The sequence below is a fragment of the Lactuca saligna genome, chromosome 4 (genome assembly GCF_052625555.1).
Source record: "Lactuca saligna cultivar CGN05327 chromosome 4, ASM5262555v1, whole genome shotgun sequence".
NCBI classification, from domain to species: Eukaryota; Viridiplantae; Streptophyta; class Magnoliopsida; order Asterales; family Asteraceae; genus Lactuca; species Lactuca saligna.
Genome location: NC_136420.1, coordinates 9,532,459 through 9,604,547, shown reverse-complemented (window position 1 = coordinate 9,604,547; position 72,089 = coordinate 9,532,459). Strand labels below are relative to the sequence as shown.

Sequence of the window (72,089 nt, the reverse complement as noted above, 5' to 3'; positions counted from 1 at the left end):
CAAAAATATTGAGGATTAAATGTGTACAAAATGATAAATATATTACCCTATTAAGTCATTTTACCGGCTAACCTGGAGTAGCCGGTCATAAGAACTGAATGTGTATAGTTTAACAAGTTGAAATGGTAAATGTAAATGAAAAAAAAAACTCAATAACCAAATATGTATAAATCAAAAAATATATTACCTTTTTAAGTTATTATTACTCAACCAAAAGTAAAAAAATGTTGGAGTTAAATTGATACCTTTTAGGCACCAGATATTTTGATGGGGGTGTTAGTATCTAAGTTGGAAAAAAAAAAGTGATAGTGTGTTAGTTTAATAGATTTACTTTAATTTAAAAGAAAAAAAATAGTCAACCAAAACCTATCATTCAATTTTCTCTCTCTTTTCTCAAGGCATGGAGTGGTGCAACACATGCTTAGCATGCTTATGCCTGGTGGCGAGTGGCTTAGCGACCCAATCCTCAAAGACTTAAAGTTTCTTTTGTATCTAAGTTGTTTTGTGCATACTTCCTTGATATTATATAATTCAAAGACAAAATTGCAAAAATGGTCCGTGTGTTTGTCAAATTTATGTGTTTTTGGTCCAAAACGAAACGTTGGTGCACCATTGGTCCAAAATTGGATCTTTCTATCGTTTTTGGTCCTTATCTACTTAAAAAGACCATTATGCCCTTATAATTTGTTTTTCCATTTTTTTATTTATATTAATATTTTTAACTAATTGAAAATACAAAATCACACACACACTCTCTCTCATGTGAACCGATCAATGTTCTCATTGGTAGAAAGGAGATTAATGGGAGGAAATTCAAACAAATAAGCTCAAAAAAGGATGCATCTGTCAACGTCCCTAAGATCAACGCCTCACTTCCGACCAATGGTACACCCATCACCCGCCTCACCTGCGACCACTGCTACACTTCTCTCTCTCTCTCTCTATCTCTCTCTCTCTCTCTCTCGCTCGTTCGCTCTCTGGAAACTCGAGATACACAATCAAGCACTTATATACACACAATCAAGAACATAAACTCTCGTTCTTTGTTCTTTCTCCGTGCAACCCAATCCCACCACCCTTGTACACATAATGGCAGTGGAGTGTTTTTTAGATTCATCCCTATAAACATAGTGGTGAAATCATAGGCGAAGATGGTTGAGGGTGACGATCCTTCTTCTCTTGCGTTGATGTATAATTTGAGAAAACAGTGCTGGCGACGTAGATCTGAGAAATGGCGGCGGCATATGAGAGAGGGTCGGAGATGGCCATAACACAAACCCCTAATCGTAGGTAAGGAAGCAACAACACAAACCACAAATCTTCAGTAGGAAGAGATGTAAGAGACGATAGTGAACAGTGTAGGTAAAGATTTGTTGTGGGTGGTGGTAACCGTGAGAGCTAGAGATTTGGATGTTGGCGATTGGGGATTTACAGGTGGCAGAGAAGGCTGAGCTTTGGCTGAGAAGTTGTTCGTCTTTGTCGGAAAATGATGCTTTTTAGATCCAGTAGAAGACGAATGAGCGGTGGGAGTTGGGTCACATCGTTGGATTTTGCATATGGGTCGCAAGCCATCATCACCGGAGTTTACTAAGGGGATGTTATGCACAAGCAGGGGCAACCACGGTGGTGTAGGTGGTAGTTTCCGAGCACTGGTAGAAGAAAGGGAGAGGATAGATCGATTATGTTGAGAGAGAGAGAGAGAGAGAAAGAAAGAGTAGGGTGGGGTGGTAATTTCTTTTTCCATTTCTTTTAATTGAAATAATAATAAATAAAATAAAAGAAATGAAAAAAGAAATATGTAAGGGTATATTGGTCATTTTAGGTGAGGTATAGACCAAAACTACACAAAAATGCCAACCATGGGGACCAAAACTATACAAAGTATCTGAAATTGGACCAGTGATGCACCAACGTTTCATTTTGGACCAAAAGCACATAAATTTGCCAAGCATAGGGACCATTTTTGCAATTTTATCTAATTCAAAACCCCTTACGATTTGATTTATTTTTTTTTTCCTTTTTATCTTTTGGTTGTTTTTATCTAATAAAATCTTATTTATATATTTATTTTTTCCTTTTATTGTTTTTTGTTTATTTTGTTGTTTTTTGTTTTAGATAAAACATCAAAAATAATCGTTATGGTATATATATATATATATATATATATTGGTTTTGGTCTAAACCTTACTTTTTTTTGGATCGGTGATCCTTTTGACCATCATTGTTTGTGGTTTTGGTCTCTTCGAAAATTAAATTTACTATAATACCCTTTTGTATTTATTTTCTATTTGTTTCATTTTTTAAATTTAATATTTATTTATTTATTTTAATAATTAAAAAACAATAGAAGGTCAAACCTCTCTCTCTCTCTAAGGTACCCTTATTTGTGATCATTGGCATCTCAGTCATAAATTGAAGAGTATAATCTGAGATTAAAATGTTATTGATAAGACTCATTGAATTTCAGTTGATCTATGAATTTCATATTAGATTGAAATTGGTAATTTTGTATTACCAGTAACACGCGGATCTTGGCACGTTTCGCTTTTTCCCTTCATTAATTAAAAGTTGCAAATTAGCCCTTGGAGTAGTACGCGGGACGTACTACTCGATACATTTAGCGTACTAGCTGAAAAGTCAGTACATTGGGGTGTACCATTTGGTATGCTTAGCGTACCAACGCGAGATGGATCAGGACTTCGGGTGCGTATGCGGGGCGTACGCTTATGTATGTCGGGCGTACATGCATTTTCTAAAAACCCTAATTTGGGGTGTTACACCCTATATAAACATCTTTAACCCTTAGGGTTGGTCTCTCTATCTGTCCCTAAAACTTGATGTGAATATTTAATGCACTAGTTTTTTGATTATGCACGACAATATGATTATACTTTGGGTAAACACGACAACATGATAATACATTAGTACTTTGGATAGTCACGACAGGCACAACAGTACAATAGTACTTTGGTTTAGCACGACAGTATAATAGTACTTTGGATAGACACAGCAGACATGACAGTACAATAGTACTTGGGATAGATACTGCTTATTATTTTGCACAATTCTCACTAACCTATCACAACTACTGTAACAGCCCGGAATTTCAGGTATTGCTTTAAAACTATTTTTGGGGCATTTTTGGAAGGGACTCGGCGAGTTGGAGCCAGACTCGCCGAGTAGGACCACAGACTTGGTCGCGGGTTCGCGACTGGACTCGACGAGTCCAGATATGGACTCGACGAGTCGACGCTGTTCAGCAGAAACCCTAGCCGTTTGGTTTTGGATCGTATATAACGCCTTTTAGGCCGTCATTGTCCGTCTTTTTGGCCGATTGGGAAGAACCTAAGCGTCTGTGGACATCTAGAGCAGGAGTGAAGGCTATTGGAACCTTGAAGAATTTGTTAGGCAAGAAGAGGAAGGGTTTTGGCCAAAGGAAGATCAAGGGGATCGAGTTCTGAGGTTTGGGGACACAGAGAGTATGTTTTTCAGGTAATACTTCGGATCATTCCTGTTATTTTGATGTGTACACGGATTTAGGGTTTATGAAACCCATTTGGTGATTAGATGGATTATTATGTTGTTACCCAAACGTTTATACCCCAGTAATAGGATGTTTAGAGGTCCAGAAAGTCCCATGATTGTGTATTTCGGGACCATACGTATTTCAGGAAGCAGTTGATCGACTGCATGGCATGGACTCGCCGAGTCCAATGAACAGACTCGGCGAGTAGCTTGAAGATTCACTGGGACTCGCCGAGTTGTTCTTCAGACTCGGCGAGTGGAGTCGGGGTGGCCCCGCGATTCTTCCACGTGGATCTCGTCGAGTCAAGGGGGATACTCGACGAGTAGAAAGGGAACATCAGGGAAAGTTTGAGAGGACGTCTCGACTCGTCGAGTCACCTTTGCACTCGACGAGTCCGGTCCAGTTGACCGTTGACCAGAGTTGACCTGCATATAATTTCTTAGGGTCAGTTGTCTTGAATGATAAGAGTATTAATAAGGGTATATGGTATTATAGGGAGTCTGCAGATCGGCGGATCGAGTGCGAGTGATTTCAAGAGTTGATAGTTTTCATTACCACGAGGTGAGTCTTCTCACTATACTACACCCGGAAGGGTTTGATTGTGAGACCGGAAGGTCGGATATGATATGTGTTATTTATGCTATAAATAGAAAGGTAGTTGCTGTGCATGCTATGTGTATTTACGGGCCGGAAGGCAATATGTTATGTGACAGAAAAGTCAGGTATGATATATGATACATGTGTTATATGTGTTAGAGTAAATGTATTATGTGCTGTATATGTTTATGGGCCGGAAGGCAATACGTTATGGGCCGGAAGGCGATATGTTACGGGCCGGAAGGCAATATGTTATGGGCCGGAAGGCGATTATTTTACGGGTCGGAAGGCGAAGTGTTGTGGACCGGAAGGTCAGGGCCTGGAAGGGCGTATGTGTGTAACTCGTATATTGGGGAACTCACTAAGCATTTATGCTTACAAGTTGTTATGTATGTGTTTCAGGTACTAGCGAGGACCGTGGGAAGGCGCCGACATGATGCATACACACTGCTGCTATTTGAGATCTTGGGGATTTTATATATGTATTTGATATGAAACATGGAATAAATACTATTGGTTGAATGAAATCACTTTATTTTAAATGAAAATTTTATTTGAAAATTTGCGTTGTTACAATTGGTATCAGAGCCTTGGTTTGAGGGATTCGGGTGTACCTTCGGGTATAACTGAACTCAAACCGAGGATTTGAGGAAAAATCTTTTAAAAATAATAAAGACATAAATTTTTATAAATGGTAAAGTGGTAAACAAGAACGGAGCAGTGTGTACGATCAGCCAGCGCCCGAACGGTAAAGATCCCCAGAATACCTTACAATGTTATGTTATGCACTGAATTATGAATTGTTATGCATGCTAGAAGACTAGGTATTCATGATAGGACTAGAATGGCCTGTTTTGTGATGCCTTAGTCTAGGGAGTTTGCTTATATGAGATATTCGATAGCGTGCAGGTAGATAGTGCATACTAGAGGTAGAGTACTTACTATTCGGGGTTTGGGGAGGAAGATTTGGGACGAATACTGACACGGTGTGGTCGGTAGTACTGGGCCCGTACTACCGAAGACACCGGGTCGGTGGAAGACCCAAGTAAGAATCCCTGGATATCGGAGATTGAGTAGGGTTGCGTTATCGAGTACAATTGTACTTGATGGAGTCTCTGATAATTTTATGTTGTATTTCAGAGACATCATGGTTACCACACGTCATGGGGCGAGTTCGAGCAGTGTGAGCGACGAGGATATTCGTCAGATGATTCAGGAGGAGGTAGCTGCAGCGATCCGGGCTGAGATCCCGGAGATGTTTGGGTCTATTAAGACCACACTGATGGAGACGTTTGAGGAGCGGTACGCCGCACTGACTGAGGCCGCAGCCGCTGCCGCTACCGCAGCTGTGGCCGCTGCCAGGCCGCAAGGGGGCGATTCGTTGCTGTTCCGGGAATTCAGCAACACGAAACCCCTTGAGTTCGATGGGACGCAGGATCCGATTGCTGCGATGAGGTGGATCGCCGACATTGAGGGGTGCTTCTACACTTGCTCATGCCCAGAGCACCTGAGGGTACGGTTCGCCTTGAACCAGCTCCGTCTGGGAGCGAAGGATTGGTGGAAGTTCGTGACGGCGAACTTCACTCTGGCGGAGATTACAGTGGTGACATGGGAGAGGTTTACTGAGATATTCAGGGACGAGTACGTTCCCCCAGTGGAGAGGGAACGATTGATTCAGGAGTTCTTGACCCTTAAGCAGGGTACTGATTCCGTTGCGGTGGTCACACGGAAGTTTCACGAATGGCGATGTTCTGCCCAGAGCTGGTGTCTACAGAGCAGTCACGGATGAGCCGGTATTTAGGCGTTTTGAGGAGGGATATCCGGGAGTTTGTGTCAAACTCCACCTATCGTACTTTCACTGAGCTTCAGGCGAATGCCAGGAAGCGCGAGATTGAGTTGGAGACTCAGGCCAGGGAGGAGGCCGAGTCTCGGCAGGTGGACCGACGACCGACTCAGTCTCAGTCGGCAGCCAAGCGGATCAAGTCCGCTGATTCGAGGATGGGAGGTCCGAAGGGCCGCACTTGTGGAAAGTGCGGCAAGGGTCATGAGGGGGCGTGTCGAGCTGGTGGTTGCTACAAGTGTGGCAAGGAAGGACACATTGCCAGGGATTGTCCTAAGGGGTTCATGGTTTGCTTTCACTGCAACCAGACAGGCCATCAGAAGGCCGAGTGCCCGCAGCTTCGTCAGGGATCTACACCTACTACCAGGACTACTGAAACCCGACCGGCGAAGGTCGAGGCCCCGAGGGCTCGCGGGAGAGCCTTTCAGCTGACTGCGGAGGAGGTCCGCGCTGCGCCCGATGTTGTGGCAGGTATGCTGTAATTCACGTATTTACTTTAAAGTCGAAATGTTATGCTTATGTTAATGTATGTGTAGGTACTTTTCTTGTGAACTCAATGCCTGCTCTAGTGTTATTTGATTCGGGTGCGAGTAGATCCTTTGTATCTTTAGCTTTTAGTCAGCATATCAACATTAGTCGTGAGCCGTTAAGTCGGCCTCTGAGCGTTTCTATAGCGGCCGAGAGGGTGGTTTGTGCCACGGAGGTTCTTCGGGGATGCGTACTAGAGATTTTCGGAGTTGCGTTTCCGATTGACCTAATTCCTATTGCGATGGGGGATGTCTGTGTCATTGTGGGCATGGACTGGTTGAGCCGATTCAGCGCTGTCATCGACTGTGAGCGCCAGCTGGTGACTATACGAGACCCTAGTGGGGGAGTTCTTACGGTATACGGCGAGGGTACCCGTTCGGGATCAGCTTTTTGTTCGGCCGCTAGGGCGAGGCAATGCCTACAGCAGGGATGTAGAGGTTTTGTGGCGTATGTGATGGATACGCGGGAGGCTTCCGAGAGACCGAGGACAGTGGAGGAGGTTCCAGTGGTGCGCGAGTTTCCAGATATTTTTCCTGAGGAGTTGTCGGGAGTACCTCCTGCGAGGCAAGTAGAGTTTGGTATCGATCTGATTCCGGGGGCTGCGCCTATTGCGAAGGTGCCTTACCGTCTTGCACCTCCAGAGATGCAAGAGTTGTCCTCGCAACTCCAGGAGTTGCTGGGGAAGGGATTTATTCGGCCGAGTAGCTCGCCGTGGGGAGCACCGATTCTGTTCGTCAAGAAGAAGGATGGTTCACACCAGATGTGCATTGATTACCGGGAGTTGAACAAGGTGACGGTCAAGAACCGCTATCCGTTACCTAGGATCGATGATCTATTCGATCAGTTGCAAGGGGCATCTTGGTTTTCCAAGATCGATTTGAGATCAGGGTACCATCAGGTAAGAGTGCAGGATGAGGACGTCCAGAAGACAGCATTCAGGACGCGGTATGGGCATTACGAGTTCGTGGTGATGCCTTTCGGGCTCACCAATGCCCCGGCAGTGTTCATGGACCTCATGAACAGGGTATGCAGGCCGATGCTGGATCGGTCTGTGATTGTATTTATCGACGACGTCCTAGTGTATTCGCGAACTAGAGAGCAGCATGAGGGACATTTGAGGGAGGTCCTTGAGGTATTGAGGTCGGAGAAGCTATATGCAAAATTCTCCAAATGTGACTTCTGGTTGCGGGAGGTCCAATTTCTTGGACATGTTGTTAATCAGGCAGGGATATTGGTCGATCCGGCCAAGGTGGAAGCAGTGATGAGTTGGGAGGCACCGAAGTCACCTTCCGAGATCAGGAGTTTCCTTGGGTTGGCGGGGTACTATCGGAGGTTTATTAGGGACTTCTCCAAGATCGCGGTACCACTCACCAGATTGACCCGGAATGGTGTTACATTCTCATGGGGACCCGAGCAACAGACTTCCTTCGAGACACTACGTCAGAGACTGTGCGAAGCCCCGGTATTAACCCTCCCGGAGGGGATGGAGGATTTTGTCGTATATTGCGACGCATCGATTTCGGGACTGGGTGCAGTGTTGATGCAGAGAGGCCATGTGATAGCTTATGCATCGAGGCAATTAAAGCCTCACGAGGCGAGATATCCCACGCATGACTTAGAGTTGGGGGCAGTAGTGTTCGCTCTCAAGATTTGGCGTCACTACCTGTACGGGGTTTGTTGTACTATATACACGGACCATAAGAGTTTGAAGTATTTGATGGATCAACCCAACCTAAATATGCGTCAGAGGAGATGGTTGGACGTGGTTAAGGATTATGACTGTGAGATCCTATACCACCCAGGCAAGGCTAACGTGGTAGCCGATGCATTGAGTCGTAGGGCGGAGAGCACCCCATTGCGAGACGTATGTCTGAGACTGACGGTGATGTCTCCAGTATTAGATGTTATTCGTGGGGCACAGGCCGAGGTTGTGAGATCCGAGATGCAGAAGGAAGAGCGGGTCGTTGGGTTAATTTCAGAGTTCGTTAAGGATGGACGAGGACTTCTGACGTTTCAGGGTCGGATTTGGGTACCATTCGTGGGCGGTACGCGTGCTACTTTGATGGAGGAGGCTCATAGATCGAAATTCTCGATCCATACCGGTGCTACGAAGATGTATTTGGACTTGAGGAAGGAATATTGGTGGCCTTGTATGAAGAGAGACGTCGCATGGTTCGTTGAGAGGTGTTTGACCTGCCGTAGGGTTAAGGCCGAGCACCAGAGACCGCATGGTAAGTTGCAGCCCTTGGAGATTCCTGAGTGGAAGTGGGAACAGATTACTATGGATTTCATCACCAAATTGCCGAGAACTGCCAGGGGAGTCAATGCAATTTGGGTGATTGTGGATAGATTGACGAAGAGTGCACACTTCCTTGCCATTAGCGAGAGTTCATCAGCGGAGAAGTTGGCGGAGTTATACGTGAGAGAGGTAGTATCTCGGCATGGAGTGCCGATCTCGATTGTTTCAGACCGTGATGTACGCTTCACTTCCAGGTTCTGGAAGAAATTCCATGAGGATCTGGGTACTAAACTGCATTTTAGTACCGCATACCATCCCCAGACAGACGGTCAGAGCGAGCGGACGATCCAGACATTGGAAGACATGCTTAGAGCGTGTGTGTTAGACTTCGGGGGTAGCTGGGATGCGCATTTGCCTTTGGTTGAGTTTTCTTACAACAACAGCCATCATTCGAGCATTGGTATGCCACCTTTTGAGTTGTTGTATGGTAGGAGGTGTCGGACTCCCATTTGCTGGGGAGAGGTGGGACAGAGAGTGATGGGCAGTACAGAGATCGTACTCCAGACGACAGAGCAGATTCAGCAGGTTAGGCAGAGGTTATTGACCGCCCAGAGCCGACAGAAGAGTTATGCGGACAGACGCCGGTCCGAGCTGGAATTCCAGGTTGGCGACTTCGTTCTCCTGAAGGTTTCTCCTTGGAAGGGAGTGATCCGGTTCAGAAAGAGGGGCAAGTTGGGGCCCCGGTTCATAGGTCCATTTCGTGTAATTGCAAGGGTAGGTCGGGTAGCTTATCGGTTGGAGTTGCCAGCAGAGTTGGGACAGATTCACAATACCTTTCACGTATCACAGTTGAGGAAGTGTATAGCCGATGAATCGGCAGTGGTTCCGTTAGAGGATATTCAGGTGGATGCGATCCTGAATTACGCCGAGAGACCGGTAGCTATCAGGGATCGGAAGATCAAGGTTCTGCGGAACAAGGAAGTACCTCTGGTGTTGGTTCAGTGGCAACATCGGAAAGGATCGGAGATGACTTGGGAGCCGGAGCGTGAGATGCGGGAGCAACATCCGGAGTTATTCGCAGAGTGAGACTTCGAGGGCGAAGTCTAGTTCTAGTGGGGGAGAGTTGTAACAGCCCGGAATTTCAGGTATTGCTTTAAAACTATTTTTGGGGCATTTTTGGAAGGGACTCGACGAGTTGGAGCCAGACTCGCCGAGTAGGACCACAGACTTGGTCGCGGGTTCGCGACTGGACTCGACGAGTCCAGATATGGACTCGACGAGTCGACGCTGTTCAGCAGAAACCCTAGCCGTTTGGTTTTGGATCGTATATAACGCCTTTTAGGCCGTCATTGTCCGTCTTTTTGGCCGATTGGGAAGAACCTAAGCGTCTGTGGACATCTAGAGCAAGAGTGAAGGCTATTGGAACCTTGAAGAATTTGTTAGGCAAGAAGAGGAAGGGTTTTGGCCAAAGGAAGATCAAGGGGATCGAGTTCTGAGGTTTGGGGACACAGAGAGTATGTTTTTCAGGTAATACTTCGGATCATTCCTGTTATTTTGATGTGTACACGGATTTAGGGTTTATGAAACCCATTTGGTGATTAGATGGATTATTATGTTGTTACCCAAACGTTTATACCCAAGTAATAGGATGTTTAGAGGTCCAGAAAGTCCCATGATTGTGTATTTCGGGACCATACGTATTTCAGGAAGCAGTTGATCGACTGCATGGCATGGACTCGCCGAGTCCAATGAACAGACTCGGCGAGTAACTTGAAGATTCACTGGGACTCGCCGAGTTGTTCTTCAGACTCGGCGAGTGGAGTCGGGGTGGCCCCGCGATTCTTCCACGTGGATCTCGTCGAGTCAAGGGGGATACTCGACGAGTAGAAAGGGAACATCAGGGAAAGTTGGAGAGGACGTCTCGACTCGTCGAGTCACCTTTGCACTCGACGAGTCCGGTCCAGTTGACCGTTGACCAGAGTTGACCTGCATATAATTTCTTAGGGTCAGTTGTCTTGAATGATAAGAGTATTAATAAGGGTATATGGTATTATAGGGAGTCTGCAGATCGGCGGATCGAGTGCGAGTGATTTCAAGAGTTGATAGTTTTCATTACCACGAGGTGAGTCTTCTCACTATACTACACCCGGAAGGTCGGATATGATATGTGTTATTTATGCTATAAATAGAAAGGTAGTTGCTGTGCATGCTATGTGTATTTACGGGCCGGAAGGCAATATGTTATGTGACAGAAAAGTCAGGTATGATATATGATACATGTGTTATATGTGTTAGAGTAAATGTATTATGTGCTGTATATGCTTATGGGCCGGAAGGCAATACGTTATGGGCCGGAAGGCGATATGTTACGGGCCGGAAGGCAATATGTTATGGGCCGGAAGGCGATTATTTTACGGGCCGGAAGGCGATTATTTTACGGGCCGGAAGGCGAAGTGTTGTGGACCGGAAGGTCAGGGCCTGGAAGGGCGTATGTGTGTAAGTCGTATACTGGGGAACTCACTAAGCATTTATGCTTACAAGTTGTTATGTATGTGTTTCAGGTACTAGCGAGGACCGTGGGAAGGCGCTGGCATGATGCATACACACTGCTGCTATTTGAGATCTTGGGGATTTTATATATGTATTTGATATGAAACATGGAATAAATACTATTGGTTGAATGAAATCACTTTATTTTAAATGAAAAATTTATTTGAAAATTTGCGTTGTTACAACTACTATCTCACACGACTCTAACACGACATCTCTGTTAATATTTCACAAAACCCATTACTACCCAATCTTATTATTAAGTATGATAAAGTATAGATAGTTTAACCAAGTAATAATTATATCATGTTGCACGTACGTATTAAACACGTCGAGACAGTACATATATCATTTAAGCAATTAGAATACTTGTATCTATGTGTAAGTTTGAAAGTAACTATGCACTCACTTGACTTACGTGGGTGACTGGTGATCTTGACAGAGTTTCGCATAACACCTTAGATGTTCCCTTAAAGTGACCTAAGTATGATTAATTCGGAGTCTTAGTCTAGTGATACTGGTGACTAATGGTAGTATAGATTCATCACTAATCCCAATATCTACATCAAGATCTATCAAGTAAGGATCAATCATGCTGACAGTTAAGTAGTAGGATCATTTTGAAATAATAACTTTTCTGAAATCCAACAACCAAGCCAACATGATCATTCTAGACACCTCTCCCGTAAGTAAATCAACCAGTATAATGACTTGGAATTACTGATAAATCTTATTTATAGGTCCATAATAACGACTTATGACTATAAATATAAGTTATATTGAAAGAAATAAAGTGTAGCTTAACTTACAGATGTTTTAGCAAAAACCAAGATCTAAACGGGTAGAACACTAACTCAGGAACTCTTACTCGAAGATTACAACTAGTTGAGCACTCAGGGGTGTCGTAGGGCTTCGTCGTAGGCTAAAAACAAAGGAAAAAGGGCTAAAATCAAAGAACTAGAGAGAGAGAGAGAGGGCTCTAGGGGTAATGGGTGAGGAACTTATACGTAGGGACTATTTATATGTGATTTTTCCAAGTGCGCATCGTACGCTTCTGCGACGTCGCTCCTCTCGGCTCGTGCCACGTGTACGATATCAGTAGTCCACATACTCATCTTCTATAAGGTGTCACGTGTCCTGTTCCCATGGTGCCACATATCAAAATCTTATGGAGCCATGTCAACTTGTCTCTCGGAGGAAGGCGTCTCCCGACCATGCCACATGGCGCCCTCTCTTGGTGCCACGTCATCGCGCAGGCGATTTTCTAGATTTTCAAAATGGCATAACTTCTTCATACGAGTTTCATTTTCGACGTTTTTTAAATTTTCAGAAAGCTCTCGACGAGATCTACCTCTAAACTCCAACAACTAATTCTCACTCTATCAAAAATGTATATTTTGACAGGCTTAGGTTGTTTAGAAATTGTTGTAGAAAGCATAACTCCTATATACGGACTCCATTCTCGATGTTCCTTATATCGACAAATTCTTATTAACGAGACCTTCACCTCTCATTTAGATTGTTTAGGCTAACAGTCAACCGATCTAAAAGTCGGTATCAATGTGCACACTGTTGCGTTGAATTTTAGAAAAATCATAACTTTCTCTAATGAAATTAGATTTAGACGTTCTTTATATGCACGCTCTCGGTTTAACGACTACTATGACTTTCGTTTAGATTACTTAAGCTAAAAAATTATTTGTTAAAATCTCACTTTTTATGATACGCGGAGCTGTGTTGGTTTAATCACGAAATTTCAAAGAAACATAATTTATTCATACGAAGTCGGATTTTAACATTCTTTAAAAGTGAGGAATACATGTCACACATTATAATTTGGTTAAAATTATTTATCCTAAATAATTTTCTATTTGAAAAGTCATTATTATGACTTATAATAACTTATTTGCCTAGCCCGAATTTACAGGTGTTACAAAGGTCTTCAGAAATATACACCTCTCTCCTATATCAGAAATATACACCTCTCTCCTATATCGGTTGTGGACGATGTGATTTCATTATCCTACACGTGGCATAAACATAGGGGTGGGGTACAAGTGTAAACCGGGCGAATTGGTCTTGTTATCCTTTGATTTTTCTTTGTAAGATGTACCTTGATACAATCACATCTTACCTCCTTCTTTAGTGTGGTTTGTCTTATTTTAAATATATTTCGCCAAAAAAAAAGAAAGAAAAAAAAATGTTTCTCATAAAAAAATACCATTTTACATAAACCTGACCTTGTTTACATCATAAAAGTTAGTCCAGTCTAAAGTATATTTTTTTTCAAAATTACTTATCAACATTGAGTCGTTACTTCTTAAATGGTCTTCCATGTGGTCTAGTCTCCATCTCGTCTGTTGACCATGCTTTTAAACCTAGGACCACCTCCACACGTAACTCCACACGTGACGGCCGCACTCTCGATCTCATTGAAACTTGAGCCACCGGAACTTTTCCAGCTGGCTGCTCCACCACCAGACGTGGCGGCTGCCTTCTTGGCCTCCTCTCCAAAACTTCAGTTTTCTTTGTAACTTTTGATAGACAGAACTTATCTTCGCTTCTGAGAAACTTAAATACACATTTATCTCCTTCACATAACTCATTAGCTCGCCGAAATTCACTCCACCCCGCTGACAAATAGTATCTTGTATAGTTACGGCCCTCTGAAAGCAACTTCATCGGCCACTCCTTCCCGTTAAGATTCTTCATCTTTATGCTTTTTCTTGCTTTTAATCCGGTCAACCGTGAAAATTCCAACGGAATCCGCTGATGTAACCATATTTATGCGAGCAAAACTTATTATTATTATTAATATTTTATTTTTGGAAAAAAAAATCTATTTATGATACCTTTTATCTTACCAAAGTATATTTGTCTTTAGATATAATCTTCATAAAGAAAGGATTCCCGTCATCCCCATCAATATCACCACCATCGTCATCGTCATCCTCATCTTCCACATATTCTACTCCATTGCCACCATCATCATCATAATTTTCATCATCTTCTTCTTCTTCATCAGATTCTTCCTCTTTCTCTGCTTCCTCATAATTATCGTCAGTTTCTCCTTCCTCTTTCTTTGCTTCTTCTTCATCAATGTTATCATGTTCATCCTGGATTTTTAAGGGGAAATTTTTTTCGCACCCATTTGGACTGAAAATTGAAAGTTTGAAAGTGGATTCATCAACGAGCCAAAACACAAGAAAATCCCCAAATCCCAAGTCGCTATCTTCAACAACGTCACTCCATCCATCGGCAAAGCAGTAAATTTCACCTTCTTTTTTTATTTTTAATCTCCATTCATACCCTCCATTTCTTGATAGGAGTGTTGGGTTCTCAGGGATCTTCTTCTCCAAGTGCTTGTGGACAAAACCAGGTGGCAATTCCTGCAAAATTGCATGAGAATGAAAATTACAGGAAAAGGAAAAATAGAAATTGGATTACTTGAAATAAATGATTACCAGGTGAGGGGCAGAACGGTCAAGCAAGATCTTGAAGAAGGACGGGAGCCCACGAGGGGCCATTTGCAGAGGGCTTTAGAATTTGGGAAAGAGGGATGCCAATTGCCAAACATATGTGCCCTTATTCCCCCGTACACCTGAAACATCAATAAGTTTTGCTATAAACAAGAAGGATGAACCTATCTTCTGCTCATTTTAATTACATGGTGACTATAGGTACATTCATATGTGACTCGCTAAGTTCATGGATTAATATATCAAATTACATATTGTTCCAAACGTGAGAATAACATATTTTAGAGAAAACTTGCCGAGACATTTTGTCAAACACCTTATATGCAATGAACTTCTTTATAAAGAAACAATACGGATTTACCAGGTAGAAATACCATTTTGTTTTCATATGCCGTTTCTAGATTTACTCGTGGTCCTTTCATTTCAAGATTTATGATTTCTCAGTTCAAATATGTTTGGGTATTTGGTTTTTGGTTTAAAATACTCGGAATCAAATAGAGAATTAGGGTCCACTGGTGATTTCTTGGGAGAAAAGGGGAGAGTTGTGTGATTTATTTACCTGACTTCCTCGGATGCATTCGATAGATTAAATAATGATGAACCTCGAAGACAGAATGAAGAGTTAGTATCCATGCCATACACTGATGTCGATGACGAAATTAAAGTTCAAAAAGATATATCGAAAAGGAGAAAGACTTTGGGAGAGGATGGAGAGAGAGAGAGAGAGAGAGTGAAAAAGGGTAGGTTGAACATAAATGTTGAATTACCAAAGGTAAAAAAATAAAATAAAAATAAAAATAAAATAAAATAAAATTGGTGTTACAGCTCTAGACTGAAGTCACTGAACATACCACAAGCATAAAAGTAAATTACATGAATCGTAAGGTTTCTTTATTTTGTTTTTTGTTGCGTGTATGGTTATTGTTTTATCTAAAAATACTATTTTATCCTTGATTTTTTTGATTTATTTAAATAAGATACGGTATGTAAAGTAAGATGAGTTTGAAGTGAGGTTGAGGGTATGTTTATATAAATAAATTAAAAAATCCAGGAAAAAAATAATCTTTTTAAGTAAGATAGGGACCAAACACGCAGCAAAAAACAAATAATATTGACCTTTCGAGTTAAAAAAAATAAATTAAAGGTTAAACGTGTAAATCACCACAAACCATAGGAACCATCCGGGTAATTTACTCAAAGTAATGTTTTAGGTTGAAAATAGTCTTAAAAGTTTGGCATAAAATTTTTTAAAACAAAAAATTATAGAAAGAAAAAAAAAAGATAAATCAATCAATCAAAGTTAACCATTCAATGTTTTTTCTTCTCTCACTATGTAGTTGATGAGTTCATCCGATCAGCTAACCCCCCTTAGGTTATGCGGATTCGAAGGTGCCAAGCCAAGTGCCAAGGATGCCAAGTACATTGAAACACCTCCCCCTAGCTCTCGCTAGGGGGCTCGCCATCTTTGAGTCGTCATGGTGTTAGCGAGCTTAAAGAAATTCATAGATTGGTTGCATGCAAAATGTTACAGCTTTATTTGCATGACAATAAAAAACAAAACTCATATCTGTCACAAACTATATATATATATATATATATATATATATATATATATATATATATATAAAAGTTCGATTGGTTGCATGCAAAATGTTACAGTTTTATTTGCATGAGAATAAAAAACAAAACTCATATTTGTCACAAACTATATATATATATATATATATATATATATATATATATATATATATATATATATATATATATCAAACACACTCTCACCAATTTACACACAAATATCATATCTCTCATAAACATTCTCTCTCAATTCACCAAAGAATCATGTCTTCATCTCAAACAAAGAAAAACCTACGAACCAACAAAGAAAAAAATCTTCAAACCCTCCATCACTACACCTTCCTACTCCAAACACTTAATCAACAAACCTTCCATCCCCAAACCTTCCATCACCACCATGTTATCGACCATCATTTGATCAACCAATTCAGTCTTCTTCTAACTTCTACTTTCCTACAATGGCTCCGCAAATGTTTCCATTTAATCATTTCTCTTCTCAACCGATGGGCTTTTACCACAACCAATCTCAACCAACACCTCGTCCGGATATGGATCTTGATCCGTTTGAAATGGTTCAAGAAACTCAATTCTTTTCTCAACCCCAACAACAAACTGACTTTCAAACTCAACCACGCCGCCTACTCCACGAGTCATCCGATTCTTCTGATGAAGCCCCCGTTGCAGATCCAGTTCAAGCATTTTCTCAAGAGCCCGAAATGGAACAACATGCACAAAAGAAAAAAGGAAAAGGGAGGGCTAAAAGTATAGGGTGGATGGATGATGAAGAAAGGGCACTAGCTCAATCATGGTTAGATGTGTCAAAGGACCCGATCCACGGGAATGACCAAGACTCAACAACCTTCAAAAAAAAGTTTGGAATAACTTTTGCAACCGCATGAATAATAGGGACCGCAAACCCGATGCACTTTACTCGAAGTGGAGGAACACAAACCGAGCCGCAATGGAGTTCAACGACATATACATGAACGCCATAAAAAATCCCCAAAGCGGTGCAACTGAGGTGGATGTCATGGCTAAGGTGCAAAATATTTATGTGGCAAGGTGTCAATAGTGTCACCATTCCTTACAAAATGTTAAGTGTAAGTGTTAAACAAAGAAAAATGATGTGACATTAAAAATACTTATGTGGCAAGGTGCCAAGAGTGTTACCACTCCTCTTAGTCTTAGCAGAAGACAAGGAGTGGTGCAAGGCATGCTTAGCATGCTTGCTGGCGAGTGGTTTGTCAACCCCTTGATATGACAGAATTTAAAACTTTTCTGATTTGATTTAAATAAATTATTTTTATTTATTTTTGTTTTTTATCGTTCGGTTGTTTTTATCTAATAAAATCTTTTTCTTTTTTGTCTATTAATTTCATCAATCAACAATAACCCGATTATCCGTTCCCGTTATCCTCACATTACGTCCTTAAACATCTATCATAAGGGACCTATCCTAAGGATCATCATCGGGATGGACACTACTGCTAAGGGGGTTCCTCAGCAATAAATGTCCTAAAGGCAACCATGTGGGGATGGAGTACACCGGTGAACACATCATTCATAAACACCTACAGGTTGCGAGCCTGTCAACGTTCCATTGGACTCTCTAGAAGAGTCTGTGGTCGTCATCTATACCCCGCTAGATGATTGGATCAACAACAACAACATCGAGGCCTCTCATCATTTTATCACACATCACCTATTACATATACTCATGTTTTACCCCAACATTTTCATAGATATAAAATACATATACAGTTTAAATCATTGAAAACATGTATAACAATGTTCATCCAACATAGATAGCAAGTATTCAGATAATATGCACACATAGCACGTAACGTATATAAAATACTTCATATCTATGTGTAAGCTGAAAGTAACTATGCACTCACCTGAAAGGTGGTGACTCAGCACTCGGACAGCGCTTCGATACTCTCAAAATGATTTTCCTTCGATAAAACCTAGTATCGATACCACTAGGGTTTAGTCTAACGATAACCGCGACAAATTAATTGTCTGACTATTATTATTATTATATAAGCGTTAATAACACTCAACATAACTCATAATAATAACCCAAATAATTATTTTAAGAACCTAATAACATTCCTCTAATTATTTGAAAGCTATATTAAAATTTGCGTAAGCGTAGCACACTTACAGCGAATTTTATCGAAAACCGGAACTTAATTGGAGCAGTGTTTCGTAACCGAAAGACTCATTTTTCTCGGGACTCCGGGAGCCTCGGGGCTTCCCTAGGGTGCTAGGGGTTTTATCTAGGGCTTAGGGGGGTTTAGAGCACTTAGAGAGAGAAAGTTTTTAGAGAGAGAATGAGTTTTGGTGTGAAAATGAAGGCTGCCTTCGGAACCCTTTTATAGGCGCGAAGTTCGGACATTACGTAGGGTGTACCGAGGGTACGCTGGGTGTACCGAGGGTACGCTGGGCGTACTCCTCGGATCAGGCTTCCAGGTCGGATCCAGCTGGCTTCGTACATCGGACGGATAAGGGCGAGGGTACGCGGGGCGTACCGACTTTGGACGCGGGGCGTAAAGCGAGGGCAGGTGTGAAGATCCGAAGCGAGGATCGTGAACCGCAAGCGACGGTTGGGATCGTGCCACGTCATCAGTCTCGCACCAAGTTTCGCATTTTCGAGTCCCAACTTCAAAAAATCGTATCTTCCACATACGAGCTCCATTTTTGACGTTCTTTATATCCACGCGAAGGTGAGAGCATACTCTACAACTTTTGTTTAGACTCCATCGGCTAATTTTGACTCGATTTTAACTTTTATATTATTAACGGTCCGGGACAGGATTGGTCCGTTAAATCCTCACAACTTCTTCATCCGAAATCCGTTTTCGCCCATCTTTTTCTCGTTACACTACTCTCAACGAGATCTTCGATTCTCGTTTAGGTCGTGTCGGCTAAAAATCACTCGATCTAATATTCGAATTTCGGGTTGTACACTGCTATTCCGAAACTTCGAAAAATCATAACTTCTTCATACGAAGCCAGATTTGGGCGTTCTTTTTATCGATGTTCTTAGTTTAACATATTCTACAACTTTCGTTTAGATCGCTAAGGCTAAATCTCGCTCTATCTTAAATTCACTATTTACACTTTCCGGTATTGTACGGTTCTGTCGCGAAACTTCGACGGGTCATAACTTCTTCGTTATAACTCAGATTTCGACGTTCTTTATATGTACGGAAACCTTGAGACATGTTATACAACTTTATGTAGAGATATCGAGCTTATCTCACACTTTAATCTTTGATGCTTATTTTTATTCTTTATTAATTATACATTTATAATTAAATTATAAGCACATAAATACACATAATTCACATAATAGTCAACTATTTCATCTTTATTACTTCAAAAAGAGTTACAAGAATTGACCTAGACTATTACATTGACAAAAATGCTTATCCTTGAAACCCGGGCGTTACATTTGGATATTATCTTTGACTCTAAAATCTATCTGAAACTAAAACCCCAAATCAAATATGGTGGGTAGTGGTGGTTTTCTCTACATTTGTTACTTGTCGATGTCGGAGCAACTATGACAGAGGTTCCCATAGGATTGGGGTGGGTTTGTTACACCATGGGTTGAGGAATTTACGAGATCTTTCATATGCTTCAAGGTTGTGCACTTTAGATGGATAATTGTGACATATATAGATCTTGAGATTGTCGCCAAAGCTCGTGGCCATGTTCTTCAATTTCTTAAGCTCGATTTCACTGAATAGTAAGAAGAGTCAATCTTCATGTTCATGTCGTAGGATACATCTCTAAAAACCCTTCATCATATCTGATTTCATGTATGCGTGTGTTCATCATATATGGGGTTCATGAATGTGAGTGTATGTTCTTGAGATCTTGATAGGCTTCAAAGGCTTATTGGGGGGGGGGGTAGGGGGCTGGGGATTAATTGTCGAAGGTAAATATGGTGAAAGAGGAACCAATTGGGTGGAGCTCTCGTGGAGGGTTTGGCAAAATGGGTTTTATGATTCAAAACTGATGGGTTGTGAGCATATCTACATTCCTTTGTGATCATGCAACACTAATTGCTTTGGATCTAAGTTTTTCACTATTGAACATGCAAATTGAATTCCAAAGCAATAACACTAGATCTAGCATATAATTTTGAAATTCATATACAAATTAGGGTTAGAAGATTACTTCACTTGTTATGTAGTAATAACAAGTCAATCTTGAGGATCCTTGACTCTTGAAAGCTTAGTGCCTCAAATGTTACACCTAATGGCTCACAAACACCCAATGCAAGAAGATGAGAGGAGAGACATGGAAAATCGTCTAGGGTTAAGAAAAATGAATAGACCGAAATTCCTAGGGTTTGAGGAGGTTTATATAGGGCTAGGTTGCTTAATCTTGAAGCTGGACTTAAATAAGGAAACCCTAGTTCCCATCCAAAACCCTAAGCAACCCATGGACCTTTATTAGAAGCCCTTGGACGAAATCTTATAGGGCCTCCTATAAATTTCGTCTACTCCATTCCATGGAGTCTTAAGCCCAGTTTCACAACTATCAATGATTTGCAAAACAGCCCCTCTATTATTAATTAGGTACTTTAATCCCAAAATTAATGTCAAATTCATTTCTGATTGAATACAAGTTAATAATATGATTTCCAAATAATATATTAATCTTATAATATATTAATAAAATCATTTTGATTACTAATTTATTATTTTAAATAATAAATCTTACTCTCTCTCCACCAGTTATCCTATCAAGTTACATGTGTGAAGACAACATAAAAGAACCATGCTACTATCAAATCAAGTACATACCAATTACAATTATGAGCTTAAACACCTAATCCAACAAAAACATGAGTATGAACACACAAGAACAAACTTAAAAAAAGCTCTCAATAAGGGTACCTTGGAGAGAGAGAAAGAGAGAGAGGTCGACTCTCTATTGTTTTTAAATTATTAAAATAAATAAATAATTATTAAATTTAAAACAATGAAAAAAAATAGAAAATTAATACACAAGGGTATTATAGAAAATTCAATTTCCATCGACCAAAAGCACAAACAAACATGGTTCAAAAGGGTATTAATTATTAAAATGAATAAAAGTGTTAAATTTAAAAATAAATATAAAATATAAAATAAATACACAAGGCTATTATAGTAAATTCAATTTCTAGAGGGACCAGAAGCAAAAACAAACTTGGCCGAAAGGATCACCAATCCAAAAAAGTTGGAGTTTGGACAAAAACCTAAAATGCATACCATAACAACTATTTTTACAGTTTTGTCTAAAACAAAGACAAGAAAAAACAGTTGCCTTCCCCCAATCATCTAAAGAACCTAAAACCATGAAATTAAATTGTAAGTCAAAGCATAGTGAGTTTACCCCAAAATACCCAGTATATTGGAAATACATTTATAGTGCATGCATATAGGGTTCCTTGGGCCATGGCCTCAACCTAACCATCCCAGGTTTGTTGACATATAACCTTAAGCTAACCATCTGGGTTTGTTAACATACAGTACCTCAACCCATCCATTTTGGTTTGTTGGCTTCCCACCTCAACCCAACCATCCAAATATATCAAAACATGGGAATAACAATTAATCATAAAATGATCCTACATCAAGTACATAAATCAAATGAATGGGTCGACCTTGGTGCCGTCGTCCCATACTCAGTAACAGAACGGCCAACCTAAACTTCCTAAAACCAAGCCGAGACCAATCCTTAGCCAAATATTCAATTCTACCTAGGTTTAACCAAAAGTTAAACTAGTCAAAAAGTCAACGGTCCAAGCTAAAGTCAAAATTGCCAACAAGAACTCTCTATGGCGTTGCCTTCCTTGGACACATCGTGGGCACTAAATGCCAAAATAGTCATTAAGCCCTAGTTACCATGTCTTGGCAGCCGAAGACCACGCCGTAGGGAATGATCTGAACAACTCAAATGAGCTTAATCCATTTTCTTCTGATTTCAAGAGCTCCAAATCTCAGATTTGATCCTTTCCAAGTTCTTAATGGATAAAGCTTCTAACTTTATCCATTAGGAAGGTCTAAACCACCAAGATGTGGACTTTAAGTCTCAAAGGGACCCAAAATGCATCTTTCTTAACTTAATCCATTTAGTCCAAGTCTCCAACCTTCAGATCTAGATCACCATGATGTTTAGATGGATAAAGTTTTCAACTTTATGCATAATAAAGTCACCATATTTCAAGATCTAAACTTTAATATGCTAAAATGACCTAAAGGACTAAGATAACTTGTATGGCTAGAAGGGAAGGCAAAAGATCATAACTTTCTTAGTCCATGAGGTCGAAGATGCATTCTAAATTGATCAAAAGATGTTGTAGTCCACTTAACGTAAAGATTACCAATAAAATGGACCAAAAGTGCCAGAAACCCCAAATGACAAGATCTAAGGAACTAGAAAGCAAGATTGAAACTTTATACTTACAATAGTCCATAATCTAGTGCCTTTGATGGATCTAAAATTGAAACAACTTTCCTTGAAACCAAACGAACCTTCTTGATCTTCAAACTTCATCTATCATAAAAATCATCCAAAATAGGAGATAGGAGAGGGGAGAAGCTCAAATCTTGAAGGTGGAGGCTAGGGTTTCTCCCAAGGGATCCTAGAGGTGGTGGATGATGCTAAAATATTCAAAAATGTAGCACCTTATGCTTAAATACGTTGAAAACCCTAAAATCATATGTTAGGGCTTGATAAACTGCAATGGTGTAGGCTTTGGTCCCCACTTCGTGGCAACCACCACGTTCTGGGCTCTGATCCCCACTTTGTGGCGATGATTTTCACCCAAATCCATCTCGACTTCAAACAACCATAACATCTTCGTTTCAAATCCATTTTTAGCGATCATTATATCCACGAAAAGATATTGACGAGCCCCACACATTTATTTAGTTAATTTTGGCTTAACACATGTCGAACTAAAAACCATTTCCACTGCAAGAAGTTTGGAATACTAATTTTCCTATTTTACCCTCTGACGCCAAAACACAAACCAAGGCTTAGATCACATAACCAATATTATCCACATCCAATAAGGTCTAAACCTTATTCCCTTGAAGCATAAGGTCTTATTTGATCCATTTATTGTCCACAATCCTGGAATAAGAAACTTCTCGACATGTGATGTTACAATCAGATGGATTTAAACCACATACAAACATGATCAAAAGGACCACCGATCCATAAAAGTTGGGGTTTGGACTAAAACTCGAAAAAAATGCATACCACATGGACCATTTTTGTAGTTTTGTGTTTTATTATTATTATTATTATTATTATTATTATTATTATTATTATTATTATTATTATAGTTTTAACATATATTTTTTTTTTTCAAAATACAAACTATATGTATTTTTGTGTGTGTGTTTTGTTTAGGAACCGTTGTATTCTATATATTGTTCAATGATTATAAAAATCGAAATAATATATTCGATACTTTTTTATCTTTGATATTTTATTTTTAAATTCTAAAAGTTATTATCCTCTTCTTAATATATTATTCCACGAAAAAAATAACACAATGATAGTCAGAACGAAAAAAATAACACAAGGATAATCGAAACGAAAAAAAACACATGGATAACTCAAACGAAAAAAAATAACACAAACATAGTCAAAACAAAAAGAATAACATAGGGTTGGTAAAAAAACTAATACATAGTTGAAACGAATAAATAAAACAAAGATAGTCAGTTAAAAGTAATATATGGATGGTTATAATAACATGAGGATAATGCGATCGAAATGTACAATGCAAGGATAATCCAAATATAAAAAATAACTTAAGGATAATCCAAATGAAAAATAACATAGAAATAGTCTGAACGGTAAAAAAACTTAAATATAGTCTGAATTAAAAAATAACATGTGAAGAGCCCGAACGAACCATATGATAAAATAACAAAAAAAAAGACAAAAATAGGAAAAAAAAAAAACAATGTGGAGCAGCATTGGATGTTAAAGCAGATCATGCGCAACAACCGAAGACGAATGCAATGTCGGAGACGGCGACAACCAAGGAGATCGGAGCTGCAACAGATTGGGGTGGAAGAAAGGTGTGTCTGCATCGATGAGAATAAAAAGGGTGTGCGTATGAGAAGAAATGAAGGAGACATATATCATGAGGTCACATACATCTTTTTTTTTCTATTTTCAGACTTTGGCATGTGTCTTAATTTTTAATAGTCATTTACCCAATTAAGAGACATTTTATAAAAGGCTGCCAAAAAAACATGGTGCATTTGAATTTTTGAGAGGTTGTTTTTCAATTGTTCAAAAGTGGTAAATAAAAAGCCACTAACTCCTTAGTAACTTATCAAAAACTTAAATTTTTTTTAAATGTTCTGCTTTAATACCGGTATAAGTTAATAATTAATAAGTTAATAAGTTCAAAATTGTTACGATTATAAGGGCTCCAAAGCTTCTCACCATTATGAGTTCAGTTTTTGCAAACCTTCCCGCCACTATTGGTTTCTCCCAACTTGCCATCTAAAAAACTACTTAATTTAACGATGAACAAATTTAAAAGTTTGACCGATTTACTTAGGTGTTGTTTGTTTTTTCTAAGACAAACTGTCTGCACTCTACAGATCACTCTATAGTAGAAGAAGTAGACCAAACGTCTACAGTCTGAAAGTGTAATATTGTTTATTTTTTAATGTCCGTGGGCTGCTAAAATAAATTAAAATCTAAATAACTTGATTTATTTTAAACTTACAAGAATTTTTCAATAATTTTATTACTTTATTATAGATACTTAAAAAATCTATGTATTATTTTATAAAAAGTGAAAATAAAATACTACAGATTAATGTGTATATTTGATAAAAATTCAACAAGCTTTGGTCCTAAAGTTATACATAAATATTGTAATTCGGAATGAAAGAATTTAACAAATAAATTGTATGGTATAAACTTCGATTTTAAAATGCAAATTTTCAAAATTTTTATTTTACTTTTTTAAATAAAACCAATTAAGTATTGACAATAAATATTTTTTTCTAAGAAATAAATGATACTGCATTAAATAGTCATACTATAAAATAAATGAAACATTTTTTCTTTCACCACATTCATTTGAAACTCCCAACTCTTCATATTTCCAAATAATATACTTAATTTATTAACTTAAATATGGTTTTTGTTGTATACATTATCACAGACGGAAGACTTTGTGACTTATCTATATTTATATTTATATATACTTATAAATGAAACATTTTACCTTTCACCAGATTCATTTGAAACTCTCATACATTTTTTCTTTCACCATATTCATTTTAAAACTACAATTTTTAAATAGTTTAGATAGCATACTTAAATTTTTAATTTTAAATGTAACATTATAGGGTTAACTTAAATATAAATTTCAAATTAACTTAAAAAACCTAATGAACATTGTGTAAATAGTTAAAATTGATAAATTATAGTAGTAAATGCAAATACTAAATTGTAATTTCATATTAACTAAAATATTTCCTAAAGATATTTTTATAATCATTAAAAGTTTTCAAATAACCACCTAAAATAACTTATAACAATAGTTAAAAATAACACTATATAAATGATTATATTGTTACTTTTAAAAACAAAAACAATGTTTGATGTTTTAAATAATTACAATAATAAAAATTTAAACGTTAATAAAATAAATTTTACAAAAATAATTAACAATAACAACTATAAATATCGTTAAACCATATATTATATTAAAATTTATTCGTGAGTAACTCGTAGGTAGAAATCATTCAAACGATTGAAATTATACAGTTTTAATAGATGTATATATTATTATCTTATTCGAAATAATCAGTATATTATATCAACTTAGTATACGAGTTATTATTTTAAATATAACAACAACGTTATTGCTATATTTAAGAAAACATATATTGTAAATATTCCAGCTATATAGGTTTTTCTGCGCAACGCGCAGACATTCACCTAGTGTTTTATAAAATTTGGCACAAAAAACATAAGACAATACTATGATTTTTTTTTCATATCTATATAAACAGTTCCAATGAATATTATTGTAATTAAATATTTATTTATAAATTTGTCATAAAGGTAATGTTTATGTCGTCGAACTTTTTTTTCTTAAATATTATATATATTTTTTTTCCAAATTGCTTATCATAGATAAAGTTTGAATAAATTTAAGTTTGAAAAAAAAACAAAGATATGTATGCTTTTTTTAGGCTAGAAGATGTCTGAAGAGGTTAAAAGATTCTGTTTTAAATTTGCGCCAAAAAGAGGATGTGCAAACTTTTTAAGATCTGTAATCTTCAAAAAAAAAAAAACCAACATTTTGCAAATACTAATTTTTCCGTGTGGTTTGCGCCGACAAAATAGGTCAAAAATATATGTGGATAAAAAACAAAAAATACCCTATTAACATATCCATTAAAACACGAGAGTTTGAGGTGCAAAATTTCTTGTATCACATGTAAATTAAGCAAGGATATTGACTACCAACACATTGTGCGATAATTTTGTGCATTTTCTTATCAATGTTCCATGGTTTGTTGTGTGATAGGAAGAGAAGAAAAAGCATAAGGCTATAACTACATACTGCTTCATGCAAACTGTAGGGGCTTATTGTCTTGTGGACCTGATTGCAAGAAATAAGACACTGTTTTCATTTCATTGTATAATATTTTATGATAGTCTTGTTTACTTTTATTTGTTTTACAATATTGTATTTTATATTTGTTCCTTATTCATTGTGCTTTTTAAAGTTATCTCTGTTGCTTTTATGTGTGATTACATTGCTTTTATAGCTAAAATAAAATTTCCCCATATGGTTTGTAGTTATATGAAGCCCATTTAATGAAAAACTTCATTTTAAATGTAGTAAACCATGTATAATATATTTAAATAGAGTTATGCAATCTGTTATTTGTGGTTGTTTTAGAAAGAGTTTTTTTTCCCCACAAAAATGGGTATTTGGGAAAAGATTTATAATGGAATGATGAAGTCTAATGCAATCTTTTAGCTTAAAGACCAATTCTAATGGATACACAAAAATAGTGTTTTAGTGTGAAAATGAATTGACCACTAAACTCAACACAAAAATGGTGGGATTGAATAGTGGTCTTTATATTTGGTGTAATACTATTCATCACACAAAAATAAATTTTTGAATTGTTAGATATTATTCTGATAAAATTGCAAAAATGGTCCCTGTGGTATACCTTTTTTTGAGGGTTTTAGTCTAAACATCGATTTTTTTTGGATTGGTGGTCATTTTGATTGTTTGTTTGTGATTTTGATCCCTCGGAAAACTGAAAAGACTAAAATGTCCTTTCTAATATTTTTTTCTATTTAATTTAAAGGAAAAAATAAAATAAATAACTGAGGGCCCACATCCCCCCTCTCTCTCTCTCTCTCTCTCTCTCTCTCTCTCTCTCTCTCTCTCTCTCTCTCTCTCTCTCTCTCTCTCTCTCTCTCTCTCTCTCTCTCTCTCTCTCTCTCTCTCTCTCTCTCTCTCTCTCTCTCTCTCTCTCTCTCTCTCTCTCTCTCTCTCTCTCTCTCTCTCTCTCTCTCTCTCTGGGTACAAAACCCATCATGAAACCACCAGAACCCACCATCTCTGTTTTCTTTTTTATTGAGTGGAGCAACCCCAACTGCTGCTGTCACCGACCACAGCAGCGTCACCACCACCCTTTTCGAATTTGTACAATGACAAGAGGAAGAGATGGTCGTGAGCTCGTCGACTGCCACCACCATATTAACCCACCTCCATCTTCGACCACCACAACATCACCATCGCCGGTGCCACTTCCAGCGACCCCACTTCTGCCGATAAGTCCAACCACCACCGAGGAGTGTTGTTGTTGTGGCCACCGAACACCACCGGGAACCACCCTCTTCACCATTTTTGCCAATGAACAACAACCTAAAACACCTCCACTGCTATTGCCATTACAACCTTCCCCTCCCTTTTCGTTGTTAACCGCAGGAGACCAAAAGAACCGGGCAACAAAGCTACTACCCACCATTGGCAAAACCCACTAACGTTGTGACTGTTGAAACACCCCTACTCCGACCATCTACCTGACACCGATCGTTGTTCTTCCCTCTCGTCATCCCCGTCTAGCAGAAGCAAGAACGAAGCAACAGAGGCTACTGGAGCAACCTCTAACCACTACTACAATCACCATATGCTGCTGCCACCGTGATTCTACCCACCACCACCTTCTGCTACTGCAGTAAGTCTTTCGCCACCATCACCTTTCGTTCCGCATACTTTCTTTTCTATTCAAAAAGCTGATCAAGAGGATTGTAGATTTTTTTTCCTTTCGTTCGTTACATGCGTGAAACAGATGATGAAGGAGATGAAGTGTGACTTGGGAGAGCGGGGGGTACCAATTAAATGACGTGGAGAGAGAGAGAGAAGAGAGAGAGAGAGGGGGATGGAGGGTGAACCCAATTTTATATTTAATGATAATAATAATTTTAAAAAGTGAAAGAAAAAATAAAAATTAAATTCATTAAGGGTATAATAGTCTTTTTAGTTTGAACGAGGATTAAAACTGCATGTAAACTAGCTCAAAATGATCACCAATCCAAAAAAGTCGAGGTTTTGATTAAAACCTCAAAAAACGCATACCACATGGACCATTTTTTCAATTTTGTCTATTATTTTGGTTAGTTTTATAACTTTTATAATTTTAATAATTATTATATTCTATATTATAATATGAAAATATGTATTTAGTGTGTGGTTGGAATAGATCAAAGTTTGGTGTTAAAAATACACCAATTTATATATATTTTTAGTGGAATGGTTGGAGTTGCTCCAAACAGGATATTGTAATGAGTTTTATGCAATCTTAGAGCCTATGTATGCGATAATCTTGTAATGGCAATGTACTTTCTAATCTTCACGTTTTTTTGCAACGTATTTTATGATTATAACTTTTTATAGCAACGTATTTTCTTTTTTTCTCTCTTTATGGAGATTATGGCTAATTATTGTAAACTGATACCAAAATACAAAACATTAACCAACTAAAACCATTTACCAAAATCATTTCTAAGACCGGAAGAAGTGGGAGTTTCCCTCACTTTTGGTGGGCTATACTCCTCTTTCCCCCCAATCTCTTTTCCCTCACCTAAAAGCCAAGAAATGGGTGAGAAACCCTTCTCTCACTTTTTTTTTTATTAAATAAAATTAATTTTTTTGTTATGAATTATAAATTTTAAATTAATACTAAACATAAAATTTAATTAAAAATAAAAAACATTTCATTAATTAACATAAAAATTACATTAAACCTAAATTTTAAAAAAGTAGAAAATTAAAAAAAACACACACACACAAACTAAAAATAAAAAAAAACCAACAACGACCTACGGAAAATATTTTTTCATAATTTTTTCCCTCTTCTCAGCACGAGCTCGAGACTCGGTTCCGAGAGATGATTGACGTTTTCCATCAAAAACTTAATGTCTTACATTTCTTGTCTCTCCGCCCTCTCCCTTTTCATGGTTTCTTCTTTTTCTTTGCCGAAAGCCAAACGTTCGGAGAAATTTAAATTATATCGATCAAACGACGATGTTATCTTCCGCATTTCGTCCATGTCCACGCTGAAATCAGATGCACTCGAAGAAGTCCCTTTTCCCTTTCTCTTCGCTTTGTCCCTACCCATTGGGCGTTCAATTTCTTCTAGCTCGAGTTCGCCGTCCTGATTTAAATCTAGACCGACCTGAGCATTGGAGGAGGTTGTGTAACCACTAGAGCTCGTTTTCGTTCGCTTTGATTGTTGGACTCCAAAAATAAAATCGCGCTCATATTTTTTCCACCTAGGACTTCGGACCAATAATTTCCAACAATCGTGCCACTTGAATGGTTTTCCGACTTCCTCAAGGTAAAACTGCAACGCTTCAACGCTTCTTGAAGTATTTATTCGTCGCCTTGGGTGCTTTTTTGTTAGGTTTTTAGGTTGCTGTACAACCCGTTAATTTTTGAAACCCCATTTGCTATTTCTCAAAACTTCGAATTAAGTTGATGTTTGGTACGGTACCCGTTAATTTTTGAAACCCAAGCTTTGTCCAAAACTAGCTCTTCGTGTGGAACCAATGTTGTCGGCTTTTGTCTTCCTGGTTGTGCGACACCCTCGCACGCTTGTTTTTTCCATTTACGTCTTTGTGGTGGTGGTGTTGGTTGAGTTTCGGGAACCATGTCTTCTTCTTCTGCGTCATTCGATTTATCGACAAGTTGGTGTTGTTGTTGGGTTTGGGTTTGAGTTTCAGTTTGAGTTTGGGGTTGAGGTTGATTTGGCGATTGTTGATCCAGAAACATAAAAAGTTTTAAAAACATTTGCGACGGAACATTTGGAACTTGCAACGGGTAATATTGGTCAACATTTTGGTGTTGGAATGGTAGTGGGGATTGAATGAGAGAATCGAGTTGGGGACGGTAAACTCCTAGCGTGGATGAATCGATAGCAAAAATGTTGCGAGGAGGGATGTTTATACTTGAATCATGGCTTTCTTTTTCCTTTGATCGGAAATTGGGATTTGATTGACGGGATTCATTTTTTTTTTTTGATATAAAGTAGAGAGAATAGAGGATAGTGTCGTGTTTTTAAGTTATATTTATGTATTTATAGTAGTGGTAAAAGGATGAATAAATTTAAAAAAAAAACACACAAGTAGCCGTTACAGCCAAAAAAAATTTACATTTTTTACCGTTGAATAACGGTTATTTTTCAAAAAAAAAAAAAAAAAAAAAAAAAACCGCTGGCCAATCTCAACAAGAGAGAGGGAGAGGTTCCCATCTTCGTTTCCCGTAGAAGCCTTTCCCGCGCCGACGGTGCGATGTTCCGCCAGGCCGGAAGCTGCCCGCTTCCGTTCTCTGCGTCTGCTCCGTCCGGCCTAAACAATGACCAAAATGCAAAATATGACCCTAAAAGATACCTATTATTCATATAAACCAGTGAAGCTGATCTAAACCAGCCAACCAATGAATAAGCAGTTTGGCTTGACTCGATACAACTTATTGTTCATGAGCCATGTCCATCTTTAATATGTATAAGGGATAATGACTTGAAAGGGTAACGAACTTTCGATTTTTGTCACATTTAGTCACTAAACTTTTTTTCGTTATCTATTTGTCATTGAACTATTTAAACTGTTCACATTTTACCCTTATGACCGGCTGTTGTCGGTCATAAGGGTAAAATGTGAACAGTTTCAATAGTTCAATGGCAAATAGATAACGAAAAAAAGTTTAGTGACTAAATATGAACAAAATCGAAAGTTTGTTTCCCTCTAAAAAGTTCAATGACTAAATGTGAACAAGCTTCCTCTTGTATTATGTTTTAGCAAATTATTTATTTTTGTTAAATTGTAGCAACATTTGTTGATGAAGAAAATCTATGAAATTAAAAAAAAAAAAAAAAACAAAAACAAAAAAAAAACCCTGAAAATATATTTAAAAAAAAAAAACAAAAAACCAAAACCGAAATACAAAACCAATGGTTTAACATTTTCCAAAATAAAAAATCAAAATTTCCAATCTGATTTTGGTTTTACAAAAAAATGAACCATTCTCACTGATGTGAATTATGACCATTGGTTTGGCATGCGAAATTTGTGACATCCTATGAATATGTTGTTACAACATCGTCTGAACTCGTAATTCATAGTAAGGGGTTAGATTATCATCACATGAATACGTAGTTACAACATCGTCTGAACTTGTAATTCATCACCTACAGGTTATGGGCCTGCTGGTGTTTCCACTGTGTTATCTAGAATAGTTTGTGGTTGCCATCTATACTCTGGTAGATGACTACATCGTCACATTGTTGGTTAAGTTTATGGTATCTCCTTTCATCCTACATCATATATTCATCATCATCTATATACCTAATTATCATCACCTTTCTATCATCACATATCTCTCATCATTTTATTTCATCACACACTAACTATTTCATCTACCCATGTTTCGTCCGCAACATATTTGTAGATATAAAATAAATATACCGTTTAAATCTTTTAAAACATGTATAAAATCGTTCATCCAGCATAGACAACAAGTATTCAAATAATATGCACACATAGCACGTAATTTATATAAAATATTTCATTTCTATATATAAGATTAAAGTGACTATATCTACCATAAAAATCCCATAAATGCTTCCTAACTTCGAACCCCAAAATTTACTCTACTAAAGCTTCATATTCTCGGCTCTCTGAACCTAGAAGGGTCCAGATCTATCACACCAAAAAGCTCAAGATAGATCTTCCTCTCACTCTACACACTCAAGCTCGCTAGGGTTCTCACTTATGGGAAAGGTAGTGGCAATTGAAGGCCATAAGTGCCTTTAAATATGGCTCGGGCCCAAAGATTTACGGTTTCTGCCAACAGCGCAGACTCGTCGAGTCGCCTCACCGACTTGTCGAGTCCATTCATTAATCCGAGTCATCAGTCGCGACCTTAGTCGACGAGCTGAGGCGTCAACTCGTCGAGTCTCTATTCTTAACTCAAAAGAAAAATACTTAAATTATGATACCTGTAAATCCGGATGTTGCATTTTGTTTTTTTTATTTCATAGATTTCTTCATCAACAAATGTTGCAAAAATTAAACAAAAATAAATAATTTTGCTAAAACATAATACAATAGAAAGTTTGTTCAAATTTAGTCATTGAACTTTTTAGAGGGAAACAAACTTTCGATTTTGTTCACATTTAGTCACTAAACTTTTTTTCGTTATCTATTTGCCACTAATCTATTGAAATGGTTCACATTTTACCCTTATGACCGGTAACAGCCGATCATAAGGGTAAAATGTGAACAGTTTCTATAGTTCAATGGCAAATAGATAACGAAAAAAAGTTTAGTGACTAAATGTAATAAAAATTGAAAGTTCGTTACCCTTTCAAGTCATTATCCCTATGTATAATATTAAGCAACGTTTCTAAAAAAAACATGTTACATAGACTTGTTTACATCATATAAGTTAGTACACTATAATAATTATTTGTTAGGATTTTATATCAACTTGAGCCTCTATCTTCTTCTTAAATGGTCTTCCACGTGGTCTCTTCACCACCTCCACACCGCCGTCTTTACTCTCCACACGCCTCGGCCGCCCTCTCTTCCTCTTCAAGCCTTCATCTGGTTCTGTGGGCCTCGCCCTTTTCTCCACCGCCACCTCCACACACGGCGGCCGACCTCTCGGTCTCTTTAAAACTTTTCCGGCTGGCTGCTCCACCGCCACACGTGCCGCCCGCCCTCTTGGTCTCTTCAGACTTTCAACAGCCATAGCTCCGTCGGCTTGAGCTCTTTTCTTGATGATTTCTGCTAGACAGAACTTATCTTCGCTTCTGAGATACTTGAATACACATGTATCTCCTTCACATATGTCATTATCTCGCAGAAATTCACTCCACCCCTTCGAAAAATAGTACCTTGTATAATGTCCCCCCTCTGAAAGTAACCGTACTGGCCACTCTTTTCCTTGCAGATTCTTCATGCTCATTGTTCTTCCTGCAGTCAATCTGATCAATCGTGCAAATTCCAACGGAAACCGCTGATGCAAACAAAAGTTATTATCATTATATATGATGAATTTATGATTACTTATTACCCCAAATCTTACCAAAGCAAATTTTTGTTTTCCTTTTTTCGGTATAACCTTCGTAAAGCAAGGATCCCCGGCATCCCCATCAATATCATCATCTTCTTCTTCATCATGAACGTGATCATGTTCAAGCGGGAATTTTTTTTCACACCCATTGGTACCGAAAAATAAGAGCTTGAAGATGGAGCGACCAAGGAGCCAAAAGACAAGAAAATCCCCAAACTCCAACCGGGTATCTTCAACTACCTGTTTCCATGCATCAGCAAAGCAGTAAATATCACCATCTTTTTTTATCTTCAATCTCCATGAATAGCCTCCATTTACAGATCGGAGTGTTGCATTTTCAGGGATGTCGTTCTCCAAGTGCTTGCGGACGAAACCAGTTGGCAATGGCTGCAATAAACAATAATAAAAAAAATTAATGCTAATGCTAATGCATGATATGATGCGAAAATTACGAGAAATGAAAATTGAAATTGGGGTCGTTGGTTGAAGTAGATGAGTACCAGGTGAGTAGCGGAACAGTCGAGCATGATCTTGAAGAAGGAAGGGATCCCGCGAGGGCGAGGGGCCATTTCGTTGGATTTATGAAGTTCGAAAACAGAATGAAAATTGAAGTTGAAGAGAGAAAGAGGGAAAATTAAGACAACTATAAATTACAAAATTCGCAACAAGAGAGAGGGAGAGGTTCCCATCTTCGTTTCCCGTAGAAGCCTTTCCCGCGCCGACGGTGCGATGTTCCGCCAGGCCGGAAGCTGCCCGCTTCCGTTCTCTACGTCTGCTCCGTCCGGCCTAAACAATGACCAAAACGCAAAATATGACCCTAAAAGATACCTATTATTCATATAAACCAGTGAAGCTGATCTAAACCAGCCAACCAATGAATATGCAGTTTGGCTTGACTCGATACAACTTATTGTTCATGAGCCATGTCCATCTTTAATATGTATAAGGGATAATGACTTGAAAGGGTAACGAACTTTCGATTTTTGTCACATTTAGTCACTAAACTTTTTTTCGTTATCTATTTGCCATTGAACTATTTAAACTGTTCACATTTTACCCTTATGACCGGCTGTTGTCGGTCATAAGGGTAAAATGTGAACAGTTTCAATAGTTCAATGGCAAATAGATAACGAAAAAAAGTTTAGTGACTAAATATGAACAAAATCGAAAGTTTGTTTCCCTCTAAAAAGTTCAATGACTAAATGTGAACAAGCTTCCTCTTGTATTATGTTTTAGCAAATTATTTATTTTTGTTAAATTGTAGCAACATTTGTTGATGAAGAAAATCTATGAAATTAAAAAAAAAAAAAACAAAAACAAAAAAAAACCCTGAAAATATATTTAAAAAAAAAAAAACAAAAAACCAAAACCGAAATACAAAACCAATGGTTTAACATTTTCCAAAATAAAAAATCAAAATTTCCAATCTGATTTTGGTTTTACAAAAAAATGAACCATTCTCACTGATGTGAATTATGACCATTGGTTTGGCATGCGAAATTTGTGACATCCTATGAATATGTTGTTACAACATCGTCTGAACTCGTAATTCATAGTAAGGGGTTAGATTATCATCACATGAATACGTAGTTACAACATCGTCTGAACTTGTAATTCATCACCTACAGGTTATGGGCCTGCTGGTGTTTCCACTGTGTTATCTAGAATAGTTTGTGGTTGCCATCTATACTCTGGTAGATGACTACATCGTCACATTGTTGGTTAAGTTTATGGTATCTCCTTTCATCCTACATCATATATTCATCATCATCTATATACCTAATTATCATCACCTTTCTATCATCACATATCTCTCATCATTTTATTTCATCACACACTAACTATTTCATCTACCCATGTTTCGTCCGCAACATATTTGTAGATATAAAATAAATATACCGTTTAAATCTTTTAAAACATGTATAAAATCGTTCATCCAGCATAGACAGCAAGTATTCAAATAATATGCACACATAGCACGTAATTTATATAAAATATTTCATTTCTATATATAAGATTAAAGTGACTATATCTACCATAAAAATCCCATAAATGCTTCCTAACTTCGAACCCCAAAATTTACTCTACTAAAGCTTCATATTCTCGGCTCTCTGAACCTAGAAGGGTCCAGATCTATCACACCAAAAAGCTCAAGATAGATCTTCCTCTCACTCTACACACTCAAGCTCGCTAGGGTTCTCACTTATGGGAAAGGTAGTGGCAATTGAAGGCCATAAGTGCCTTTAAATATGGCTCGGGCCCAAAGATTTACGGTTTCTGCCAACAGCGCAGACTCGTCGAGTCGCCTCACCGACTTGTCGAGTCCATTCATTAATCCGAGTCATCAGTCGCGACCTTAGTCGACGAGCTGAGGCGTCAACTCGTCGAGTCTCTATTCTTAACTCAAAAGAAAAATACTTAAATTATGATACCTGTAAATCCGGATGTTGCATTTTGTTTTTTTTATTTCATAGATTTCTTCATCAACAAATGTTGCAACAATTAAACAAAAATAAATAATTTTGCTAAAACATAATACAATAGAAAGTTTGTTCAAATTTAGTCATTGAACTTTTTAGAGGGAAACAAACTTTCGATTTTGTTCACATTTAGTCACTAAACTTTTTTTCGTTATCTATTTGCCACTAATCTATTGAAATGGTTCACATTTTACCCTTATGACCGGTAACAGCCGATCATAAGGGTAAAATGTGAACAGTTTCTATAGTTCAATGGCAAATAGATAACGAAAAAAAGTTTAGTGACTAAATGTAATAAAAATTGAAAGTTCGTTACCCTTTCAAGTCATTATCCCTATGTATAATATTAAGCAACGTTTCTAAAAAAAACATGTTACATAGACTTGTTTACATCATATAAGTTAGTACACTATAATAATTATTTGTTAGGATTTTATATCAACTTGAGCCTCTATCTTCTTCTTAAATGGTCTTCCACGTGGTCTCTTCACCACCTCCACACCGCCGTCTTTACTCTCCACACGCCTCGGCTGCCCTCTCTTCCTCTTCAAGCCTTCATCTGGTTCTGTGGGCCTCGCCCTTTTCTCCACCGCCACCTCCACACACGGCGGCCGACCTCTCGGTCTCTTTAAAACTTTTCCGGTTGGCTGCTCCACCACCACACGTACCGGCCGCCCTCTTGGTCTCTTCAGACTTTCAACAGCCATAGCTCCGTCGGCTTGAGCTCTTTTCTTGATGATTTCTGCTAGACAGAACTTATCTTCGCTTCTGAGATACTTGAATACACATGTATCTCCTTCACATATGTCATTATCTCGCAGAAATTCACTCCACCCCTTCGACAAATAGTACCTTGTATAATGTCCCCCCTCTGAAAGTAACCGTACTGGCCACTCTTTTCCTTGCAGATTCTTCATGCTCATTGTTCTTCCTGCAGTCAATCTGATCAATCGTGCAAATTCCAACGGAAACCGCTGATGCAAACAAAAGTTATTATCATTATATATGATGAATTTATGATTACTTATTACCCCAAATCTTACCAAAGCAAATTTTTGTTTTCCTTTTTTCGGTATAACCTTCGTAAAGCAAGGATCCCCGGCATCCCCATCAATATCATCATCTTCTTCTTCATCATGAACGTGATCATGTTCAAGCGGGAATTTTTTTCACACCCATTGGTACCGAAAATTAAGAGCTTGAAGATGGAGCGACCAAGGAGCCAAAAGACAAGAAAATCCCCAAACTCCAACCGGGTATCTTCAACTACCTGTTTCCATCCATCAGCAAAGCAGTAAATATCACCATCTTTTTTTATCTTCAATCTCCATGAATAGCCTCCATTTACAGATCGGAGTGTTGCGTTTTCAGGGATGTCGTTCTCCAAGTGCTTGCGGACGAAACCAGTTGGCAATGGCTGCAATAAACAATAATAAAAAAATTAATGCTAATGCTAATGCATGATATGATGCGAAAATTACGAGAAACGAAAATTGAAATTGGGGTCGTTGGTTGAAGTAGATGAGTACCAGGTGAGTAGCGGAACAGTCGAGCATGATCTTGAAGAAGGAAGGGATCCCGCGAGGGCGAGGGGCCATTTCGTTGGATTTATGAAGTTCGAAAACAGAATGAAAATTGAAGTTGAAGAGAGAAAGAGGGAAAATTAAGACAACTATAAATTACAAAATTCGCAACAAGAGAGAGGGAGAGGTTCCCATCTTCGTTTCCCGTAGAAGCCTTTCCCGCGCCGACGGTGCGATGTTCCGCCAGGCCGGAAGCTGCCCGCTTCCGTTCTCTGCGTCTGCTCCGTCCGGCCTAAACAATGACCAAAACGCAAAATATGACCCTAAAAGATACCTATTATTCATATAAACCAGTGAAGCTGATCTAAACCAGCCAACCAATGAATATGCAGTTTGGCTTGACTCGATACAACTTATTGTTCATGAGCCATGTCCATCTTTAATATGTATAAGGGATAATGACTTGAAAGGGTAACGAACTTTCGATTTTTGTCACATTTAGTCACTAAACTTTTTTTCGTTATCTATTTGCCATTGAACTATTTAAACTGTTCACATTTTACCCTTATGACCGGCTGTTGTCGGTCATAAGGGTAAAATGTGAACAGTTTCAATAGTTCAATGGCAAATAGATAACGAAAAAAAGTTTAGTGACTAAATATGAACAAAATCGAAAGTTTGTTTCCCTCTAAAAAGTTCAATGACTAAATGTGAACAAGCTTCCTCTTGTATTATGTTTTAGCAAATTATTTATTTTTGTTAAATTGTAGCAACATTTGTTGATGAAGAAAATCTATGAAATTAAAAAAAAAAAAAAACAAAACAAAACCCTGAAAATATATTTTAAAATAAAACAAAAAACCAAAACCGAAATACAAAACCAATGGTTTAACATTTTCCAAAATAAAAAATCAAAATTTTCAATCTGATTTTGGTTTTACAAAAGAATGAACCATTCTCACTGATGTGAATTATGACCATTGGTTTGGCATGCGAAATTTGTGACATCCTATGAATATGTTGTTACAACATCGTCTGAACTCGTAATTCATAGTAAGGGGTTAGATTATCATCACATGAATACGTAGTTACAACATCGTCTGAACTTGTAATTCATCACCTACAGGTTATGGGCCTGCTGGTGTTTCCACCGTGTTATCTAGAATAGTCCGTGGTTGCCATTTATACTCTGGTAGATGACTACATCGTCACATTGTTGGTTAAGGTTATGGTATCTCCTTTCATCCTACATCATATATTCATCATCATCTATATACCTAATTATCATCACATATCTCTCATCATTTTATTTCATCACACACTAACTATTTCATCTACCCATGTTTCGTCCGCAACATATTTGTAGATGTAAAATAAATATACCGTTTAAATCTTTTAAAACATGTATAAAATCGTTCATCCAGCATAGACAGCAAGTATTCAAATAATATGCACACATAGCACGTAATTTATATAAAATATTTCATTTCTATATATAAGATTAAAGTGACTATATCTACCATAAAAATCCCATAAATGCTTCCTAACTTCGAACCCCAAAATTTACTCTACTAAAGCTTCATATTCTCGGCTCTCTGAACCTAGAAGGGTCCAGATCTATCACACCAAAAAGCTCAAGATAGATCTTCCTCTCACTCTACACACTCAAGCTCGCTAGGGTTCTCACTTATGGGAAAGGTAGTGGCAATTGAAGGCCATAAGTGCCTTTAAATATGGCTCGGGCCCAAAGATTTACGGTTTCTGCCAACAGCGCAGACTCGTCGAGTCGCCTCACCGACTTGTCGAGTCCATTCATTAATCCGAGTCATCAGTCGCGACCTTAGTTGACGAGCTGAGGCGTCAACTCGTCGAGTCTCTATTCTTAACTCAAAAGAAAAATACTTAAATTATGATACCTGTAAATCCGGATGTTGCATTTTGTTTTTTTATTTCATAGATTTCTTCATCAACAAATGTTGCAACAATTAAACAAAAATAAATAATTTTGCTAAAACATAATACAATAGAAAGTTTGTTCAAATTTAGTCATTGAACTTTTTAGAGGGAAACAAACTTTCGATTTTGTTCACATTTAGTCACTAAACTTTTTTTCGTTATCTATTTGCCACTAAACTATTGAAATGGTTCACATTTTACCCTTATGACCGGTAACAGCCGGTCATAAGGGTAAAATGTGAACAGTTTCTATAGTTCAATGGCAAATAGATAACGAAAAAAGTTTAGTGACTAAATGTAATAAAAATTGAAAGTTCGTTACCCTTTCAAGTCATTATCCCTATGTATAATAATAAGCAACGTTTCTAAAAAAAAAACATGTTACATAGACTTGTTTACATCATATAAGTTAGTACACTATACTAATTATTTGTTAGGATTTTTTATCAACTTGAGCCGCTATCTTCTTCTTAAATGGTCTTCCACGTGGTCTCTTCACCACCTACACACCGCCGTCTTTACTCTCCACACGCCTCGGCTGCCCTCTCTTCCTCTTCAAGCCTTCATCTGGTTCTGTGGGCCTCGCCCTTTTCTCCACCGCCACCTCCACACACGGCGGCCGACCTCTCGGTCTCTTTAAAACTTTTCCGGCTGGCTGCTCCACCACCACACGTACCGGCCGCCCTCTTGGTCTCTTCAGACTTTCAACAGCCATAGCTCCGTCGGCTTGAGCTCTTTTCTTGATGATTTCTGCTAGACAGAACTTATCTTCGCTTCTGAGATACTTGAATACACATGTATCTCCTTCACATATGTCATTATCTCGCAGAAATTCACTCCACCCCTTCGACAAATAGTACCTTGTATAATGTCCCCCCTCTGAAAGTAACCTTACTGGCCACTCTTTTCCTTGCAGATTCTTCATGCTCATTGTTCTTCCTGCAGTCAATCTGATCAATCGTGCAAATTCCAACGGAAACCGCTGATGCAAACAAAAGTTATTATCATTATATATGATGAATTTATGATTACTTATTACCCCAAATCTTACCAAAGCAAATTTTTGTTTTCCCTTTTTCGGTATAACTTTCGTAAAGCAAGGATCCCCGGCATCCCCATCAATATCATCACCTTCTTCTTCATCATGAACGTGATCATGTTCAAGCGGGAATTTTTTTTCACACCCATTGGTACCGAAAATTAAGAGCTTGAAGATGGAGCGACCAAGTAGCCAAAAGACAAGAAAATCCCCAAACTCCAACCGGGTATCTTCAACTACCTGTTTCCATCCATCAACAAAGCAGTAAATATCACCATCTTTTTTTTATCTTCAATCTCCATGAATAGCCTCCATTTACAGATCGGAGTGTTGCGTTTTCAGGGATGTCGTTCTCCAAGTGCTTGCGGACGAAACCAGTTGGCAATGGCTGCAATAAACAATAATAAAAAAAATTAATGCTAATGCTAATGCATGATATGATGCGAAAATTACGAGAAACGAAAATTGAAATTGGGGTCGTTGGTTGAAGTAGATGAGTACCAGGTGAGTAGCGGAACAGTCGAGCATGATCTTGAGGAAGGAAGGGATCCCGCGAGGGCGAGGGGCCATTTCGTTGGATTTATGAAGTTCGAAAATAGAATGAAAATTGAAGTTGAAGAGAGAAAGAGGGAAAATTAAGACAACTATAAATTACAAAAATCGTATTTCTGTCCAAAGCCAAAAAGTATTTCAATTTTCCGTAAAAAACACACAAAACAAAAACACTTTTATTTTCTTTTCCCTCATATTTTAATTTTAATCTCGTAATATAAATCGATCCGCAAGGCATATCATTAAATTTATTTAACTAAATTTATATGAGTTATTAATAAAAAAATAAATTACAAAATTCGTATTGTGCTTGTGTTTTACGTTCCAATTAATGTGAACACGATGTATATTTGTTGATAAAAATAGAATCCAAAATAATTAAACTGAATATTTCAATTAGTTCATGTAACATGTTATCGTGATGTGCTTTCATCAATATGTTTCTATATTTTTCATCCCTGGACTACTCTTGAATTCACTATTTACGAAAGAAACCTCACCCAACCCAAAAACCAATTTTATTGATTACTCTTGAATTCACCGTTTACGAAAAAAACCTCACCCAACCCCAAAACCAATTTTACTGTTTTGGATTATTATTTTTTAAACAAATTATTGAAATCGGTCTTATGGTTTGATCAAAATTATGAGTTTTGTCCTTATTATTTTTTTTATAATTTTGTTGTGTTTTTCGTCCTCACACACTTGAAAAGACTATTACCCTTTTTCTTTTGTTTTTCAGTTTTTATATTATTTATTTATTATTTATTAATTAATAAGGTAAATTAAAAAATATATGATCCCACCAACACAGTTCTTCTCCCTCCCCTTCCCCTCCGTCAACCTTTGATCGCATAACCTCTGGCATCACCTCCGTTAACCTCCCATCATCACCACCATTCACATCTGAAAACCACCACCAGTCACCACACCAAATTAATTGAATTTGAACAAAAAAAACAACAAACAAACTTCATGTAATCACAACCAAAACCTGGAATCCAACAAAAAAACTTGTAACCTGTAACTAAAATCAACATCAAACAAAAAAAAGGTTGAATGAAAGTGTCGTCAGAGGTTCCAGAAATCAAGAACAACTAGTTGCTCAATCCATCAATGAAAAGGTAATCCTCCATCTGAAAACACTAACCTCGACCTCTGATTCATCGATCTGTGTAGTTTGAGCTCATCAACAGTTCAGAAGCGATGAAAATGTGTAATGACTTTGGTCGAAGAATTGAAGATTTTCAGAAGCGATGAGGGTGGTGGATTGATTCACGTAAGGCGATGGTGGTGGTGTCTCCAATTTCAGAAAACACTTGTTTCAGTAAGACGATGGTGGTGATGGTTCTAATTTCAGTAAGACGATGATGGTGGTGGGATATTTGAGATACAGGTTGAGTGAAGATATTCAATTCCAGTTCCAGAGCTTATATTGCATTGCAGATCTTCGATTTGAGTTCAAGATCTTGTATTGCAGATCGTCGATTTTCGATTTAAGATCTCCGTCGGCAATCCAATGAATGAACGAGATGGAAAAAAAAAAGCATAGTGAGGGTGAGTGTTAGGTTACCGATGAGGGTTTATCGATTTAGGGGAAAAGATGATGGTGGCGAGTATGGTGTACGCCGGTGTTCTAGTTTCGTCAGAATTTTGGTCTTGCCGGAGATGGTGATGATTTAGGAGGTGAGTAAAGGCATAGTAGTGGTGGTGAATGGCAGTAAATTGAAGAGGCTTGAACTTAAGAAGATAAAGGGGTAGGTATGGGTCCATTCTATTTTTTTATTAAAAAATATAAAATTAATAATAAAAAATAAGTAAAAAATAAATTAGAGAGGGCAATATAGTCTTTTCACATCGGATAAGGATGGAAAACGCAATAAAACCAAACTTTGAGGACGGTCTGAGTGCAAAAAACTCATAATTAAACCATGGGACGATTTGAGTAATTTATTCTATTTTTTGATTGCTCAAAGTGGAAGATCTAATGGATATGTTGACTTAAGATCTACTACTACATGGTTGGGCTTTAGCTTAGAGCAAAAGAAGATGTACTCTTATCTTAGACGTGAAAATCGATTTCCTACATGAAACAAGAAATATGGTCAGCTGCTAGTTACTACATCTTGGAAAGGTACATCCAATAAATATTAATTAAACATTTTAGTACATTATACAGCAAATAAAACATTGCAACATTGATGATTGAAAATTGATTTTTTTTTCTGTTGAACTAGTTCCATAAGGATTTAAATATCATTTGGGTCTATTTGTGGTTGTTTTAGAAAAAATTCTTCTTTTCATAAAAATGGGTATTTGGGAAACGCTTTGTAATGGAATGATGAAGGTCTAATGCAATCTTTTAGCCTAAGTACGATGGTCGGATGCAATCTTAAAGCCTATGTATGCCACAATCTTGTGATGGTAATGTACGTTCCTAAAAATGTACGACTCTAAAACATTCCTAGTATTCATATAAATAAGTAACGTTTCTAACAAAGTGAACATGTTAAATAGATTTGTTTACATCATATAAGTTAGACCACTATAATAATTTTTTGTTAGGATTTCTTATCAACATTCTTCTTAAATGGCCTTCCACGTGGTCTCTTCACCACCGTCACACCGCCGTTTTTACTCTCCACCTCCACACGCCTCTGCCGCCCTCTCTTCCTCTTCAATCCTTCACCCACCGGAGCTTTTCCATCTGGCGGCTCTGTGGACTGCACCTTTTTCTCCACGCGCGGTGGCCGACCTCTCGGCCTCTTTAAAACTTGAGCAACTTCAGCCACCGGAACGTTGCCATCTGGCTCTGTAGACTGCACCTTTTCCTCCACCACAACCTCCTTACGACGACCTCTCGGTCTCTTCAAAACTTTTCCGGCGGGTTGCTCCACCACCACACGTGCCCCCCGCCCTCTCGGTCTCTTCAGAACTTCAACAGCATCTGGAACTCTTTTCTTGGTGACTTCTGCTAAACAGAGCTTATCTTCCCTTCTGAGATACTTGAATACACATGTATCTCCATAACTCATTATCTCGCCTGAATTCATTCCACCCCTTGGACAAATAATACCTTGTATAATGAACCCCCTCTGAAAGCAACCTTATTGGCCACTCTTTTCCTTCCAGATTCTTCATACTTATTGTTCTTCCTGCCTTCATTCTGATCAACCAGGCAAATTCCCCCGGAAACCGCTGATGCAAACAGAAGTTATTGTTATTATCATTATTTTTGAATAAAAAAAATCTACAGATTATATATGATGAATTTATGATAGCTATTACTAACCCAAATCTTACCAAAGCAAGTTTTTGTTGTTTAGATAAAACCATCGTAAAGCAAGGATCCCCGGCGTCCCCATCAATATCATCATCACCTTCTTCTTCTTCTTCATGAATGTGATCATGATCATGTTTAAGCTTTATTTTTGGTGGGAAATCTTTTTCACAGCAATCTGTACCGAAAATTAAGAGTTTGAAGATGGAGCGACCAACGAGCCAAAAGACAAGAACATCCCCAAAAACCAATTGGGTGTCTTCAACGACCTGCTTCCATCCATCGGCAAAGCAGTAAATATCACCGTCTTTTTTCATCTTCAATCTCCAGGAATAGCCTCCATTTACAGATCGGAGTGTTGCGTTGTCAGGGATGTTGTTCTCCATGTGCTTGTGGACAAAACCAGATGGCAATGGCTGCAATATTGATAATGCTGATGCATGATACGAAAATTACAAGAAAAGAAAGATAGAAACTGGGTCGTTGTAGTAGATGAGTACCAGGTGACCGAAGGAACGGTTGAGAAAGATCTTGAAGAAGGAAGGGAGCCGCGGAAGGCGACGGAAAGGGGCCATTTGCGGAGGAGGGTTTTAGCTTTATATATGCTTTATCAGTTCAAACATGTGGTGGAGTTGGTTTTGGGTTGAAAAATCGGGGTCCAATGGTGATTTCGTGGGAGAAAAAGGGGAGATTTATTTACCTGAGTTTCGATTGATGAACCTCGAAGCCATTCAGTTAAAGTTGAAGAAGATATGGTGCAAAGGAGAAAGAGGGTGTCGGAGAGGGAAATGGAACTGAAGTTTGAACATAGAGTATGGTCAACTGTCAAAAGTAAAAGTAAATACAATTTTCCGTAAAAACACTTTTATTTTCATTTCCCAATCTTGATCCCTCAAAAACGTAAAAATATATTCTTTAGAGATGCTGAGTGATTGATTGATCTAGCCTTTTCATGATATACATTTATATTAGGGAAATAACGTTAATAATAAAAAAAATAGAGGTTAGTTTCAAAAAATAGACATAAAAATGGATTTTTTCGGATATAGACATGCATTCTGCGGAGATAGCTTTGCGGAATGGTAAAATCGTAAATAAATTAATGTATTTAAAAAAAAACACACTAAAGATCTATTCCACGAAGCTACCTCCGAGGAATGAACTCATTCCGCGGAGGTAGCACCGAGGAACGAATCTTTAGTATGTTTTTTTTTTCACATCAATTTTTTGGGGTTTATATTCATTCCCCAAACTAATTACTTTTAATAAAAGATTATCATACTATTATAATCTTTACTTGAAAATAATAAGTTGGAAAATTAATATAAACCCCGAAGAATGGATGTGAAAAAAATAACCTTAAGATCCATTCCGCGGAGCTTCAGTAGAGTCCGCGGAATGCGTGTCTATATCCGAAAATGTCTATTTTTGTGTTTATATTTTGAAAAAACCACCCATTTTTTTAATATTGCTAGTATTTTCCCTTTATATTACCATTTTAAAATTTTATAGATTTGAAAATAATTAGGGTAAATCTAATGACACGAATGAAATTCTAATTACACAAATAAATGATATATTTTTATTTTTTTAATAGGTTGTAACCCGTGTATTATACGGTTGACAGATTTAAAGAATATTAAAATTTAAAAAAAAAAAAAAGAAAAAGAAAAAAAAACTTAGTCATTAGTTATAAATTTATAATATTTGTATATAACATTAGATGTTATATACATATAGTCAACCACATACTACACAAAACCAGTCCAGCATGTCTACATGGGTAAAGCATAGAAAATAACAACGTACTTTATTATTGTTAACAATATAGACATAGGAATATATATATATATATATATATATATATATATATATATATATATATATATATGTTTAAGTCATTTTGTTTTTACTAACTATTATGTACCAGAATGCACAGATCTTGACCACCGGATATAATAGAATCGAATGTCATGATCTGAGGGACTATGATATTAGAATATGATAACATGTACCGTATAATTACACAAATTTCTGCTTAAGGGCGTTTTAGTCAATTAACCTATATTAAAAAAGAAATTTTTTGGATTTTTAGGGATAATTAATTCCTTTATTTTAAAAAATCTAAATATTTTAAATTAATTCAAATTTAAAAATCCGATTTTATTCTGTAAGAATGATAGAATGCAAACCATAAACAAGTAAATATATTTTTCGATTTTATTCTGTCAGAATGATATAATGTCAACCATGAACTAGTAAATACATTATGAAAGAATACACAAAATCGATTTTTGAACTAATAATGTACCAAATAATTACATTGTATGATTGTGATTCATTGAATAATAACGACATTCTGAAAAAATAATAAGTGTAATTCTTAAAAAATAACAAAATTCTTAGACAGTGAGTGTGATCATTCTTTAATTCATTCTTTAAGTCTTTCCCATCAGGTTTTCAAGCCATTTTTCAAGTCATTTCTATCACAAATTCATTGTCAAATATTTTGTAGTGATACACTTGTAAGAACTGCACATTAAACCTATAAATAATTAACTACAGTCTATCAGAATACAACAATAATATTCTTACAGATTAAATTATTCTTGCAAAATGGTTTTGAATATTCTTAAAAAATTTGTATTATCAAGAATTTAGCCAACGAACAAAACATTTGAAATATAAATACATGAAAAGATCATGTTAACACAAAGGGTGACCAAGAAAAAAACAATTAGAATATATAAACCATCTTCGTAAGGGAAAAATAAGTAGGAAGAAGACCCTCCAACGGTAAATAAATCATCAATATAAAGCATATGAAGAAGTGTGAACTTGTTCAACCATTTTGATAAAATGTAACCCTCGAACCAACAACTTTTAAGCGAAAAAAAAACTTCAAAAACATAACATACACCAAATTAATGGTCGGTATTGGTGCCTTCGACCTACTAGTGTGGTAACAATACTCACCTCTAAATGAAGATCATTGCACTGCACACTCGAGTTGGTGCTAACACGTCTCCTTACACTAATCATATCCCAAAATTAACCCTAATTAATAATATGAGTTTTAACCCATAATAAATGGTCAAATTATTCCATTATCCTTATATATATATATATATATATATATATATATATATATATATATATATATATATATATATAAAATAACATTGTGGTATTGAAATCTCTATGTACTCATCAGGTCCTCCAACCTGACCCACTCAACTTTTTTGTATCATAGGTAGAGATACAAAGGTGCATGCACAATGAGAGATTAAAGGAAATATAGACCATTAGTATATTTAGACACTGTAAGTCTCCGTTTATGCTTATGTTTTATATCAGTTTTGACATCATGAGTTTTAAAAATATAAATAAAACACATTGATTCGAAAATGCTTTTATAATATCATTATCATGTTTTTTGGACAAATTCCACATAATTAACCTTTTTAGAAGAATATTGTGTTATAATAAGCATAAACAAATCGGTATTTTTTGGCCATAAAAATGGAGATGTCACACCCACCCCACCCTACCCAGACCCCACTCCACACCGTCCATTTACATTTCCCACTTATATCCCCGTTTGTAGTCTCAATGACACCTCTCCTCCGTTAAAGCCCTTACTAGTCTCCTGTACAACTATCATCACATGGACCCCACAACCACCGTCGACAACCACCATTGTCGTCGCAGACCATCCACCACCTCTTTACTCCACCTTTCTGTTCAACACCATTGCCCTCACCTTTCTTTCCAACACCACTTCAGTCGTTTATGCTCATCGACAAATCCGATGAAGCCCATAATAACGACATTGATAACATGTGAATTTGATGACGACATGGAAGTATTCAAGAGTAAGCCTTCGATTTCCTACCACAACAAATATTAGATTTGGGTATCTCTCTAGAAACCATCTAGATTCCGATTTCCCTCCATCCAGAAACATGCAACACCTTCCCATGAAACCAGATACACCCTCCTCTGTAACTGTAAAATGTTAAATGTGAATAAGTGCCACCAACACCATCCATAAATTCATGTATTTCTGAAATTAGTTCACATCTCTACTCCCCCTCCATGATAGTGAATTGTTTTTAAAAAAATGGATAATAGGGGTTTTCTATGCAAAAGAAGGTTAATAAGAAAAAAATTTAGAGCTCGTTGTTGGTTGGAAATCAGAAGAATATTAATGAACAAAAACCATGTAATGGGTTTGATGGGAATATGGAACCTCTAGATCTTGAATTTCTAAATGTATGGTTAATCTTCAATATGGGTGTATTATTGGTTGTGGTCTTCAATGACAGAAGTGGGTGGTGGTGGTCGTCAATGGCAGAAGTAGGTGGTCGTCGTCAATGGCAGAAGTGGCTGGTGGTGGCCGTCAATGGCAAAAATGGTTAGTGATGGTTTTGTATTTGATGTCATATTCTCAGGTGGATGTGGTGGTGACTTTCAGGTTTCCAGTCATATTTTTTTAGAGTTGATTTTTGGTTCTTGGTAGTGGTTGTCGGTGGCTGTGATGGTTGTTGGTGGCTGGAGGTGTCTGATGATGGTTGATGGTGTCTGATGATGGAAGCGAGAGTGAGTCCATGTGTGTGTGTGAAAGAGAGTAGGAAAAAGAGATCATGTGAAAGATTGGGTATATGGAGATGGTGGGACAACATGTAAAAATCAATAACTTTTTACATTGGTTAATAATAAATAAACAATTAAAAAATTACAAGAAATAAACAAGGATAATATGGTTTTTTCATGTTTGTCAAGGACCAAAAATGCAACAAAACAATAACACAAAGACGGTCCAAATACAAAACAAAAGTTAGGGACCAAACACAATTTTTAAAAATCACAAAGTTGATTTGAATAATTTATTTTAAATTAAATTAAAAATAGTTTATTAGTAGATCATTATCAAAATACAAATTAAAAGACTATAAAATTCTGTGAAAAAACGTCATGTATTTCTAATCCATTTTAATTGTCAAATTTTCATTAAAACCCTAAAACTTAGAATAATAATATATATAGCCCCTTTAACTTTAAAATCTTGTCATCTTATTTTTATTTATAATAATAAATTTAAAACATGTAAACTTTAAAACATTAATATATATATATATATATATATATATATATATATATATATATATAAAAGATAAGTGTTGTTATTGAATTTCCGATTTGATCCTAACTGTCGTCAAATAACAAAATCATTAAAACCGACCCAGGATAAAGATGGTTTTTTTTGGGCCTTTGGCTAAAAGAGAAACATCTTGGTGAGGTGTAGTAAATGTTATCTTAGAATTTAGGGATAGAACCTCTTCATGGGGAATCTATCGGCATTGTGAACATATTTTTTTCTATTGATAAGTTTTAGAAAGATTCTTTTCCTCTCGCGTTTAAAATCATACAAATATTAAACATAATTGGTTTCTAATAACCGCCAAACCATATGGTTAAATGGATATCTTGTTAAATGGTCGACCGTTTGAGTTATCAATTTATAATGGTTAATAATTAGATAATGAGTTATCAAAATCTTTTTTGGTAACTAATCCACTAGTTTAAATATAAAATGTTTACATATAGATATAAATTATAAAAAATATATATGAACTAAATAGTTTATTCAATTTTATCAGTTTAACCGAATAAAGTATATTTATTTGGTTAATCAAACCAAATGAACCAAATATTCGAGTAACTCGAAGCAAATCAACCAACCATAATTTTGTTTGGTTCAATTATTCAATTTAAGTTTTTTTTTTTTTTTTTTTTTTTTTTTTTTTTTTTTTAATTTTTTTATAATCACACCCTTGTATTTTATAATTATGATACCAAAATTTTAAAATATCTTGTTATTTGTTTAATACAAAGAAAATGATTATTTTGTTAACGTCTATAGTATACATACTAATTCTTAGAGGTTTTCATTTAAAAAAAAAAATTAAAAGTAACAACCATCAATAGTAATTAGCATATACATGTGAAATTAAAAAAAAAAACATATGGAAAATGATAAGAAAATTAGGACTATACAAAAACATAATAAAATAAATTAAAAACCTAAACTAGTAACTTGATTATTATTTGAGTTTAACTTTATTAAAAAAAAAATTGTATTACATTAATACTGTATGATAGAAGAGTAGAAGTTATGTTTTTGACAAAGCAATTTAATATGTTAATTTAAACTAAAATAATAACATAAAATATAGCATAATATTGAAATGATAAAAAAAACATATTGAAAGTTTAATAAAAATGGAAGGGTAAGAACTGTAAATTCATATTAAAACTAGGTTTATATATTCTATATATTCCTGCATTTAGAATCTTTTTGGTGCAAATAAAATTACCCTTTAGAATTTTATTTTAACTATAAATATTTAACATAAATTTACAGATTGATCTCAAAAATATATTTTCTATGATAAAAGTTACATCAAAATTTCTACCTTATTTTCTCCTAAAAGAAAGTAATAGACATGTATGAATTATGATTAGGTCCAACATGTGGCATCCTTAGTGGCCCCCAACTCCTTGCTTTTTCTTTGCGGCCCCACTTCCTTATTTAATGGTTTTGCTACCTCTAGTATTTTCCAAATATACTAACGATTAATATTTTCTAAATATACTAACGATTATAAAATGATTTCTTATAAAATTAAAGGGCCATGTAACCCCAATGCCATTTGAGTCTAAATATGTTGCTTAAAACTCAGTCAATACCCCATTTGTCAAATGCTTCAAGAACATCTCTCTTCAAGTCTTCATCTTTTTCTTTCTCTCTCTATAAGCTAGCTGTTTTTCTAATCAAAACTCCCAAAATTCTAAAACCCTTTTCATCATTTCTTCCAATTTCACCATTTTCTTACTCTGTAAATACATATAGGAAAACAGTGTAGCAGCGAAACCGCCATGGCTGCAAACAAGTTCGCGACCATGCTGCATAACAATACAAACAGGATCACTCTAATTCTCATTTATGCTGTTCTTGAATGGACGCTTATAATCCTCCTCCTCCTCAATTCCGTTTTCTCCTATTTAATCGTCAATTTTGCCCAATTCTTCGGCTTAAAACCGCCATGTTTCTGGTGTGCTCGAATTGATAAATTTCTCGAATCCGATGACAACAATTTTCAATACCATCTATGTGAGCTTCATTCAAAGGAAGTTTCACATATGGGGTTCTGTTCGATTCATCAAAAGCTAGCGGAATCACATGATATGTGTGAGGATTGTTCATCCTCCGATCTGGGTTTTCAAAAAGAGTCAAGGAATTTTGTGTTCTCGAAGGTGGAAAGAATTGATGCGATTCAGAGTGATGAAGAAGATGAAGTGAATTTGAAGTGTTCTTGCTGTAGAGTAAATTTTGAGAGAAAAATTGTCAATGATTCTTCTTGTTTTGTTATTCATCCTTTGTGGAATATATTGGGTAATGCCAAGAAAGGGAATTCCGTTGATGATCATATCGAAAAATTCGTTGATGATGACCAGATAGAATCGCTTTATGTTGAAGAAACCAACAAAATTGACGGTAATGAAGAAATTGAAACAAAGGAAGCTGAGATTGAAGTGATTAGAGATTTGAATTCATTTGAACAGAGTTTGATTCAGTTTGATAAAGGGGAAGATTTAAATTCACATGATCTTCATTCCTTCATTGATTACAGTGGAAATCAGTTGTTTCCATTTGAATTAAGTGATCCGAAAACAGACGAAATTCGAACTGATCCAGAAGAAGAAGATCATGAGTTTGGGGATTTTCAAAAAGCACAGGTGAATTCAGGAGAAATTTATGATTCCGATCATCAGAAAACAGAGGAATCATCTAAATTTTCTGAGAAAACTGTTGCTTACCATGAAAGTTTAATTTATTTCGGTAATGCGCAAGTCGTCGATGATGAACAAACTCAATCCCCAGTAATCGACACTGAAGAACTTCAAGAAAGAGATTTAGATATTCATTCATCAGAAATTGATGATTCTATTCAACAGAATACAGAGGCATTATCTAAATTTTCTGAGAAAACATTCGTTTCCCATGAGAATTTAATAGATTTCGGTAATGAGCAAGTCGCCGTTGATGAACAAACTCAACTCCCGCCAATCAACACTGAAGAACTTCACGAAAGCGATTCAAATATTCATTCATCAGAAATTGATGACTCTGTTCAACAGAAAACAGAGGCATCACCCAAGTTTTTTGAGAAAACAGTTGTTTCCCATGAGAATTTAATAGATTTCGGTAATGAGAAAGTCCTCATTGATGACAAAACTCAACTCCCACCAATCAACGCTCAAGAACTTCACGAAAGCGATTCAGATATTGATTCATCTGAAACTGATGATTCTGTTCATCATATAACAAAGAACCCGTCTACATTTTCTGTAAGAACTCGTGTTTCCTATGCGAATTTAATTGATTTTGGAAATGAACATGTCACAATTGATGAACAAATTCAAACCCGATCGATCGATGTTGAAGAACTTCAAGAAAGTGATTCCGATATTCATTCAGGTAAATTTAAACTTGCTGTTCAAATCCAATTTGTTTCGGTTTTAAGAGAGTTCAACTTTTTTTGCAGTTCATGAAGAAGATGATGTTTCAATCGGAACAGAGATTCCAGTTTTGGATGCATGTGATGAGATCAAACAAGAAGAACATTCAACAAATTCTAATATTTTGCATTCAGATCTTCAAAATGGTAATCTTTATGAGTGACATAAGAAAAATATATTCACCCAACTGAATACAAATTTCATGATTCAATAAAGCTCTGTTTTTGTATTTTGTTTAGATTCAGAGGAAGAGAAAGCTCCGGAAACACCGTCTTCAATTCATAGCCTAAACCCACTCCACAGGAATTGGTTGATTCCCGAGATGAAAGAATCGGGGGCAGAAGATTCATTTCATGGAAGTACGATGAGTGAACCTGTGAACACCGCTGAGAAGTTGAAATCGGCTTTAAAAGCCGAGAGGAAAGCCTTACAAGAGTTATACACGGAATTGGAAGAAGAGAGGAATGCTTCGATGGTGGCCGCTAATGAGACCATGGCAATGATAAACCGGCTTCAAGAAGAAAAGTCGGCCATGCAAATGGAGGCGTTACAATATCAAAGAATGATGGAAGAACAGTCAGAATACGATCAAGAAGCTTTACAACTCTTGAATGAACTTATGATGAAAAAGGAAAAGGAATTGGAATTGTTCCGAAAGAAAGTGTCGGAATATGAGTCAAAAGAGAAGAGTAGGGTTTTGCGGGGGAGTACGAAAACGGGGACATCGTCGATTTCTTGGAGTCACTCTGAGGATGACGACGGATTGTCGATTGACTTAGAGGGGAATCAAGAAAGCCAACATCCGAATCAAGAAAGTCAACATCGGAGCCCGATTGATTCGGTTTTGGACTTGGAGTCATCGTTAGCGGATTTCGAGGAAGAAAGGGTGTCGATCCTCGAACAATTGAAAGTTCTAGAAGAGAAGCTTTTCACATTGAGCGATGAAGAGGATCGACATTTTGCTAACACAATAGTAACCGAGGATCATTACGAAGAGATTGGAAATTACGGTTTCAACGAACATGTTGTCGAATATACTGCAAGTGGAATCGAGAAAAATGGAAAACAAGCAACGGTGAAGAGACTTCTTCCTCTTTTTAATGCAAATAGTACGTTGGGCGAAGATGGTGTGACGGTAAGAAACGGATACGAAAACGGGTTTTATTCCACGAAGTTTGAAGACACGGCTATCACACGATTTGAACTTGAGAAGAAGAGAATTGATATGGAAGAGGAAGTGGATCAATTGTACGGAAGGTTACAAGCCCTGGAGGCAGATCGAGAGTTTTTAAGACATTGTATCGGGTCTATGAATAAGGGTGACAAAGGAATGAAACTTCTTCAAGAAATTTTATATCATTTGCGAGATCTTCGGAATGTGAATCTTCGAGCAAAAAACTATACCGAAAATGCCCTCCTTTTAGCCCCTACAAACACCCAAACGGTATTATAATTGATCGCTTATGATTACGAAAATCAACCCATCAAGAATTTCAACTTGTTACAAGATGAAATGAACAAGTTCAAATTTTTTTATGTGAAAATGATAGAATATAACTTTGCCTATATTCACTTATAATGTCTCATAAAATTTTGTTCTTTTTCTCACTTCTAGGGGTGAAAAGTGGTGCATTGTGGAGTTGAGGTCCATGGAGGCTTATTGTTGTGTTGTGATTATTTCTCCCTGTTTTATCTATGCCTTTGTACAATTAATGTGGTTTCAAAAGCAACCCAATTTTTCTTGAGAGCTTTTGTGTCCATTCATCTCTACTTTTGAAGGGGAAAAGGAAGATGATGGTCCATGGTGTGTAGGCTAATGAGGTTTTAGAAGAAGGCAAAACTGCAAAAAATTACCATTTTTAGGATGATTTAAGTTCACATCACGCTAAGTTAGTTTGTATTATGTGTATTAATTAAAGCATGTATGTAATACTTGGTCGCATTCGAATTCGTTGGAGAGGGTTAGGTATAGGAATATTTTTTATTTTTTTTATTTGTCGTTGGAGTAAGAAGAAAGGGCAAGGGGTCCTATTCCTCATATTTTATGTGTCCTTTTGAAAGTATATACAAGTTTGGTGTTTTGACTAGAATTAACTATATATATTATATGCATACTCATCATTTTATTTGTTTATTTTATTGGCATTGTGATTGTGTTGTACTTGAATTTTAGTCATGAAATGTTTGTGTTCGTCCATTACCTCCAAAAAGGGATGAATAAAAAATAAAGCTTTTTATAATTTAAGTCAATTAAGAACAATTAAGTTAAATAACATAAATAAATAACTTTTGAATATAAAACACTATTATGTTTATTTTACAATATAACGACATTTTATATTATGACCAAAGCATAAAATATTTGAGTTGATTTATTATTATTTTTCTTTTTCATTTCATTCATTTTCTTTAAAACTCATGTATTACATGAGTTAATTTTAAAAAAAATTAAATATAAAAGTCAAAATATTTGAAACTTTGAATTTATAAGAAAATAAAAAAGCAATGAACTATTATAATGAAAATATTTTTTATCTTTTAAATTAAACAAATAATTTAAATAAAGAAATCAAACTAATGAGGTTTAATTTTAGAAAATTTGAAATTAAAATATAAGTTTATTAATAAAATTCGTATCCATTTATTACTACATTTATTTCAATTGTTATATAAAAATATTATGTGAAATTTTATAAAATAAAAAAACTTATAAAATGATATGTGAAAAAAAAATTCAAAATAACTATAAAATAACATTTATTAAATTAAATGAGAATATGACAAAAAGTAAAATAATAATAATAATAATAATAAAAGAGTTATTGGAGAGGAGTGTAAGTGTTTTTAAAATTTTAATTTTTTTTTTGAAACGACAAATCTAACCTACTCCTAAACTATACCTTAAATCCACTTATATCCATTAAATTAAAACGATTAAAAGGAATCATATCGTGTGATTCCTAATCTAACCATATAGGGTGAAGTTGGAGCAATAATTGAAACAAAAAAAAAATGTTAAAAGGATTAAAGTAGATGAATTTAATTAAAAAGGAAATAATGATTAAGATCGGCTGGCAGATACATGATTACATCCATACCAAAATACCATATATCCAGCATGCCATTATTCATCCTTTTAGCGCCGCTCTCTTTTCCTTTTTCTTTTTTCTTTTTCCATTTTCCATTTTTATTAAGGGAATTTCTTTCTAAACAGTACACACCACACTATTAAAACCATCTCCAACCAATTTTTATTTTTTCCAACTAATCTTCATTTTTTCTCAATAAATGAAGTAAAAAAATAAAGTAAATTGTGTTTTATCTCTAGCTCTACTCTATTTTCTACCTTATTTTTTACCCTAAAAAGTATATTATTGAAATATTTCATTTTTAAAACTTTATATATATATATATATATATATATATATATATATATATATATATATATATATATATATATATATTATCAAATACATCCCTCTACAAATTAAACTCTATATTTATGATTAATTAATATAAATTAGTATATAACATTATATTATAAATATTAAATATTGTATTTAAATTATTATTAGTAGATAAAATAAACTAGAAATATACAAAATAAAAATGAGAGGGACTAAAATTGACAACCAAACTTCACATTCATTTTTGGAGATATGAATAGTATTCCCCCATATATGGGGGAATATTATTCATATCTCCAACAATGGAGGTGAAAATGGGGTAGGGTTGGAGAAAAATGAAGGAAAAAATGGAGTTTAGGGGTAGGTTGGAGATGCCCTAAGTATTAAACACTAATCTAATATACCTAATCTAACCATTCCCATTAAACTATATCGTATGGACAACGAAAAGTTGTATTTTTATTGATGTGACATCTCATAACATGGTCATAACAGTGTAATATCATGAACATCATTTCTTCTTGGTGTTATGATATATCTTATTGGCGTTATGATATATTGAAACCGAAACATTGATTGGCTACATATTTATTCTCTTTTTATTTTTCTCTTATTAAAATTCTCATAACATGATTATAACACTATGAACATCATTTCCTTTCCTCCTTGGTGTTATAAGGTGTTATAACTTCTCCTCAACGGGCTCATACCTAATGCTCTTAGTAAATTATTACATACATTATTTTTCAAAAATGTAAATTCTATTTTTTCTCTTTTATATATATATATATATATATATATATATATATATATATATATATAAAACAATTTTTTCTTGTTTTACATTTCAGTAACTAAAAATAACGTTCAATATAACATGTATTTAGCTTAATACTTTTTTTGATCTTCAAACTTTTATATTAATATACTAAAATACTCTTACAATCATAGAAGTATAAATAAAACCAAAATAATATATCAGTGTTAGTTTAATTTTACCTATATTTATTTATTCGTCTATTGTTATACAAAATAAAATTAAGATATTTATATGTTAGAGATTATAAATGTAATTTTCATAGATTAGGATATTTAAGTTAATATTAGAAAAACATATCGTTTACCATATTGTATTCGTTATAACCACATTTATATGTTTCATTATATGATTCAGTTGATGTTGGTTGATTTAATCATAATTGTGACATACGTAGGTATAGTTCACTTGTAACATCATTATTGATTGATTAAGTTAGTTCGAGATGTTTAATGTTTTATTTTTACAAATAAATAAACAAATAAATAACGAGTGCTGCTAATAAGACACCCCTTATACACTCTATAATCATTTTTATAAAAAAACAATCTATAATCAACTTCTTGTAATCATCTTTTTCGGAAAACAAAGCAATTTCAACCAATAAAAATATTTCAAACATTAATTAGAGTTGTCTAAATGGTAAAATAAGGTGTAGATATGTGTAAAGTAGTACTTTCACCCGTACCTCTCTCTCTCCAACCCCATAAATAACTTCATTGTTACATCGATTTTCATCAACTTCGATAAATATATCGTAAAAAAACAATGTAATGATTAATGATTACCTAATAAATATAATAATAATAACCTATAATAATGTATGTAGATATGTGTAAAGTAGTACTCTTTTAATACATATAGCTTTTTTAATCATTTAATCTAGAATATATATTATTACTATTAATAAAATATATAGTTTAAAAGAGTAATTACACAACTCATGGTAAGGGAAAACACGTTTAATTCTTATTTTTATAAATTAATTGAAATTGTCTCACGTATTATTAAAATTTCCATGCTTTGTTCCTAAAATCATCTACCAGACATTAAAAAATCTAGTTTACTCTCATCCGTTTATTTTTGAGTTATTTATTATTCTTAATTATATTTAAAAAATAAAAAATGACCCCTCTGTTCATATTATGAACAACCAAACCATCATCCTCCAACGACAATCCTTTTTTTCCTCTCGTTCTTTCACCCGTACCTCTCTCTCTCTCTCTCACACACACACATACAACTTCAACTTTTTGAAGAAACTTGGAGGAAAAAGAAGAACAAGTTGTATTGTCTTCTATGTGTGAGATCAAGTTGTTGGCGGTTGTCGAGTCAAAATACACCAACCCAAACACGATCCATTTAACTATACATGTCAAGGGTTGACGGCTTTGGAGCATAAACTCAAATATGACCCGTCCACCCGTTTATTTATACGGGTTGACGGGTTTAACATAAATTCATATACGGTTCAGATTTGGGTTTGTGGGTTCATGAACCAGATTCCATAAATAAAATTAATAATTAAACATGAATAAATTTTTGATGCAAACATATCCGAATTTTAGACACTTAAGTCTTAAATATCCAAATGAAAATTAAAAACATTCATAGAAATATGTTCAAACTAAAACATTAATAGAAACACCAAACGACAAACATGTTCCACATGTCAAATGGTTAATGGCATCATATCTTAGTGTCTAAACTGTATAATACTTAAATCTTAATACACACACACACACACACATATATATATATATATATATATATATATATATATATATAATTTTTTTATTAAAATTTTAAACGGGTTGGCGAGTCAACCTGTATATTTTTTGAGAAACTCATATATGACATGTTTAATAAACGGGTTGGTAGGTTGGCGGGTTGACCCAAACCTGTTTATTCTGTGTCGTGTTGCGGGTCGTGTCGAAGGTCATGTCGAGAATTGTTAGACCTACCTCTAATGAACACCCTTCTGACATCACCAAGAACACACAATCACAAATTTGTGTTTCCGATGACCTAATAACATAACAAATGGATCCAATTGCATAAATCGTTCCAGTGCACAATATGTAAAAAGTCAAAAATAAATAGATAAAATAGGGATTGGGGTTTAGCAAAAAATCAAATCAGTTTGCCCATGGATCTGTTTATTCATCCACTTCCTCCCGATCGGAATCTCCCTTTATGTTGTTTTTTAGGTTCAATGTTGCAAGTTTGTTATCTCTTTCTTCGCTAAATCGATGCAACATGTCTATTCTTTTCATCCCCATTTAAATGTTGATGTTGGGTTTTGTGTTGATGGATCCTCAAGTTCAGCAAGCATAATCGGTGGCAAACCTTGAAGCAACGGTAGGGGAGATAGGTCAATGTCAGTATTGGTATGGTATAGGAACAAGAAGCAAAGAAAAGAGATTGGAAGAGAACAATGGGTGGCAGGGCCGATTTAGAGCAGGTGCCATATGGGCAATGGAACAGGGCCCAAAAATTTAAGGGGCCCAATTTTTTTTTTTTTTTTATATATATATAGTAGATCAGTGAATTCGTTAGGCCCAAGCAATCCAACACCATTAGAATTTCAGAATCGGAAATCAGGCGTGAAATTTAAAGAGAATTGGCGCAGCAGCAAGCCAACAAGCGATCGATCATTGTTATTTGTTCAATTCATCATCGATTAATCTGTCTCGTTAAGTCGTTCTCCTTAAAAAAAATCATTGCAGCAATTGTGGTCTGTGGAATCACCGAATCAGGGCAGGGAAAGTGGGAAACGAAAGGGGCAGTCAGCTGTGGATCACAGCATCAACAATCGCCCATCAGGTTAGCTTCTTAGCGAGTAGCGACATCGACATAGGCTCACAGCGTGCAATAAGCCAATAATTAACAATCATCCTCCATTGAATATTGATACATCAGTTTCTAATTCTAGGTTGCTAGGGTCAATCACGATTAGAGACTTAGAGTGTTACTGTTAGACAATCAGTTGAAAACTTGAATGTATTATACTATTATCAGTTTTTCAAATTCTTGTGTAACTGTTTATTCGTTTAGATAAACTATTTAATTTTCAGATTCTTGAAAGTGATTCATGAATTTTTAATTGTTTATTTGTTTATCACTATGACATATTGTCATTATGTCATATTATCATATTGAAATTGATTGAATGATTCACAATGTTAAATGAAATCAATTTTTGAAATATATTATTAGAATCAGAAATTAAATTATGAGATTACGTTTATTGTATAATTGTTTATTGTATAAATGAAATCAATGAATTGTTTATTGTATAATTACTTATCAAATTATGTTTATTGTTTGTAAAATTGTAGACATGAAGTATAAACAACCATCCGGTAGTCAAAAACGTAAAAAAAAAAACTAGATGAAGAAAAGAGAAAGGCTGACGCCGGTGCTCTAGATAAGTTTATCCATAGACAACCTATTGAAGAACATGTTGAAGAACATATTGAAGAGCACATTGAAGAGCATGTTGAAGAGCACATTGAAGAGCATGTTGAAGAGCAAGAGCATATAGAAGTAGAAGAGGCAGAAGAGCAAGAGCCCGTTAAAGAGCTTGTTGATATATTTGATATTACACTTGAGGAGTTACAGTCTCTTGGTCTTGAAATTGATGATATGCGTGGTCAAGGCTATGATAATGGAGAAAACATGAAAGGAAAACACCAAGGGGTGCAAAAGAGATTTTTAGATATAAATCCTAGAGCATTTTACACTCCTTGTGGTTGCCATCCTCTTAATCTTACATTATGTGATATGGCTAACAAGTGTGTTAAAGGAAAGAACTTTTTTGGATTCATCCAATGCATTTATACTATCTTTGCAAATTCTACTAAGAGGTGGGAAATTTTGAAAGATAATGTTAAAGCTTGGAGTCTTAAGTCATTGTGTCAAACTCGTTGGGAAAGCCGGGTTGAGAGTGTAAAGTCTATTAAACTTCAACTTGTGGATGTACGGGAAGCTTTACTTCAAGTTGGAGAAAAAGATAATGATGCTGCAATTGCAAGTGAAGCAACTTCACTAGCATAAAAAGAACTTGGTGACTTTGAATTTTTGGTATCAACTGTTATTTGGTATGAAGTACTAAAACATGTGAATATTGTGAGTAAGAAGTTACAATCAAAGGATATGCATCTTGATAATGCTATTACAGAAATAAACAAATTGATTGGGTACTTCAAGAATTATAGAGAAACTGTTTTTTCAAAAGCGATTGTTGAAGCTAAGGAGATTGCTATTGAAATGGGTATTGATCCAATATTCCCACAAAAGCGTTTGATTGAAAGGAAAAGAAGGTTTGATGAGAGTTCAACTAGCGAAGAAGTTTCATTTACACCTGAAGAGAACTTTAGAGTCAATTATTTCTTATTCATTGTTGATCAAACTATTTCTTCTCTTGAGACAAGATTTGAACAATTCAAAGTGTATGACAGAGTATTTGGTTTTTTATTTCCGCATAATTTGAGGGGAATTGAAGATAAAGATCTAAATTCGTATTGTCATCGTCTTGAAAAAGCACTCAAGTTTGAAGAAAGATCGGATATTGATGCCGATGAACTTTATACGGAGTTGAAATTATTTGAGACATTGGAAACCAATGAGTTTAGCAACCCTATAGATGTTTTAAAGTTTTTGAAAGAACTTGATTATTTCCCAAATGCAAGCATTGCATATAGAATATTGTTAACTATTCCAGTAACGGTTGCATCTGCAGAAAGGAGTTTTTCAAAATTGAAGTTTGTGAAATCTTACTTACGCTCCACAATGACACAAGAAAGACTTAGCGGTTTGGCAATGATATCTATCGAGAATGAAATCTTAGAGAGTATAGACTATGAAGAGTTGACCAACCAATTTGCAATCAAGAATGCTAGGAGAGCTTCAAGAATCGTCGGTTAGCTGTTAGGATATGTAATTACTCATCAAAATACTATGATTTTGCTTTGTTTATTGCCATAAAGTTTATCGTCATTTTAATAAAAATATTAGTTTATGTAAGTTAATTTGTTACACGTTAAGGCCTAAGGGCCTTTTTTATCCATCTCGTCCTGGGCATTTGAATCCTCAGAACCGGCCCTGATGGGTGGGTTGGGTAGATACTTTTTCAAGTGTATCACACCAATTTAATGATAGTACTTACAGTAATTAAAATAATTAGAAACTTGGAAAATAAATTAAAAAGAAATACAAAAGGGAAATATAGTCATTTCATATACGTCACAGACGAAACATGCAATTTTTAACGATATTAGGGACGGTCCGAGTTAATTTTTGAAAATAGAAACTAAACGCGTATTTTGACATTCACACGATAAATGAATCATGTAATTTATTCTATTATTAATGATGGAAGATACGAATGCGTCACAACGACATACTTTCATAGATAGGGTTGTAAACTAAGCCTTATTCGATGTTGAATAAAAGAATGTGTTTTGCTGTGATGCATTCGTAAAGAGGGTTGCAAACTAAAACTATTATGAGTAACCTCAATTTTTTATAAAGTAAGAATGTTTGTTTTCTGCTAGAGCTCCAGTTCTCATTAATGAGAATCCTACGACTTGATTGTCTTTTTTTATGCTTAGCAATTGAGGATGCAGTTTCTAATAATGTTGTTAAGGGAAATGTTGTGGGTCATCAAAATATTCAGGTATCTTACTTATTATATGCAGATGATGTTGTATTCCTAACCGATTGGAATAGGGTTGAGATCTAGAATATTACTCAGGTGTTGCGTTGCTTTTATTAAGCTTCTGGTTTGAAGCTTAATATACATAAATCGAGTATTTATGGATTGAAGTGAGTGTCGACAACACTTGATCATTGGCTTTTGAGCTGATGTAGTGTGGGTAAATGTACTTTCATGTATTTTAGACTTCCAATTGGCTTTAATATGTCGTGTATAACTAATTGGGTGATTATGGTTTGCAAGTTCAATTCTGAATTTTCCAAATAGAAGGTCAACATGATCTTAAATGGGGGGCAATTAATTAATAAAATTAGTGTTAAGAAGCTTTTCACATATTATATGTTCTTATTTAATGTTCTGGAAGGTGTCTTAAAGAAGCTTGAGGGTATAAGCCGTCAATCTTTTGGGATGTCATAATTGATGAACAGAAGCTTGCTTGGATTAAGTGGGATCACGTGTTATCTGAATTTGATTATGGAGGCTTAAGATTTGACAATATGTCGACTTTCAATAGCTCTCTATTAGGAAAATTGTAACGTCCCATTTTCACAACCAAAATTTTTCGTTTTTATTAAAGTAAAACTTTCCAAGTTATTAATCCATATTTTAAGAAAGCCATTTATTCCAAATTTCATTTATTAAAAATCAGAGTATCATAGAAAACGCGGAATCTTCAATGTTTCTGATGAGTGTGTACAGTCCCACCTTTGTCTTCCCGCAATCACTGATGATACTTGAAACCATAAACAACTAGGTAAGCATAAAGCTTAGTGAGTTTCGCCCAAAATACCCCATACGATAAACATACAAGAATGCATAACTACCATTCTTCGGCCTTCGGCCTGACTGAACCGCCTTGCACGCCTTTAGTCTATCTGGGTTGGAATACCAGGGTTTGTTGACCCACCGCCTCAACCCAACTGCTCATTCCGAGCCTCCGTGCCTTCGGCTTAAAGTCGGCCCGCATAGGGTATCTTAGCCTACAACACAAAGTAGGAACGCGTCAACCCACCACTACCATATATCGACATATAAACAAACAAGGATCAAACAGGCACATAAAACAGGCAAACTACAATCATACAACTCGCTCTCGCCTACTAGTCCTTGATGGGTTATGAGCATTACATCAGTCCTATGGTGTACATGCAAACCCTAAAGCTTTGGATCTAATTTGCCTAATGAACATGCAATAATCATCTAAAGCTCATAAACCCTAGATCTAGCACATAATAATCAATATTATCATAATAAAAGGGTTTGGATCTTACCTTGATTGTTATGTAGCAATAACAATCTTAATTCCTCTTGACTTTACTTTAGAAAACTTAGTGCCTCAAATGTTGCACCTTTAAAGGAGTGACAAACACCATGAGCAACAATATGACTTAGGAGAGGGAGTAGGAGCACCAAAAACGTCTAGGGTTCTCTTAGAAGTGTTAGCCACATTTTTGGGAACCCTAGGGGTCTTTATATACTTATGTGGGCTGCTAGGGTTTCAGGTGAAACCCTAATTCTTTGCTTAGGCCTTGATAAACCCATGGAGTTTCCCTAGAAAGCCCTTGGACGAAATCCATATAGGCTTCCCATATATTTCGTCTAATCCCCTTTCCATTAGGAATCCATAGCCCAATTGCAACTATCATATAATTGCAACATCAGTCCCCTTTATTTAAATTAATCTCTTTTAGCCACAAAATTATATCTTAATTAATTCTTGACTAATATTAATTAAACAATATGATTTATCTTTTAATATATTATTCACATAATATATATATTAATAAATCATAATTAATCCTCTTTCTCCTTAGTTCATCCTATCAGTTGCTATAGTGAAGGCAACCCTAAAGGACCATGCTCACAATCGGGTAAAGTATATACCAAAATAGTTATGGGCTTAGACACCTAATCCAACAGTCTCCCACTTGGATAAGTCTAATAACTATTATGCACATGACTTTTGAACCTGATCAACAATCAAAGCTTTCAAAAGCCGTTGTTGAACTGTGATCATATCAAAAACATGTCCTTTAGATAAGGGATCATATATTCCTCCATTCTAGATATCGTATGAACTAAGACATGGATTTTAATCATACTCTCTGTTCATGTGTTGTTTCCCGATTTCTGATTTATGATGACACACAACAGACTACAACTGAACACATAAACTTAGTCCCGGCTTGGCCAAGTGTTTAGGGTGTCATCACTAAATCATCGAGGGGCCCACAGATATCGCTTTTATTCCACTTTGGGTAAAAGGAACGGATAAACTTTGACTCAAATGCTAGCTTGTACCTCCTCATCAAATCACACACTAAAATATGTTTTATAACACCAAGTTATTGGTGTGTTTTCATATTATCAATGTGCAACCGACTTGCAGAATACAACTCACACGTCTCATTTCAAGAATATAAGATATTATCGTCTCACTAATCATCTGTGATAAAATCCATGAAGTGATTCAAGTGAGCGTGGGTTTAATCCAATACTCTACTCTTATAGGAGCACTCATGAATTCTGCAACAAACTTGTGCTATATCTAAACACTTTAGACATTCTACAGACGGATTCATGACAGTCTAGCTTCAGTACGTACTTTCAAAGTATTTATAGAATGTGGATGGTTTGAATAATCTTATTATTCGGGAAGTCAAAACATGCAAAGTGAAACACAAGAATAATCGAACCCAATATGGCCCCAAACTTTTGAGTATAAATAAAACTCCTTTTATTTAGTCACCATATTGATTACACATTATTCATTGTATAATGTTTCAGATAATCAACTTATTACTTGAATTATAATAGCAGTTGTCCCATGCACCAAGCATGCACACTCTGTTTACATGTGGTCCATACTTTGTGAAATAGATCAATTGAAAACATTTCCAATGATGCTCATTTCACAATCCCTAATCCTTATCGTTAGTGTAAGAACACAATATTCTCGCCACTACTAGAATATGTTAGATTCTAACATTTTATGCAACGATCCTTTCATAATGTCATAACACCAAAGCCACCAAGACTTTGCCAATGATATTACAAAGTGCTCTATTGGAGATTGTTACAAGACAATCCCATAGATGTGAAGTCTCACATTTAAAGTACATTCCTTTGAACATCCTTCTTGCATAAAAGTTTCCAATCATAGATTCTCAATATCCAACTCCCAATATGGAAACATTTCCATATTTTCCATATGACAACTCATTGTGAATAGAGTCTTATTTATTCATAATAATGTCGATATGGTCCATTCAATACTATACTTCCAACTGCTCACAAGTGACCACTCCTTAGCGAACCTTAGATTATCGTTGACAGTTGTTCAATTATTTTAGTCAATCCGGTTCTAGTCCCTTTTCCCTCTTAATGCCCTAGGCATTTGGAAAATTTTAAAACGGTAGAATATTACAGCATATGCAATCTATCATATACCCAAAGTGTATGTGACACGATTCATAATGAAAAACATGATACTTTACCAGTTTCTTGCTAAAATACTGCCATATATAGAATCCCCCTACGTTAAACCTTTTCAATATAACATTCATATATGTATTTTCACTAAATTCGATTAAAATTTCTTGATCTAAGCCTTTAGATTTGAAGTATAATATTATCTCCCTTAATAATAGCAAAACAACTATTCAATCTTTGCAACTTTGCGAAATGAAACTTTGTTTTCTATAATTAATATTGCTAACTTGCAACACTTAAAATAATAATCATGCTCCTACTAACATGATAATTATATCCATACCAACATAACATTTATGCTCCCACTAGCTTTGACACATATTTAGAAAACAGTTGGACTTCTAGAAACCAATACTTATTGACTTCCAAAGTTCATATTTCTAATACGACATGCTTCGATAAGCCTTTATCTAAGCTTCTCAAACTCGTACACCTTTTCTTAGATAACTCATATGTATGTCTAAACTAATTTAGAACTTATAGCAATAAGTCCTAAATGTTTAGACTAATTGCCAAATCTCACAATTCGAACTATGAAGTGGGATGTCGTAATCATAATCGAATTTGGGAATGCAATTATCACAATTGCTATCTCCTTAAAATCTCTCTTAGCGAAAGCGTTTCCTTACAATCATTTTTCATGAAACGGAGAGAAACCTTATGACACTTAGATTTTATGGTGTATATTCTCTTATCCATGTGAATTTGTAATAACCATAATCATAAGATAATGACAAATCCAAAATCTTATGGATAGAACTTTTTCATTCTTAATTTCTTGCCATCAAGGATCCCACTATTGCTTCCAAGTTCTTTATCAGCTCACCTATACTAGTCAATGTACTTTCATTGAACAAGGTGATCGACCTTATACAGTCAATTGAGAACTCTTAGAACTCATATGTATAAGTAACTTTACTGGAATGGCATAGAAATAAAAAATTTTCAACATGATAGGTTCCAAACCTCAAGTCGTGCACTAGTGTCTAATAGGTTTACTCTTGATTAATTCTTGAACCTTTTCAAGATCATTTAGTGTAACACTCAAAATCAGAAAGGCTAAGAAAGGAAAGGAAAACCCTAAGTCTAGGGGTCAACTCGTCGAGTCCATAGGTGAACTCGAGGAGTCGGAGCGGGATCCAGGTTATGGAATAAGCGACCGACTCGACGAGTCGGAAAGTGGACTCGGCGAGTTTGGTCTGATCGATGAAAACCCTAATCCGAGGGTTTGCACCCTATTTAAAGGACCTTAAGTCCTCTCCTTAGTCCCCCTTGTCGGCCAGAAGCTGCTATACACGATTCCAACCCCTAGTTGAGTGAGAGAAGGAAGGGGTTTGAGGCTTTTGCAAGAGGAAGGTTTGGAGGATTTGACCACTAAGGAGTTGGAGGATCCAACCCTTTTGTTGTGAGCATTAGTTTGAAGGTAACAATCTGTCACTTTGCCTTTATTGCTTCTAGATCTTCTCATGGATGGTGTTTTGGGGCCATTTTGGTATGATAAGGAGCCTTTTTGACTTAGAAGTCCAGATTTGAGGTTGCTACTTCAGATCTAGGTGTGTCTTGGCCCAGAGATCCATAAAGTATCAGTTTTTGGTGTGTTGGTTAAGCATGTTTGCCCCAAACCCTAGCCTTAGAATGTTTTAAGCCCATATCTCTTTGGTTTCATTTAAAGTTTTCAACTTTACATGAGGAATAGACTTGGGAAGAGTGGATCTATGAGTTGGAGCCCCTGCATGGCTGAAAAAGCCACTGTATGGATTAGGAACTGATTAGACTCGACAAGTCCTTTGAGTGGACTCGGCGAGTAGTATGAAGATGGAGATGAACTCGACGAGTTGGATGAACAACCCGGCGAGTCTGTTGAAGATTTCCTTGGACTCGGCGAGTCAAGTCGCGAAACCCCAAACCCTTCGAGTTAAGACTCAGATCAGTGAGTTGGACAGGCCAGGACTCGGAAATCGGTAGACTCGGCGAGTCGAGTCGCGAATGAAAGGATTATGAGCATATACACTCGGTGAGTCAGTAGGCAGACACGGCGAGTAGGGTTGACCTGGAAGGTTGACTTTGATCAGAACTTTGACTTTGACCAGAGTGGACTTAGTTGGCTTCGGAGGACAGTTTGACTAAGTGCTATATATTGATATGGGTAGCTTAGGGAGCTAGTGGAGCAACATTTCAGAGAGAGTTGTCAGACAGCAGCCAGAGGGATTACCAACAAGTTCAGCGGTTCAAGGTGAGTTTCCCTTTGTGTGAATGGGTCTAAGGCCACAATACCGACCCATGTAGATATGAGTAGGAAGACCCAGGGGTTAGCCCTAGGCACTGTATGCCAGTATGATATTTAGGACCAAGGTCCATTGATAGCGGGCGGGTGCCCAAGGAATGGTTTGCATGATAGAGTATACTTGTTGTCTGTGTGATACTTGTATGTGCCTGGTAGGGTGGTGAGTGTAGGTGGGGTCCTGCATCTCACCAATAACAGAGTGTGGACGGTGTTCCACATCTTATTAGCAGCAGAGCAGGGGCGAGGACCAAGTTAGGGAAAGAGTGAATGTGGTTTGGGTCCGTATCTCACCACCAGTAAGGGCGTGGATGGGGTTCCATGACTCATCAGCAGTAGGTCAAGGACGAGGCCCAAGATAGGCGAAGCCTTAGGACAGGATTCATTAGTATATGTTTAGCTTATGTGTTGTGATATGTTTATGTGCTATTATATGATTAGCAGGCGAGGCCCAGTGACAGGCGAGACCTGAGTGAAACAGATCTGTATCCGAGCGGGGCTTGAAGCCAGGCAGGGCCTGGAGCAGTGGAGCCGTTGTAACGGGCGAAGCCCAAAATAACGGGCGTGGCCCAGTATGTGATGTATGTGTTTTTATCAAGGTATGTGGTAGGTTGGGGAACTCACTAAGTTTCGTGCTTACAATTTTCAGTTTTGGTTTTAAGTACTTCCAGTAGCGGAGGGAAGAGCTCAGGGTGATCGCATGGCACACACCATTGATTGGTCAGCCTGGAATGTTTTACTTTGATAATGAAAATATGTTTTGGAAATGATACTCTGAATTCATGTTATGACTTATGATATGTTTTATGAATATGACTTTGGTAATGATTTAAAGAAAATTTTTGGTACGGATTTTTGGGACGTTACAAGTTGGTATTAGAGCTTTGGTTTGAGGGATTTGGACATACTCTCGGGTGTGTCTGAACTCAAACTAAGGGATTGATTAAAAAGTTTTCAAAATGAAAAGACAGTTTTGTAAAAAGAGTTTTTAGAAATGAAACAGTTTTAGAAAAGCGAAAAGAGTTCAGAAAGAAAAGAATTTGATAAGAGAGAAAAGGTGTGGTGCATGCAATCAGCCGAGCTCAAGTAAGTACCCTAAAATACCCATACAAGTTTATGTTATGATTATCAGTTAGTATAACATCATGCTAGATTAGGACTAAGGATCTAGGGAGGATGCCTTATGTGCCTGTTATATGTGCTTTGAGCTGCATGATAGTGCTGATTAGACAGTAGTAGGATAGCCTGTTTAGGTTATGCCTGAGTCTATGAGCTTATGCCGCATGCTAGTACAGATTCTTGATATGAGATTATGATTGTTGAGTATGTTATGGTTAGAATTTCCCCTGTCTGAATGCTACTTGCTTTGTGCTTTGAGGGATTCTGAGTGATGGGAGTTAGTCATTAGATGAATACGTCACGTCACATGTGATTAGGATTGAATAATCTCATAGTGCTAGATTTGGCCCTATTGCGCAACTCTTGTCTGAGTCCAACCATTGTAAGGATGAGTCTTTTACTCGAAGGATTATCCGAGCCTCGTCACATGTGATGGTATTTAGGTGATGGCTAATTGGCATCACAAAGAGGCCTTCAACAGCTGAGGACTGGTTTGAGTTAAGTTAGAGGTTTCCCTAGGGTAAGCCTAGGATGAGATAGTGTTGAGAGCAGTAGTAGTAGAAAAAGGGACCTGGTTGAGTCGAAGTAGTTCTTGAGGAAAGTACGGATAGATGTGGAAGGTAGTATGGGCCCGTACTACTGAAAGCATAGGATCCGTACTCGATTCGAGAAAGGCCGAGATAAGACCGGGAAACCGGTAGTGTGTGTATGATCCCTCAGCAGTGATGAGTATTTTATAGTTATTGTGTTATGTTTTCAGCATGGTGACATTGTGAGAGGGCCAGTGGGCAGATTAGGCACCGGGGAGGGATCAGGCTCGGGGTTCAGGGGCCAAGCAACTCGAGGAGCGGATGAGAGTATCCTAGATCAGAATCCTGTGATCACTGGCACGGTCAAGGAGGGTATACTGGAGATTTTGGATGAGAGGTTGGGAGCCTTCCGTATAGAGATGATGGCTTTGATGGGAGCTCGTACTTTGACATTCCGAGAGTTTAGAGGTTGCGGAGCGCCAGATTATCATGGGGCTAGGGACCTCATCGCTAGCAGTAAATGGTTGGCCGATGTTGCCAACGCGCTCCGTACGAGCCGGTGTCCCGAGGGGGACAAGGTCAGACTCGCTTCCTGTCTTTTGAAGGACAGAGCGAGGGATTGGTGGGAGGAGGTTGGTCATTCCATTGGTGATGATGCCGCATTGGACGCGGTGACATGGAGCGATTTCTCGGCCAGGTTCAGGGCGGAGTTTTCGCCGATTATTAAGGTGCAGCAGTTGGCACGGGAGTTTCAGGATTTAACGCAAACTACTAAGACTGTGGCGGAGATCACCGCCAAGTTCAGGGAGAGGGCCTTTCTTATTCCGCAATATGTCGCGGATGAGGAGATGAAGAAGGCCCGATATCACGAGATGTTGAGGACAGACATCATGGAGTTCGTGAGCAGGTCCGGCTGTAAGATGCTAGAAGATATGATCTCTCAGGCTAGAGAGAGGGAGATTGATTTGGAGCATATCCGGAAGAGGAAGTCGGATGAGGTTTAGGTAGCCACAGGTTCGGGAAAAAGGCCCAAGGGGTCAGATTCGAGATCGAGGGATTACCATAGCCGCGACCGATACGGGAGGTGCGGTAGGACGCACGAGGGTGCATGTAGGAGTGGTAGTGGTGGAGATTCGGGCTGCTTCAAGTGCGGCCGGACTGGTCATTTTAGCAGGCATTGTACTGCTACCACCACACAGGGATCGGATTTGATATGTTTCCACTGCAGTCAGCGGGGCCACAAGAAGGCCTAGTGCCCCAATTTGTTTTCGGCAGGACAGGTGATAGCACCTGCCCCTGCAACTTTGAG

At 36.5% G+C, this 72,089-nt stretch overlaps 4 protein-coding genes and 1 pseudogene across 6 annotated transcripts; 2 read left to right on the top strand and 3 right to left on the bottom strand.

Annotated features, from left to right (window-relative positions):
• Positions 1-13,467: 13,467 nt before the first annotated feature.
• On the bottom strand, positions 13,468-14,867 carry LOC145041182 (putative B3 domain-containing protein At5g66980). Its single transcript, XM_078989131.1, has 3 exons — positions 14,745-14,867; positions 14,145-14,669; positions 13,468-14,049 (listed from the first exon to the last, which is right to left on the bottom strand). Exons 1-3 carry the CDS (start codon positions 14,805-14,807, stop codon positions 13,594-13,596), a joined length of 1,044 nt encoding a protein of 347 aa, XP_078845257.1. The 5' UTR covers positions 14,808-14,867; the 3' UTR covers positions 13,468-13,593.
• A 25,443-nt stretch (positions 14,868-40,310) lies between these two features.
• On the bottom strand, positions 40,311-41,567 carry LOC145039265 (B3 domain-containing protein REM9-like). Its single transcript, XM_078987340.1, has 4 exons — positions 41,499-41,567; positions 41,373-41,385; positions 41,010-41,275; positions 40,311-40,940 (listed from the first exon to the last, which is right to left on the bottom strand). The coding sequence occupies exons 1-4, from the start codon at positions 41,565-41,567 to the stop codon at positions 40,461-40,463; spliced, it is 828 nt and encodes a 275-aa protein (XP_078843466.1). The 3' UTR covers positions 40,311-40,460.
• A 2,441-nt stretch (positions 41,568-44,008) lies between these two features.
• On the bottom strand, positions 44,009-45,467 carry LOC145041181 (B3 domain-containing protein REM5-like; annotated as a pseudogene). The gene is made up of 3 exons (XR_013679986.1): positions 45,330-45,467; positions 44,853-45,245; positions 44,009-44,747 (listed from the first exon to the last, which is right to left on the bottom strand). The product of XR_013679986.1 is annotated as a B3 domain-containing protein REM5-like (transcript).
• Positions 45,468-51,584: 6,117 nt separating this feature from the next.
• Positions 51,585-55,549, top strand: LOC145041180 (myosin-binding protein 2-like). 2 transcript variants are annotated; one of them, XM_078989130.1, is made up of 4 exons: positions 51,585-53,374; positions 53,442-53,561; positions 53,655-54,859; positions 55,031-55,549. In XM_078989130.1, the coding sequence occupies exons 1-4, from the start codon at positions 51,772-51,774 to the stop codon at positions 55,034-55,036; spliced, it is 2,934 nt and encodes a 977-aa protein (XP_078845256.1). In that variant the 5' UTR covers positions 51,585-51,771; the 3' UTR covers positions 55,037-55,549. The 2 variants fall into 2 exon arrangements, with proteins under 2 accessions (XP_078845256.1, XP_078845255.1); XM_078989129.1 differs by lacking the exon at positions 55,031-55,549 and having other exon boundaries at positions 53,655-55,024.
• A 6,248-nt stretch (positions 55,550-61,797) lies between these two features.
• Positions 61,798-62,568, top strand: LOC145039264 (uncharacterized). Its single transcript, XM_078987339.1, has one exon. It carries the CDS (start codon positions 61,798-61,800, stop codon positions 62,566-62,568), a length of 771 nt encoding a protein of 256 aa, XP_078843465.1.
• Positions 62,569-72,089: the final 9,521 nt, after the last annotated feature.

What these genes read in the sequence shown, in the direction of transcription:
- LOC145039265 (XM_078987340.1), bottom strand. Translation starts at nt 41,567, where the DNA reads ATGGCCCCTCGCCCTCGCGGGATCCCTTCCTTCCTCAAGATCATGCTC. An exon ending in GAAAACAAAAATTTGCTTTG is followed by an intron (nt 40,941 to 41,009) that starts GTAAGATTTGGG and finishes TGTTTGCATCAG; the next exon opens with CGGTTTCCGTTGGAATTTGC.
- LOC145041180 (XM_078989129.1), top strand. Translation starts at nt 51,772, where the DNA reads ATGGCTGCAAACAAGTTCGCGACCATGCTGCATAACAATACAAACAGG. An exon ending in TGATTCCGATATTCATTCAG is followed by an intron (nt 53,375 to 53,441) that starts GTAAATTTAAAC and finishes CTTTTTTTGCAG; the next exon opens with TTCATGAAGAAGATGATGTT. An exon ending in GCATTCAGATCTTCAAAATG is followed by an intron (nt 53,562 to 53,654) that starts GTAATCTTTATG and finishes TATTTTGTTTAG; the next exon opens with ATTCAGAGGAAGAGAAAGCT.
- LOC145039264 (XM_078987339.1), top strand. Translation starts at nt 61,798, where the DNA reads ATGCATCTTGATAATGCTATTACAGAAATAAACAAATTGATTGGGTAC.
- LOC145041182 (XM_078989131.1), bottom strand. Translation starts at nt 14,807, where the DNA reads ATGGCCCCTCGTGGGCTCCCGTCCTTCTTCAAGATCTTGCTTGACCGT. An exon ending in ACCGTTCTGCCCCTCACCTG is followed by an intron (nt 14,670 to 14,744) that starts GTAATCATTTAT and finishes GCAATTTTGCAG; the next exon opens with GAATTGCCACCTGGTTTTGT. An exon ending in CTAAAGACAAATATACTTTG is followed by an intron (nt 14,050 to 14,144) that starts GTAAGATAAAAG and finishes TGGTTACATCAG; the next exon opens with CGGATTCCGTTGGAATTTTC.